Source organism: Vicugna pacos, chromosome 21 (assembly GCF_048564905.1).
Source record: "Vicugna pacos chromosome 21, VicPac4, whole genome shotgun sequence".
Classification (NCBI taxonomy): Eukaryota; Metazoa; Chordata; class Mammalia; order Artiodactyla; family Camelidae; genus Vicugna; species Vicugna pacos.
In genome coordinates this window covers 15,939,077-16,011,165 of record NC_133007.1, presented here as the reverse complement: position 1 = coordinate 16,011,165, position 72,089 = coordinate 15,939,077, and the positions used below count along the sequence as shown (strand labels likewise).

At 40.6% G+C, this 72,089-nt stretch overlaps 1 protein-coding gene across 2 annotated transcripts; it reads left to right on the top strand.

Annotated features, from left to right (window-relative positions):
* The first annotated feature begins 53,940 nt into the window (after nucleotides 1-53,940).
* Nucleotides 53,941-57,205, top strand: LOC102526821 (lymphotactin). Of its 2 annotated transcripts, none has more exons than XM_072945885.1 (4): nucleotides 53,941-53,987; nucleotides 55,070-55,217; nucleotides 55,752-55,866; nucleotides 56,855-57,205. In XM_072945885.1, exons 2-4 carry the CDS (start codon nucleotides 55,157-55,159, stop codon nucleotides 57,018-57,020), a joined length of 342 nt encoding a protein of 113 aa, XP_072801986.1. In that variant the 5' UTR covers nucleotides 53,941-53,987; nucleotides 55,070-55,156; the 3' UTR covers nucleotides 57,021-57,205. The 2 variants fall into 2 exon arrangements, with proteins under 2 accessions (XP_072801986.1, XP_006211153.1); XM_006211091.4 differs by lacking the exon at nucleotides 53,941-53,987 and adding an exon at nucleotides 54,164-54,366.
* The last annotated feature ends 14,884 nt before the right edge of the window (nucleotides 57,206-72,089 follow it).

Genomic DNA, 72,089 nt, shown 5'->3' with positions numbered 1-72,089 from the left:
GATGACCAATAATGGATGCTCCAATAAAGTACTCTGGCAACAAACTTGTGTCTGTTTAGATCTCAGCTTTTCTGTCACCTCCTCCAGGAAGCTTTTCTACAAGACTGGGTCAACGGCTCCTCTAAGATGCTCCCATGGTATCCTCCTTCTATGGCTCGTTTTCTCCCATATTCCCATGTCTCTTTGTTTATTACAGTCTGTCTCTCTTTCTCTCATCCCTTACAATAAGAAAGTTTCCATGTAAATTTTCACCCGTCTTGGTTTTTCCTCTTTATGAGAGGACTTACCTTGTCATACTGAAGATGTCTGCTTGTCTGTGTCCCTCTCTACATAGGTTACAAGTTAGGTGAGGGCAGGAGCCATGACTGTCTGGTTCTTTATGGAACTCCCGGCAGCCAGCAGAGCAGATAGTCAATAAATGTGTCGAATATAATTGAGTTGGATTGACCCCTATTCTTGTACCTCTCTGGGCTGGTGCTGCCTTCTCCGTCTACCAAATGAGATTTTGGGTTCAGTGACTTGCCCACGGAGCCACAGATAGTGTTTCTGGACTAGACTTCTCTACTGTATGTCCCCACAGGGCCTGAATCTCTTCGAAAGACACACAGCCTGAAGGGCTCTCCCTCTCTCCATTAAGGCATGTGTATGAACTTCTTCCAGATCCAGGTCTACATTCCACTCCTCCAGGACACCTCTGTGAAATGTCCCAAGGAGCTTTGTTCCTATAACTAGCATCTTCTCAAGCTGCAGGGACTCATCTCCCCAGGAAACAGATGCAGTTGTGTGCTTGACCACAGTTATTTTCTGGATAAGAATTATTCCGTGTATGGGCCAGCTATAGTGTCTTCCCTGATGACGAACCCAGAATGAACAAAGCATATAGGTCCAAAACTCTCTAGTTTCCTTGATTTTCTGTTCATGTAGCTGTCAGTTATGAGCTCACCTTAATCTTTCTTAATCTCTTTATATTTTTATACTATATCCAACATCCTTATCTTTTTAAGGTGATAAATTTCCATGTATTTTTACTTGTCCTCAATTTACCCAGTTAATGCTTAAAGGACATTTTCTGGCTCTAGTCTGTTCTTACTATGAAGGGTCTTGTGAGCTTAAAGAAGTGTCTTAACCTCTCTGAAGACTGGCTGAGGTAGTTGCTTTATGTCTCAGCTCAAAAACACTATGACTATCCTGCCGGTATTTGATTAACTTTGGTGATTTCCTGTGTTCTCAGTTTGTGGCCTGTATATTAATCATCTCTTGGATTGAGAGCCACAGTAATTACAATACTAAAAATGTTGCTACCCCTGCATCTATTAACAAATAAAATATTTATTGAGTATCAGTTTGTGCCAAACACTATGCTAAGCACTTTATGTGCATTATCTCATCTGATCTTTACAAGACACTACTTACCTGGTAAGTAGCATCCCCATCTCACAGACAAGGATACTGAGATTCAGAGAAGTTAAGTCACTTGCATAAGGTTGCAAAGTTGGTAAGGGCAGACACAGGGTCCATATTCAGAAATGTCTAATATTATAGTTAATTCTTTTAACTACTTACTTGATCTCATCAGAGGCTGACACTGGAAACTTCATGGAGCCCATTATGGGGAGAATTTTGTTAAATTTCCCATCATCCACCCACCCAGGTCCACCTTTAAAAGAGTTACAATTCTCTTTCTGCCCCAAAAGTAGGCAGCCCTCAGTGACCGTGAGGCTTTTGGTTTCCACATTATGCCTGTCCCCTGCTTACCAAAGATCCTCTCCACTCACAGGAGCGCTTTCCTTCAAGTGGCAGATCAAGGAACTTTCAGGTCACCTTTTTCTCTCACACCCCACGTTCAATCCATTAAGAAATCCCATTGTCTTCATTTAAACATATGTCCAAATCTGACCACTTTCATCACGTCCACCTGCTGTCAGCCTGGTCCAACCCACCATCATCTTTCACCTGGATTATCGAGATAGCCTCTTGGTTTCCTCACTTGTCCACATTTAGCTTTTTATAAACTCAGCAGTGATCTTTAAAATCATGTGCTAAAATACATGACCCCTGTACCCCCAAGCCCTCCTTTTTCTGACTAAAAGCCAAAGTCTTTGCAATAGCTTACAAGTCCCTTTGTAACCTACCCACACCGCCCCTTCCCTGAATTGCACCCACCTCACATGACTTCTCTGAACCTAAGTGGCTCTCTTCCCCTCCTCACCCCAGGTTAGACTCCTCAAGCACAGGAGATGCACCTGCCCAAGGCTTTCCCACTAACACTTTACTCTGCTTGGAAGTCTTTCTCAAGGTATCTCCACAGCTGTGGAGCTCAGCTCCATTCTTCCCCTGTATCTTTATTAACTGAAACATGCTACACAATTTTCTCATACATCATGTTGATTTCCTATGGTCTGTCTCTCCTCACTGGAGGGCAGGGATGGTGTGGTGTGTCATTGTTTACTAATACATTTTTTGTGTACCAAGAATAGTGCCCTGCTCACTGTATGTGCTCAGTTGAAGGCTGTTGAATAAATGAAGCAATGACTGCTTAATTTTTACATTTTAGTCTGTTGTCTCCGCAGCACAGCACCAACAAGATTTGCAAAACAAGATTCAGGGAAGTCCAGATAATGTTTCTGCAGCATTTAGAGTCATGCTGTCTTCACAATATTAAAAAATTTTTTAAATTTTTATTTCTTACTTTTTATTGAAGTGTAGTTGATTTACAATGTTAGTTTCATGTGTACAGCAAAGTGATTCATTTATACATACACATACATATGTTTATTTTCAGATTCTTTTCCATTACAGCTCATTACAAGAAACTGAATACAGTCCCCTGCTATACAGTAGTCCTTATTGTTTGTCTGTTTTATATGTAGTGATGTGTATCTATTAATTCCAAACTCCTAATCTATCTCTCCCTCCACTTTTCCCCCTGGTAAAGATTTTTAAGATGGCCTTTTCTCCAGTTAGCCACTTTCTGGTTTGAAGAGTCATTATCATGTCAAGCCTTCGTCTGATTTCAGCTCCGTACCCATTGGCATTTAGATAACAGCTTTCTGGACCCCACTTATTTTCCAAGGGAGTGGAGGCTCCAGATGTGGCAGCCTGGTCACTTACAAAGCTCATGCATGTACTACTGACTCTTGAACAGTGTGGGAGTTAGAATGTCTGCACAGTGGAAAATCTGAATATAATTTATAGTCAGCCCTCCGTACACATGGTTCCTCTGTATCCACAGTTCCTCTGTCTGAGGTTTTGCATCTGCAGATTCAACCAACTGTGAACCATTTAGTACTGTAGTGTTTGCTATTGGGAAAAAAAAAAAATAAATAAAAGCCCGAGTATAAGTGGATCTGTGCATTTCAAACCTGTGTTGTTCAAGGGTCAACTGACCTCGTGTCTCCAACAACACCCAGGAATCTGGTGGACCTTTGGTCCCAGCTGCATGGGCTTATAGTGTCCCGGATCCATTTTCTCAGGCCCTAGACGCATTTCTTGGATTGTAACTGATGGCTGGACCCATGAACCTGTAAATATAGTCTGATTTATGTTTCTTCCGGCTGCTTTTTTGCTTCTTCACACAGCTAGAAAAGAACATTCTGCAGTTTCCACCCATTTGGCATTTTCCTGGGAGAAATACTTAGCATCATTGGCAATCAGGAAATTGCAATGTGTACTCCACTTCGCATAGCTTTCATAAAAATGTTAACTAGGGCTTTCGCTGGCCCTCAGCCCCAAAGATGGCACTCCGCAGTTCTGCATCCACAGAAACATTTGTCTCTCCTTATCATTTTCTTCCCACGTCTAAGCCAGTTCCTTATACAAGGCCTTGTATCCTTTAGCAATTTATTTAAAAATACCTTTTGAGGTACAATTTTAAAAGCCTTCGAGAGTCTAAATCAAGTGTTTCTCTAAGTGCTACCTTATTCTTATAACTATCTTTCCAAAAAGCTCTAGTACATTTGAAACATGAAATAACAATGATGGATAACTCATACATTTCCACAGCCGTTTACAGTTTATAATGCTTAGTGGGAAAGTCACAGCTTCTGGAGCCAGACAGATTGGAATTTGAAACCCCACTTCAGTGTTTACTAACTTTGTAACTCTGAGTGCCTTATCTCACCTCTCAAAACCTACTTTCCCTCATCTTTACAAGGGCAGCAAGATCACCTTGAAGGCTTATCACATTGTGAAGATGGAGGGACGCTGCTTGGAGGGGGCTGAAGATGCGGAGCATGGGGCTAAGTGCTCAGTTAATGGGGAGGTCCTTTCCTTCCCTGTTTTCGCATAGACTGTCCTGTTAACGATCTCCACTGCCTCTCCACACAGGGCTCTGTGTGGAAAAGAACCGTCTTAGCCTCATGGAGCTTGCATTTTAGAGGCGGGGACAGAAAATGAAAACGAAGCAAGAGACACGCAGGCAAGTAAACATATAGTACCAGACAGTGATGAGTGCTAAGAGGAGAAGCAGAGTAGGATGGCAGAGTAAGGACCAGGGTGAGGATGAGATGGGGGTAAGGAAGGGAGACTGTTTCAGACAGAGGACCAGAAAAGGTCATGGAATGAGTAGGAGGCAAACGTGAGATCCGAATCCTTGTATCTTGACTGTAGTCAACTGTTCACATTTAAGCGTTCAGTAAAGCCACCCTTTCACGTTCCCCAGCTTGCCAGGTATGGGAGGGAGACACGGGGGGTCTTGAGTTTCCAGGGTCTCCTGAGAGTCCTTCTTAGCTGTGGAAGATGCCTTGGCTGTCCATTAGCCCTCAGCCCCTGGGACCATGTGCGAAGACAGCAGTTCTGGGCGTTCATGATTGAAATGATCCTCTTCGCTGCCCCCCCCCTCCATTTTTGTCCCTCTAGAATTTCTTTACCACCAACACCAAGGTGCCATGATCTGTCCTGTGGACCACTACAAACCCCTCCCACCTGGTCTGTGTATACCAGTTCCTGCTCCCTGCAGTATCCCTTGCACTTCTTCTGCAGCAGTGTTCGAGTGCTCACTTTCCCTGGAGAGGCTGCTCAGGTGGAAATGGCCGCAGGACTCTGTTTCTGAGGCCTGGACTCCAGCTTTGAGGATGTGAATCCAGATTCACCCTCCAAACACGTTTTTATTATTATCTTCATTCATCTTTCAAACTCCCAATTATCTCCATTATGTTTAAAGCATTTTATGAAAATGAAGGACAAAGGGACTTTTCAGAGTTGAAGTTTTATCCTCCTTAATATTCCTCCATTCCCTTAATAACCAGATTACACTGAAAATTAACCTTTATGATACCAATGAACATAGAAAAGTCTAAAAGAACACTCAAGATGGTTATTTGGAAGAATACTCTTAGTAAGCTATGCTAAATAATTCTGAAATATAGGTCAGGTTAGCTATATAAATATCTAAAACACATTCAGGCACTAAATGCTACTCATAAAAAATTAAGAGGAATTTAGAGTGGTTTTAAAGTTTGGTACAGATGACAAATTAAAAAAGAGCCATGTGGTAACAAATTTCATTTCTATATTTAATGTTGAAAAGTCACAGAAATCCCTTGGCCAATGATGGTGGAAAATTTAGACTTGGGCCTAAATGTTGAAATTCTAGTTATTCATAAAAGGTCAAGAATGTACTTTAAAAATTATGATTCAATTATTCAAATGAGGTCAAGAATGTTCTAAAAGATTGGGAAGAACTATTACTACCTGGTTTTATTGCAGTACTAAAGTCAGTGATATTTTATGTTAATTATTTCCTTTCCTTGACCTGATTTAATGGGTTAGAAAGTTCTCCATTTGGCCACCTGTCTTGATGGAATGAAATCAACTATATTGGATACTCCTGTGTTTTATCTCCTCAGTGTACACGTGAACATCAGGAAGACAAGATTTTAAAAGGTGATGGTTATGAATTGAGTTCTTTGGAGCAAGAATCATATATACATTTTTTACTTATTGCATAATTTAAGTAAGTTAGTAGGGAAAACAAGATTTGGGACAATGATGATTTGAAGAGAAAAATATATTCTCAAGCTCTTTGTATGCTAATAATGATTTGCTAATTGCAAATCATGTTTATTTATTCATTAAAGCACTTTCTTTAAGGACTGTTAGTAGATTACACTTTATCAACCTCACATATTCTTTTGTATGTCTGTGAAAATAATGACACTATATTTCTTCAAAAAATATTTTGTTGTTCAGACTTTTTGCTAACCAGGTGGGTCTTCTCCTGGTTTGGTACATTTTGGAGATTAGATTCTGGTAAATAACCTTGTTCATAAAAGCCACACTTTTAAATCATTTCATTTTCCTGTGGTTTCCAGGAAAAAAAAAATGAAACCTTCACAGTAAGAAAGTCAACATCCTTGGAGGCGCCAGTGTTCTTGTAACATTTCCGTTGGCTTGGGGAAGAGAAGCATAATCTATCTCCCTCCCGAGCATCTGCTTAATTTTACACCAAATACCTTATGTTTGGTGACAACTTCCTTTGCTCATTGTGTCTTTTAACTCCAAATTCCCAACTTTTAACAATTTGCTTGAAAACAATGAAAAAGAACAAGCAACTTGCCTTTAAAAGTCTAGCATTTATTCTTTACGGCATGCCATTTTCAAAAACAGAACCCATGTTTAGTGTCGTGGCTGAGGCAAAGTTGTACAAGTCCAACCTTTCAGTTCTGTATGTTCCTGAGAAAGGTAGTTTCAGAGACATCAGAGAAATGACAAATTCAAATGAACCACTTACTTAATGTTACCAGTAGATATATTTTTCAATTACAATTTTATTTGCCCTGTATTGAATATAAGTACTTCTTTCTATTAAAATCTTTATTATAAAAGAATCTGATTTCACTGTGGTATATGCATTTGTATTCAATTAAAAAAATTGCTTAGCTTAACTTTCTAAACTTTCTAATGAGTAGGGTCTGTCCAACAGAGAAATTAGAATGCCGCTCTGGGAAAAGTAAGGGCCTTATGTGTGTAGACTCCAGTCTAGTTTTTGCTAGAGCAAGAGAGCACTCCACTGAGATGGGGGTTAGTTTAGTTTTGTGTTATTTTTTTCCTAGGGAAATCTCCACCCCTGGAGACGGTTCTGTTCATTCGCTAATGAGCTACATAACCATGAGCAAGCTGCTTCTTTATCTCTATATCTATCCCATTATGAATCTAATTAATTTTAGATAAGTTTTGATGGCGTAAAATAATGGCTCTAGATATGGTCCCTTTCCTCCTCACACCCACTGGTTGCTTCAGAGTTTGCTTCCATGTGGTTGTCAATCAACCTTGCTTACGTTGGCAAACAAGTACATCTGACCCTTGAGCAACATGGGTTTGAACTGCTTGGGTCCACTTATACGGAATTTTTTCAACAGTAAATACTACAGTGCTGTGTCATCCACGGTTGGTTGGATCCACCGATGCAGAAGAACTATGCATACAGGGCCTACTATAAACTATATATACATTTTTGACCGCAGGGAGGGTTTGTGCCCCAACCCCCGTGTTGTTCAAGGGTCAACTGTGATCAGACAAGAGCATCTTGGTACTTTACCTTCATCATCATGTCTAGTTGCTCCTTTTTCAGTGTTGAAGAGATCTGTATTATTAAGGTTTGGTGGCATAATATTAAGAGGTTGAATTAGCTGTCATAACATGATTTTTCAAACACAAAGTATTTATTGAGTACTTACAATGTTAAGACGACTAGAAATTCATTATTAAAAAAAACAGATTTGAGTCTCATTGCAAAGTGTCTACCACCTGGGAGAAGGAATAGCGCAGTGGTAGAGTGCATGCTTAGCGTGAACAAAGACCTAGGTTCAATCCCCACCACTTCCATTAAAAAAAAAAATAGATAAATAAGTCAGCCTAATTGCCTTCCCCTACAAAAAAAAAGAAAAAACCAAATTCATCCCTTCCCACCGTTTCCCCCAGCAAACATGGGATTGCTTACTCTGTCTGCGAGTCTGTATCTGTTTTGTAGATGAGTTCATTTGTGTCTTCTTGCTTTCACTTCAGATGCCAGCCACAAGTTTGGGAGTCCCTAAGCCACCTACACTTCTGACCAACTGGCTACAAATTAGGGGTTCCTAGGACCCCCTCAGGTTTGATATTTCCTAGAACAACTCACAGAATTCAGAAAAATACCACAATTATGATTACAGTTTTATCATAAATGATACAAATCAGGACCAGCCAAGTGAGTGACTTCTTGGGTGAGGTTTCCACATGCGAAGCCTTCACTGTCCTCTCCTTATGGAGTCAGGGCATGGTCCCCTCAGCACACTGATGTGTGTCACCAGCCGAGAAGCTCCCCTGAGACCCTGCTCAAGATTTTTATTGAGGCTTCATTAAATGGATGTGACTAATTAAATCATTGTGATTAGGGACACTCTCCAGCTCCCTTCCCTCTCCAGTGGCAGGGAGGTTGGGCTGATAACATGTGGCTTAAAGCCCTGACTCTCTAACCACGTGGCTGGGCTTTCTGGCATGATGATCCCCCAGCCTGAGTCAACTCCTTGGCATCAAATCAGAGGTGTTTCAGGCTCCCTCACCCCCCATGAATAGTAGACGCTCCTGTCACTTGGCTTAGAACACTCAGTCCCAGCAAACTGGGACATAGATCAGACAGATTATTACACAGCAGTGGGAAACAAAATATCCTCAATTGACAGGTGACACTGAGGCAGAAGTAATGACCTAAGTGTCACAAGGTTGAATAGTAATGGAGCCAGAACTCCAGTCCTGGACCTCTGACTTCACATCTTGGTCTCTCTCCACTGCACCTCGATGGCTCTCCTACAGAAAGAGCAATTTTGCATTGCTATTGTCATTATATTCTTAGAACTCCTTTGAGTAGCTGAATTTGACTTGACTGTTCGCCCGAGAACCATGATCACTGTTCCCAGTGGTTATTAAAAGCTACTCCTCTTTTGGTCTGTGGCCGGTTGGTGCAGAGAGTATGGGGTTGACAGCTCACTGACCAGGACACCCATTGTATGACAGGTACACAAAGTTTTGCAGACTTTGAAGGTCAGATGCAAGCCAGAGCTGCTGTCTCTGTTGAGCCCTGGGGAGCAACAGAACAAAGAATTCATAAATGTTTAGTTTTGTGTTATTTTTTTCCTAGGGAAATCTCCACTCAAGATTAGAGCATTTGTCATTGGATGGATATCTACACAGTTAACCCTTAAACAACATGAGGGTTGGGGTGTTGACAACCCCCTACATCCCATGCATTTGAAAATCCAAGTATAACTTTTGATTTCCCAAAACTACTAATAGGCTACTGTTGATCAGAAGTTTTACTGGTAATCTAGTCAATTAATACACATTTTGTGTGTTTTATGTATTACACACTGTATTCTTACAATAAAGTAAGCTAGAGAAAAGAAAATGTTATAAAGAAATTCATAAGAAAGTGAAACTACATTCACAGTACTATATTGTCTTTATTACTACACTAGACTTCAAAAATGAAAAGATAATGTAGAAAAGAGATTCACATTTATTTGCAGATACAATGACTCATGGATTGATAATGAAGCAGCAGCAATAGGATTGCTTTATGATAACCTAGTGCAATGGATGGTGCCATGTACAGTAGGCAAGTGTTTGGGTAAATTTTGATAAATTTTCACTTTTTGTAATAGATTTGTGTGTTTTATGGAGGTAAATGATAAATAGACTAATATATACACATTTTTTATGTGTTCATAATTTATCTTTTTCTTAATTTTTCAATATTTCTAGGCTGTATGGTTCATCTGCAGGTTTTTTTCAAATTGCCACAAATCTCCAATGTTTTTTCCAATACATTTATTGAAAAAAGTCTGTGTGTAAATGGACCTGTGCAATTCAGACCCATGTTGTTCAAGGGTCAACTGTGTGGGTATGTCTAGTCTACCCATCTAATCCCGCCTCTCTCTCTCTCTCTCCCATTGTCTCCCTAAATCATCTTCCTATTGGCAAGTTTTCAGCAGCCCTGCAGGCTGAATGCTGCTGTGGCCTGTTTCTAATGGCGAGGAAGGAGGTACAGGTAAAGTTAAAGATCCCAGGCATGGCTAAAATACAAACTGATGATTTTTTGGACATTGCATCTTTCTCCCTCCCTAGTCCCACCCCTCAACCCCCTGCCCAGTTCTTCTTATTCCCTTCTTCTTTTGTAGTTTTCAGAGTGCCTTTTTACTTCTTTTCCTACATGGGGACATCATCCCAGTTATATAACACTTCCCACCTGGCAGGCACGACTCCATGTGCGTTATATCTAATGACACCCGTGATCCCTATTATTTTTATCTCTATTGTACGTGTGAGCAAGTGATGCAGAGAGATGCTGAGTGGACTTTCCAGGGTCTTTCAGCTCATTAATAGCAGATCTGGGCTTCAAACCTTAGCATCCAGATGCCCGAGTCCTTACTATCAACTACTTCACTAAACGGCCTTGATTAAGGGGAAAAGAACTACGTTTTTGAAAGTCGTGTAAATTTGGACAAAATTGCTGTCTTTGTTCCTTTGGGCTGAGTGATCTCAATCAAGCTGTGTAAACCAGCGGAGCATCGGTTCTTCACCTTTTAAGCAGGGTAAATAAACCCCCCATATGATGCCACAGTAAGGAAAAAGTGCCTAGAATGTGGGTGGTGGGCTGTCCACTCACGACCATTTTCTTCTTTCAGGACAGCGAAGCAGAAGGACTTTCAGGAGGGCTTGGCAAGTCCCCTTTGAGACCCACACTCAGCCTGGAAGGGCAGTTGGGCTGCCATCTTCCAGACAAACAACCCACCAAAAATGACCTTCGGAAACCTCACGCAGTAAGGGGCTGGCTCCGGCTCCTTCTCACACCACGCAGCTGTGCCCAAGCCCTTGGAGGAGGAGCTGGCTTGTGTCTTTGACTTTTAAGAGAGTGAGCTGCAGTGCCTGGAAACCCACATATGTGAAGTCACAGCACAGAAGTCCGCTGTGCTCCCCACAAGGCTGTTTTTTCTTTCTCTCTGTTCTGTGGCACTTCCAGTCTCTACAGCAGAGGGGTTGTGGGCAGGAGCCTGCGACGTGGGCTTTTTTTTTTTTTTTTAAGTGAAGTACAGTCAGTTACAATGTGTCAGCTTCTGGTGTACAGCACAATGTTCCGATCATGCCTGGGCCTTTTCATCTGGAAAGCCCAGCAGAGACCAAGGCGGGCCACGGGCATTTCCACCAGCTTTAACTGCACTGTTTAGTGCAGTGATCAGTAGTTACAAGGCATTTGGCTGAAAGTTTACCTCTTTAGGTTTTACCACTTCTTATGGAACTGCCTTGTATAGAGACTTTCTTATCTTCAAGGACAAGCTCAAGTCCCACCTGACTCTGTGGAGTTTCCTTGTCCCACCCACTACAAACAATTGTCAGCCTCTGTAATTAACTCATCTTGGTTCTTCTTGATCTTTAGTTTCACTTGACTGTCTCTGAGTATTAACAGGGAGCTCCTGGCAGGTTACCTACCACCCTATTCTTTCCTTGTTGAGTGCCTAGATCCTAGCTGACATCTAGTAGATGACTTTTGAACTGAATGGTTGTGTGTGCTGGCCTGGCTTTGTACTTTTGCATATAATAGTATTGTTCCAGAACTTTCCTTCCAGAACTTTCTTCTGTTTATCTCAGAGGTTCCTAATCAAGCACTTATACTGAGGTCATTCCTTGACCTCTTTTTTTTTTTTTTCCCCTCCAAATACTGAGGCAGTCTAGCAGAGTGGAACAAAAGTGAGGTTGGGAGCAGGCAGACTTGGTTCAGAACACTGATTCTGCCGTGCTATTGCTGTGATCCTGGGTAAGTGGTTCACCATCTCGGAGTCTTGATTCACATCTGTAAGATGGGGCTAGGACATCCAGACCTACTGATGGTGTTTCTGTGCAAATTTGGAAAGGGAACCCCCTGAAGCCTATGGACCCTTGGCTTGGCAAGCTTAGTGTGGCTGGATTTCAGGCTTCACTTGCTGCCTTGGCTGATACACCCTGCAACCCTTTCAAAGTAGCTGTTAAAGGAGCTCACAGGGCTGCGCGAGGCTAAATGAGATCTCGTATGTAAAGAGCATGCAGAAAGCAGAGAGTGGAGGTGTTTTATTTTTGGAGACCTGAATGAAAATAATACCGTGTGACTTTCACTGTATGTCCACTTTCCCTCCCACCATCCCCAGTCCTGTCACCCCCAAGCTGTCTCTCAGTCCCACACCCATGGGACAATCCAGGGCAACACTGAATCATCAATAGTTTGTCACTGGAGTCCCATGTCTCCTCTTTGGGTATTGTGTCCTCACCCCACCTTCACTTTAGGAGCCCTGTGCCCTCATTTTCTCTCCTTCCTCTTCTCCTTCCCCCAAAGAAATTCTATTTCTGAAAAGAAGCTGATTTCAGTAGTGTAAGCCTTTTCTTTCTTCTTACTGTCGACTGACAGGTTTTTCTCTGCTATTGGACATAGCTCTGGCTTTGCTAAATATACGTGGGAGCTGTTTGGGAAATGTGGACCCATTCCTGAGTCACAAGGTAGTTGCTTCTTCTGAGAAACAAGGCAGATCTGAAGATGGAGTTTAGAAGAGCTAGTATCATACTGGCTGCTGCAGATTGCCCTGGATATCCCTGTAGAGACAAAATATTTTGATACATCTTTACCAGACCCTAAAATAAGCCAATAAACTTTAAACCAAGCAATGCGTGTACCAACATTCTTTCATTTCCCTGACCCGATCCTGTCACCCAGCCTGTGTTTCTCTTCCCCTCTTTTATTTCTGATTCTTCCAGCTTATCCTGAAAGAACACAGTCAGGATTGCTCACATCTTTGCCCTTGAAGCTCTTGTTTGCAGAACCTAGGAGAGAGAGTGGGAGGAGAGCTGATGCTAATTTCATCCTTGCTCCTTGACGTGTCCTGAATCCCAAGCAGGAGCCAAACTGAAGCACGCTGGGACAGAGGTTTCAAGACACTGGACTCTCTCAAATTTCACCAGAATCTTGAGGAGAGGGGGATTGCTAATGGGATAGGAGATTGCAGAACTTCCTCCCGCAGGGACATAGAGGGCTGGCATTTTCGGCACTGAGTGACCCCGGGAACAAAACAAATCATGAATAAAGACATGAAATGTTTACTACCCTTTAGCTAGCCACATTCATGCCTCTCCATTAAACTTATGCTACATTTTTGTTAGCTTACTGTCAGTGGAGCAGAATGACTGCATATTGGGTCATGAAGGTGGATGATCTGGATGTGAATCTTGTCTTCTCCAGCTCCGTAGCTGTGTAAATGAGGGCCAATTACTTTATATTTTGATATCTCAGGTTTCCTTTCAGCAAAATGGCACTTACTTTATCATTATGAAGGTTAAATGAAATGCATGCCAAATGTCCAGCACAATACCTGCCATGCTGTAAAAGTGGTCATAATTTTTAGCTGGCTGTTAGTTCCAGAGATAACAGTGACCACAAAAAGGATTCCCTTTTAGCCTGGGGAAGGTTCATCTGAAACACAAAATATGATTTGAAATCTGGAAGAGGATTTCCCCTACTTTTCTGCAGCACAGCACCGTGGAATGAACTTCACTGGACTTGAATCCAAAGACCAATGTTTTTGAACCAATAGTTTGAACAAAATGGATGTTCACTCTGATCCTGTCTTTATTAGACTAGAATCTGGGCACTTCACCTAACAGGTTTTGGCCTCAGTTCCCTAATCTGTGTAACAGAAAGATTGGATAAGACTGCAAACTTATTTACAAAACAGAAACAGACTCACAGACATAGAGAACAAACTTATGGCTACCAAGGGGGAAGGGGGTGGGAAGGGATAAACTGGGAGTTCGAGATTTGCAGATGCTAACTACTATATATAAAATAGATAAACAACAAGTTTTTATGGTATAGCACAGGGAGCTATACTCAATATCTTGTAGTAACTTACAATTAAAAAGAATATGAAAATGAATATATGCATGTTCCTATATGACTGAAGTATTATGCTATGCACCAGAAACTGACACAACATTGTAAACTGACCATACTTCACCTAAAAAAATACAAAAAGAGTACCTCCTTTTCAATTACAAAGCCATGTTTTTCTTTGTTTCCACTCAGTGTTTCTGGCTCGAGGAAGGGTCTGAGTGCAGATTTTGATACCGGTGGCTGCTTGGCACGTTGGTCAGTAGCTGGAAGGTCTGGGTTGCTGCCCCTTTTGTCTTTGATGACTCACGTTTATATCAGCAGATTTATTTCAAGGATATTTCCATATCCTTGCCTGTGCAGGTGGCTTTACAACAGCACTAGGGCTTCCTAGGTCGATGGTTCGATGTGGACAACTTACTCCAGACAGAAACCAAAGGCCTGGCTGGGTCTCTTAAATGCTGCCTAGTACGTCTTGTTCCTTAGCTCTTGAGAAATCTAAAGTCTTAGACAGTGAATTCCAGGCGTCTAATCTTACCCCAAAGTTGTGCTCCTGGACAATATACTCTGCTGAGTTAGTCATACTGATCACCATTCTAAAGGTTCAGACAGTTACTTTGTGGAGATAGATTCGTCTATAGGTAATGGTCTGTGTGAAATTAGTCTACGTGCACTAACTTCCTATAAAACATAATTAAGACGTCATGTAAACAAGTAGAGTGGAACAGACATACAGCCCACTGAGCCCTGAAGTCGTGTATGGTAGAAATTCCTTCACTCTGCGGTCAAATGGCCTCCAAAGAAGTCATGGCCACACCTGGGCATGAGGTGAAGGGATCAGTGGAATTTGGCCTTGTTTTCGGGCACAGAGAATGTTTACTGGTGAGGAAGCCTACAGATGCGGTGCTGACTGTGTCACCCTGAATTCCCTCCCCAGGGCAATTCTGGGCGATAGTATCTCAGTTTCCTCCAAGAAGCCACTATAGCAAATAGTCACCCTATTGCTGCCCCAGATGGTTGACCCCAGAGTGGACAGAGTGGACTGGGAGGGATATCGGGAGCCACACAACTAGAGGCTTTCAGGGGCTCTTGCAGTCACCCCCTTACAGCAAAGTCAGACCGCTCTGTACACATTGGCTTTGGGGAACATGGACCCAGAAGTTCAAAGAAGATGCACTTTTCTTGTCAGTCTGGTTGAGAAAGCTCTCCCAGGATGATAGCATCGTTTGTGTTGGCTTTTTAAACCTTGAGCGATACAAAGGCATCTTCAGGTGACTGTCTTCAAAAATAAAAACTTCCGGGCAACTGGTTACTTTCAGAATACATGGATATATGGCTTCTCGGTGTGTTCATTGCACGTAGTAACTCAGATGTCTGCTGTGATTTCAGATATGATTCACCTCAAACCATTTTATGTGGTTGTCCAATGCCTTTCCTAGGATTTCTGTAATTTCACAAAGGGCTGAGTTTTGCAGTCATCTGTGGCTCTGATCTTCTGCTGTTACTGTTTAGTTTCTAGATTATGGTTTATGCATAGCTGCTGTTCCACACTGGTTAGCATGGCTAAGGGAACTCAGCTCTGTCCTTTGATTTGACTCACAGACACAGCCACACACACAACCTTTGTCTAGCAGACTCTCCCCAAAAACTGAAGGCTGAAAGAAAGGGCACAGAAGCGTGGCATTTACTTTGAGCATAATAAAGAGTTCAAATTCATTATGAAATGCTTTTGTTATTAAAGATCCTTTGGACAGTCTGCCCTCTTACTTGGCCATCCTCTCTCTCCCGTTGCTTCCTGTTTATTTTGTTAGTTTGGTTATTCTAGCTCCTCATACACTTGGGGCTTCACCTTCGTCCCCAGTGATTCCCCAGGCACGGCTCCATTTCTATGGGGATTCTGATGCCAAATGTTCAGCTCGTACCCATGCCTACTGGCACGCACTACATATATAACATTGAGAAGAGTCTTAGCCCAGAGCTGGTTTCTGATCTATTGTTTCTAATCTGGTTTCTGAGCAGTAAAATAAGGGTGAGTAGAGTTACAATGCTCCCATCTATTTATCTCCAGACTGTTTTGTTAGAACCTTTCAAAGAGCTGATCACCTTGTACAGCCATGTACCTTCATGACTGGAGTGGGTTACCTTTGACATCTCACTAATTCTTAGTCACTGTCTTCTTATCCCTCTCTCGTATGCCAACTGATAGCCCTTCTGGAATTCTGCCATCTGCTTTTATTCCCAAGGGTGAAGCTCAGGACTCACCTCCCCTTTACATTCTTCCCTGCTTCCACTTAGAGGAAGCCCACGCTGACCCCTTCCTCCATCACCTTCCCTCCTCTGGGCTCTACACTCGCAGATGCCTTTGAGGCAGGTTGTGTGTGTCCATGGTCTCGGGTGGATGGATGGCTGGATGTCTGAGAACGCTAAGGCCAGCTAACTGCCATTTTCCTGGGTCACCCTTCCACCGAAAAGTGCTCCTGCATGGGGCACTTTTTCATGGAAACTTTCTTTTACCTTCAATTTATCAATTAGTAAGAACTTGTTGGGAATTCACTGAATTTTAGTAACAGATGCTGTAAATTATTATATTTTCTCTTATATCGATGTCTCCATGATATTTTTAGTCCTATTTTAAATCTGAACTAATCAGGGATTTAAACTGTTTTGGGTGAGTGTAATTTAAATGTTCAATTCTGCTACGTGATACTCACATAGAGTTTCTAGAAACTCAGCCGCAAGTTCTTATTTTGATCCTGGGGGACAATCTCATTAGATTTTACATTTGCTAAGAATAAACTGATATGAACACTTAAAATAGTCTAGTGTCCTCCCCCAAGCCGTGTAGAGGGGAGTTGAGTCACTGCAAGGGAAAGTCCACATCTCAAGTGTTATTATGGTCAGAGAGGGGGTAAATACCACATCTTCGTCACTTCAGAGCAGCTCCGAACTTCAGAAGTCTCTGCTGAACAGGGCTTGTGGGAGAGCTGGGCTCCAGGGCAGGGCTGGTGTGTGACCTTGCGTGGCCTATTGTCCTGGGTCCCAGGCTTCCTTTCCATCTCGCTGTTGAGGAAAGAGATGGCTTTCCGAGATCTGTGATGCGGTAGATTTGGGGTGGGGGAGCACAGGAAATACCCATCACTTCAAATAGCCCTAGACAAAGAAACCACTACAATGGAACAATAGTTTATTTCTCCCATCAGATGGGTGCTTAGCCGAGAACTGGACTGGAGGCAAGTGGTGGTAGCCGGGGCAGCGGTGGTCGAGGGGGTGGCTGAGGGGCCATGTTCCAAACTCACTGTCAAAGTGAGGGTGACAAGTGAAGTGCTGGGGCTGGTGGCTGAGGAAATGGGAGGAAGGAAATATGGGCTGGGGAAGTGGAAGGAGGTGTGTTCTCCGGGGGTTTGAGATGATTTTCTGGGAGGAAGACGACTTTCTCCCCTTTGCCACAGGCTGCTGGGTGGTGGAGAGGGAGGAGGAAGCTGGGCTGTAGGATCAGTGTGGGGAAGGGTCAGGAGCACATCAGGGCCTGTCATTGGTGAAGGGGCTGGATGCACGTCAGGGCCACAGAGGAACAAGCGTGTCATCCTCAGATCACACATGTGGAACCTGACTTGGGCCGCAGACACCGGTAACTAATTGAATATACTCAGCTGATCTAGAGAGCCCTGCAGGGGGAGACTCCAATGCACTGAATCAGATTTTAGTTCTGATGATCACAGCTTCACTGTCACTTCTTCCAGGAGCCCTCCCCGGACCCCTGACATAATTTCCTGGACATACCCACACTATGAACAGCTATAATATTCCTTCTTAGCACACATGGCTACAATCAGTCAATTCTACATTCATTGGGTTGATGTCTATCAGTCAGCTGGACAATTAGGCCCCATGAAAGCAGGAATTGTATCTGATCCACTCACCACTGTCTTTCAAAGCCTGGGCCGATTTAATAATTACTTGTTGGGTGAATGAATACATAAATATAGGTACATCAAGCCCTGGCGGTGTGAGGAGAGGACATGAAGAGCTGGCCACAGGCCCACGCCCCAAGGGGCGTGCAGGCTGGTGGTGAAGCAATGCCGGGAACAACACAGCACAATGGGAATGGGCCCCAGGAGAGGAGCAAAGAGGGTTTGGGAAGAGATGGCAATTAGAAATACCTTGTTTACAACCATCCTTTAGAGCCTACAAAAAATCTAATTCATCAGTCTCTACAACGAGGCTGTGAGGGATGCATGAGGGGTGAACATCATTATTTCCTTTTTTACACAAGGGAAACCAGTAATCAAAGATGGTTTGAGATTTGCCCAAAGTGTTGGTGTCAAGCGTTACTCCTGTACACTGATTTCTCACTCCTTTGGAGACAGGTCTTGAGGAATGAGAGGATATTGACCATCAGAAATTAGTGGAAGGAATGGAAATAGAGCCACCCGCAGAGGAGAGAATGTTAGTAAAATCACAGCTGTTGAACATTCCAGGATGTGGGAAGATCAGGGAACATTCTAGAAGGCAGCATAGACCATCTAGCCCAGGCCTTTTTTTTTTTTTAAATAAAATGAAGAAACTGAAGCCTATAGAGATGAAGTGGTCTGTTCCACAGGCCCAGAGCTCTTACTGTGAGAGAGATTAGCTAGAAGCTAGAAGCAGGTCTTTGGTCTTTTAGAAAATTATATCTACTCCATAGGATGAGTCCTGTGAAGGGGGTTCCATCATTATCTCTAGTTGGGGAAATTGAACTTTGGGAGGCTGAGCAGCTTGTCTAAGTTCACCTGCCACCGACTCGGGGAGATGGGACTTAATCTGGGTCTTGGATGATCCAAGGTCTGCGCTCTTAACTGCTCAGTCATGCTCCTCCCAGGTCTGTTGTTGGGAAACATGGGGAAAGTACTGGGTACAAGAGCCAGCAGCAGCTGGAGCTGCCATCTGCATCTGATGACCTTGACTTGAAAGACGGGGCTCCTCTTCCTTCTTACTCTAGAGAGTTAGTGTAACCTTAAGGGCTTAGAAAAGGCCCCTGATTTTGAAATAAGGACTGTGTCCCATCTTTCAGCTGGTATCAGGAATTCTTATTTCGCAAGAGACGGCTTAAACATCCCTCTGAACAAAGGCAACTCACTAACTTGTGAGTTTATTAGCTTTAATTGTAAACCCACGTTGAGTTTGAGGTAGGGATGGTGAATGAATGCTAGGACCTACAAGCAACAGTAATGTTGGTTAGCATGCATTCTGGGCTGCCCCAGGGCCAGGCCCAGGGTACACATATGTTGCCTTGTGTAATCCTTCAGACCCTTTCTGGGGTATGTTCTGCTTTTACTTCCATTTGAAAATGAGGCAATGGAGGGGTAGAGAGCTGAGGATGCTTGCCTAGAGTTACAAAGCCAGGCAGTGGTGGATCTAAGGTGTGAACCCACGCAGGCTGTCCACCCTCTTAACCACTATGTGGGTCCAGAGCCCAGGATGGGTCATGGGAGGTTTTACTACGCCTGACAATCAGAGACATTAGTAAGAAATGGAAACAGCCTATTAGGTCAGTAAGCTTTTGATATTACTCTGCTTCTAACCCTGACATGGGAAATTGTGGCATTGTTTTATTTTCAGGGGGCTTTTGGGGTCTAGTTTACGAAGTCTAGAATAGTGTGGAAAGTCCTGCCGCTTTATCTTACACGCTTGCAAAACCTCACGCCATTTACCCTCAGATTCAAACTTGGCCTCTAGTTGTTGCTTTCAGTCAAAAACTGCCTACTGTCGGAATCTCTGTTCGGTGGTTGTGGATTTCTGGGATTCAATTTCCAGTGGTCTATCGAAGCACTCGTTTGCAGTTGGTTGATGTCACTTGCTGGGTTATGGCTTTACTAGAGTGAACATAAGCCCGTCGATGTTTCAGCATCATTTAGCAGGCATCTCCTGTGTCCGAAAGTTGTGAGGGATTTAATTACCTGGAAGGAAAGAAGGAAGGATGGTAAGAAAGAATGAAGGAAGGAAGGAAGGAAAGAAAGAAGAATGGAAGGAAAGAGGAGAAGGGACATTGTCTTGAAAGGCTGAATGTCAAGTGGGGACTAAAAGAGATGGCTGACCTGAGGTTAGAGCACTTGGATAAGGTCCCCAGCATCCTCAAGCGTTCACCTGCTGCTTGGAGATTTGTGGCATCGTATAAAGCCCTTGACATGTGGATGTCAGCAATGTCCAGTTAACCTGCAGTGGCAAGCTGTCTGCAACAGGGTCGATAGCTGAGGTGGGTCTGGCCCTAGTCAAGAGTAGATGGCTTTTTGTAATAGTTGTGATAGCTATCGGATTTTTGTGATAGCAAGCAGATGGCTCTGAGCTTATGCTAAAAATAAAAGTACTGTCAAACACTAAGGGACTTCAAAGTCCTACAAGAATGGAGTGTACTTGTGGGAAATGGCCATTTTCTGTCATGCATTAGAGGGTTTAGAGACGGACTGACTGCAGTGTGAGCAGGGTGGGGGCCAGTTCGAACGCTATTTCACATGGGGAGTGGAGAGGCATCGTGGAGTCTGCTCCTCAATGCAGAGGAGCACTATGGGTATTGACTTGGCCACTTCAGGATCCTAAACTTTGCCCAAGCCACTTCCTTTGGTTGTGAAGCCCTTTTCTTAAAACATCATTTAATAAAATCCTGCCCATACACCAAAAAAAAAAAAAAAAACAACCCCCCCCCCAAAAAAACCACAAGCAATTCACTGCTTCCTTTCTTTCTCCATCTTCCTCATTATACTGTGGTCCCCCTGTAGACCTGGGTCTGTGACTCTCACTCAGAGTTTCCAGGATTTAACACAGACCACTTAAGAAGGTCTTAAATAAAGAAGGCTTCCTCCAGAGCCCTGCATCCCCTCATCCTCTTGCCTAATCAAGAATATCGCTTCCTGTTGTTTCTTCTCTTTCTTGCACCAAATAAATGAGCCCGTTCTCCCAGAGTTTGTCCTTGTCTGTAGCCACTGCTCCTGCTACCCCAGCGCCCTCCACTGCTCCCCAGTGTCCTGACTGGAGGGAGAGTCTCTTATCCCAGCATGAGGGGCAGAGAACCTCATTACCAGTGATTCCATTGGTGTAACGGTGTGATGTGAGCACTTGGCCTGGAGGAGTCAAGGAAGCCAGAGGGGAAATGATGTCTTGGCTTGTCTAGTTCTCAGACTATAATTAAAAAAACAAACAAACAAAAAAAACTGCTGGCTGGGTCTTTGGCTTGGTTTCTTATAGTCACCAGGAGAGTACAAAGAGCCAGATGAAGTCTCCACCTGCTTCCGTCACCATGTCTCCCAATCTACCTTTCCTTCTGTAGAGGAAACATCTCTGCTTCTACCTAAGCCCAGCCTCCCTCCAGGGCTTGGACCCCACCTGCTCCTGCCCCATCAAGGGACTCAGTCCAGCTTTGTTTCTGCTCTCCCTTGCGTCTTTCTTTCTCTTCTGGATTTTCCAATCGACACCCAATATGCTGTGCTATCTCTTATCTAAAAATAAATTTCTCTTGAACACATATGTTCCTTGAACTACGGGCCCAATTCTCTGCTCCTCTTTGTGGCTAAACTCTTCAAAAGGATTATCTCTTCCAGCTATCTTCACTTCCTTTTTTCACTTCTTCTCTTGAACACATTACAATCAAGTTTCTTTTTCCTTCATCAAAGAATAATGAAAAACAAAACAAAAACCTGCTTTTGTTGAGGTCACCAACAGCTGGAATGATGATTTATCTTATTTTGTTCAGATCAGTCCTGATTTAGGCCTGTTGTCCTGACATGTTTTAATTATTGAAAGCTTCTTCCTTCACTCTCAAAAAGTGTTCTGATTTGGACCAAGATTATATGATCACTTTACCAACCAATGACTTCTTTATTCCAAATCCAATGGTCAATTCTCATTTTCACTCCCCTTCATAAGGTGCATCTCATCAGCTTACTGCACTCTTTCTTGTTCCAGAAATGCTGCCTCCCTTAGCCTCAGGGCACCACGTTCTCTTCCTTTTCCTCTCACCTCACTGGTGGCTGTTTTTCAGTCTCCTTTGGGGTTCTCGGATTTCTTTTCTGACCATTTTCTGTCCCTTGGTGACCTCATCTAATTTCATAGTTGATGATGGCCAAAATTATATTTCATACCTGGACCTGTCCTCTGCACTCCCACTTAATCTTTCCTTGGATTTCTTACAGGCATATCAACCTTAGCATATCAAAAACCCACTCCTGATTTCCTCCCCAAACTTACTCTCCTTTTGTCTTCCTCATCTCAGTAAATGTCAGCTTCTTTCTGTAACTTCCTTGGGCCCAAATCCTGGAACCATCCTTACTTCCTCACTTTCTCTCATACCTCCATTGAATACATCAGTAAGTCTGTCAACTTAAAACTCAAAATTTACCCAAAATAAGAACTTTCTTTTTTTCTCCATCTTTACCACTATTTCTATAGTCCGGGCCAACATCATAGTTTACCGCTTTGTTTTGGTCGCTTGCCAATTGGTCTTCCTGTGTCTACCTTGCCGCTCACTCATTCAGACTCTAGTGGCTACACAGAAACAGCCTGAGTGATTCTTATGATGGCCTATGAGACCCTCCATGGCCTGGCCTGGTACCCCTCTGACCTCATAGCCCCCTGCTCTCCTCCTGGCCCACTTAATGGCCCTTTTTTTTTTTCTTTTGAGGTAGGGGGAAGGCTTTTTCTTACTAATTGTATGACGTGGATTTTTCAGGATACTAATTTTTGTGTGTTACATGGGTGACAAATATTTCTCCCATATGGTGGTTTGTGTCTTTGCCCTCTTTATAGATCTTTACATGAACAAAAGTTGTTAATTTTAATGTTATTAAAATTAGCAATCTTTTTCTTTATGGTTTTAGCTTTTGTGGTTTTAGTCATAAATATCGTCTACGTTTTCTTCTAAAAGTTTTCTTTAAGGTTTTTTTATTCACATTGAAGTCTTTAATCCATCTGTAATTTTTATTATTGGATTTTATTATTTTTTTTATTATTTCATTTTCCCCTGTCTAGTTAAGCAATAATTTCAGAATTGTTTATTAATTGTTTATCTGTAATGCTCTGTCAGTCATAGATTAAGTCGGTCTGTTTCTAGGCTCTTTGTTCAGTTTCATGGGTCGTTTTGTCTGTTCCTTCCCCAACATCCCTCTGTCTTAATTACCTACCTTTAAACAAGAGTTAATCTCCATCTTCTGGGATATGTCCCCATGCTTCTCCTTGTCATGTTTCTTCATCTAATTCAGTAGTGGTGTCTATTCCTGACACTTTGTTGCTAATTAGAAGGGTGTTGTGGTATATCTACATACATCCAACAATGAAGGTGTCACTTTTCTCCCCTTTTCCAATTACTCTTGTCTTATAGAGCTGTTTTGAAAATCACACGATGAACAGAAAGAATGCTAGAGGAAAGAAAATCATCTTCAGTAATTTCTAGAACAAAGGATTTTTTCCCCTTTCTTTTTGATCGTTCTGCTTACTCTTTAGGCTCTATGTTTATCATCTATTCATGATTTCAATACACGTGCTACCTGAGCTGAACTGTAAAATGGACTCAGACCTCTCAGACTGAAAGTGTAGACACAGCAACACACCTTAAAGGTGTAACTTCCTGTGGCCGCTCAGTTTCATTTTCTGCTTCTTGGACAAGGTAGGTTTGGTGATTGCACATGCGACCTTGAGGAATGCGAGAAACACAAACCCAAGGGAAAGGGTGCAGGATGAGGCTTTGGAGACTGAGAACTAGATCTTGCTTTCATGAGACCTTGTACTTGCTCCCACTCTGCCCACCACCCCCTTCTCCTCCTGCACAGTTCACCCCCCCGTCAGATGCTTCATCTGCTTGGCTGGGAGCAGGGGGCCCAGGTCACAGCTCCTCCTCCTCTTTCCTCACTGCTGAGATCTGTTCTTCAGTGGGCAGGCGGGGAGTTGTGCTGCAACGAAAGACCCTGTGGCTTCCCTGGTGGCAGCTGTGGGTGTGACCAAGTGAATGGGGACTTGTATGTGTGAGTACATGTCATCTGGGTGGGAAAAGAGCAATTGTGATCATTGTGGTGGGCTTCCCTCTCACTACCCCCAACCTCTTCTATTTTAATCTGTGCTACCCCAGCTCTTCGGTCCCTTGCAAATGTCACTATGTTCTCCCCTGCCTCCCCCTCATTCTCTTCCGTGAACTGTTAGGGCATCATATGGGCAGGGCTTACATTTAATGGGGTTCAACAAATGACACAGGATGCCTCCCCTCTTCTACTTTCAGGAGGACTGTAAACCATGTTGCTAAAGTCCAGCATATTTGCCTTTTAAAAACCCCACTTTTTTTCTAAAACATTCAGCTTCCTAATTTCCCACACAAAATGGCGTGGAATCTCCTTTTTTTGTTGTCTCTTTCATTGTAACAACTGTGAAGGGGGAAGCAGGTTGAAGTAAAAGCAAATTTTCAGGAAGATGGGTGTAACTGGTTGAGTTTGCCACCTTTCATTGAGAACTCTTCCAATGGGCACTCAGACTCTTATCTACATACCAATCTCAACTATGAGTAAAATGAGGTGAAGAAAATATTTTATTCACCAAACTTTCTTTCAGGGAAAGTACTATATTTTTTTGGAAGAAATACTTTGATAAATTGCTTGGGTTGAAGTGTAAGACTTCAGGACATGCTCAAGCAATAAAACTTGCTCTCTAACTGCGAGACATGAGATAAAGTATAGAATGTATTTTGTTCTTGAAAGGGAGTGGGTGCTAACAGAGAAGAAGGGGAGCAAGACTGACTCAATGGGAGACTGTGTGCTGTGTGATGGAACACCACCTTTTCATCCCTTACTCCTCCCAGAAATCAGTGTAGCTACTGATCTCCCAAGTGTTTGATGTGAGCAGAATTTTTGCTGAACTCTGAGGAGCTGAGTTTCTTGCCCAAACTCACATGGAGTTGACGCAGAAACAGTATAGGTAGAGGCAGATGCTGGAGGCAGAAAATACCACAGGAAAGCAAGTCTCTAGCAGTTTGCAGAGACCATGAGGGAGAGTTTTGACATTACAAAGGCTGTGGAATTTGAGGTCTCAGCCACGACCTAGATGTCAGAGGGACAGAGAGACCTGTTATGAATGCAAGATTGCACGAGGAAAGTGATTTGGTTTCTCATGAATATCTGTAAAGCTTCTTATCTGGTAGAATACAACTCAGCTACTTTACTACAGCTAGATTAAACCTGTGTTCCTTCTGTGTTACATTGTTTGCTTGCTGATTGTTGCAACTTTTGACAGTTGTGCTGTCAATGCTTAGTGTGCTATATAAACACTGGATTTTAATCACCTTCAGACTCCAAGACTCAAGGCTCAAGGAGTCCCTTGATCTCAGAAAACCTAGTAAATACTTTTGTAGTGATGAATCTATATACAGAACAATGCTCTAGCTCTTAAAACCGGAGTCAGTGGCCTTCAACAAATCAAGTTTACACCCTACTTGGGAGAGAAACTTATGTGCAAGTTTAATTTTGAGGATTAGATAATTAGAGATCCATATATACACTGATTTAAGAACCAATGTGTAGATTACTTCCAGTCAATATGGCAGAGGGAACTAACGTACACAGATACCCTCCACTCCAAGAAGTGCTGAGTGAAATGTAAGGTAACGTGGTATGATATAACATGAGATTAATTTCTGAATTCAAAAACATGGAAGGGAAATCTGGAGGTGCTAGAACACTGAGAGTCAACTTAAAGGCAGAGCAGTGAGTGGGAACTGAAGCTAAATAGTGCTCAGTGCCTACAGCAGCAGTATATAAACTTTATGAGGATCTTCATGGGTGGGAAAAGAGATGAGGTTCAAGCTCCTATGAAGAGTTTAAACTGACTTCTTTGTGCAAAGCCAGGTATCACAAATGGAACATTTCTGTCTGAAAGTCTGGGGACACGCATGTGAGTTGGTCACATTTTCTGGGCTGTGGGTTGGAAAAGGATAACCTAAGAGAAATCAGGATCTCAACCCTAAGTTGAGAGAAGGTGTCCAGCCCTACTCTGCACTACCTACACAGTGCTGAAACCCAAGCAAGGAAACTAACCAGTGATGAGAATGTAAAATGGTACAGTTTGACGATTTCTTTAAACACTCATCTAAAATATAATACTATCCAACCATTCCACGTCTAGATATTCACCCAAGAGAAAAATATATGTTCATATAAATACTTGCACATGAATATTCAGGACAGCTTTATTTATAACGTTTCCAAACTGGAAACAACTAAAAAGTCCATCAATAGATGACTGTTAAACCAGCTTAAAAGTTACCGGGGGAACGGGGAGTGAAGGGTTAAATTGAGAGTTCAGGATTTCAGATACTAACTACTATACATAAAATAGATAAACAACAAGATCCTACTGTATAGCACAGCGAAGTGTTTTCAATATCTTTTAATAACCTATGATGAAAAAGAATATGAAAAGGAATATATATATATATATGTGTATAACTGAAACATTGCTGTACACGAGAAATTAACAGAGCATTGTAAATCGTCTTTACTTCAACAACAAAAAAGTTTACATTAGCCTTATTAAAAAAGAGATGACTTTAAATAAATGTTGTATATTCATACAGTAGAATACTACTTAGCAATAAAGAGAAATGGACCATTGAAATGCACAAAAAACATGGATGAAACCCAGAGTGATTCTGCTGAGTAAAAGGAGTCAGAAACGAAAGAGTATATGATGTATTATTCCATTGATAGTGGTCTCTAGGAAATGAAAGCCAGTTTATATATTTATTTCAAATAGACCATAAGTTCCTCAGGGCAACTGGAATTCTTGCTCATTTTAAGCCTCCAGAACTGACTACAGCGTCTGGCACAAAACAATCACTCCATGACCAATTTCTGGCTGAACTCACTTCCACAGGAGGCTTGTCCTGAGTGGCCGAAGGTTGAGTCAATCTCCACACAAGCCTGCCAGCATCTTAAAATTTATGTAGAGGCCTTAACTGGTTTCAGTGACAAATTCAGTCCAGATAGACTCAAAACCCACATTACTCTCTCAAGGCTGAGTCCTCGAAACAGCTCCCACTGTGAGAACAGTGGTCAAAATGTACATTCCAAGGACAGGAAAGTGGGTGAGGACCCTACAATTGTCTGGGTCCAGCTCAGGGGTCAACATGACCTCCTCCAACAGTCACACAAGTACAGCAGCCAGGACTTAAATGCAGGTGAGCTGGTCCCAGTGTCCTTGTGCTTATCCACTGTACCATGCTGTCTGTCCACACATCTTGTCAGATTTGTCCCTAAGCACCTCACTGAGTATTTTTTTTTGCCAAATGGACTGAAATATCATCACCATCATCATCATTATAATTATCTTCATCACATTTTTAACTGATTCTTGCTGGACTGTGAGAAAATTAATAATTGTTTCTATTATATATTTATCTTGAATTGTGGTCAATTTTTATAAATGTTCTATATGTTCTTGAAAATGATACTTATTTCTTACATGCTGGGCACAAATTTTGAAAGAGAAGCTTGAAGTGGAGAGTAATCTATTTCCTAGGTAGGTTAGTCAATCAGATGAATGCTTCAATCATGGACTATTTCAGATTGTGTTTTGATTCCTATGACAAAGGTGCTGTATTTATCCTTCGGAGCATCAATAGCAAAATCAACATTCCAGCCATGAACTCTTTTAATCCTTAGTGTAATCTTCACCCAGTTCAGACAGCCTAGAGGTTGCTGCCAGCTACAATCTTTCAGAATTTTCCTCGGAAAGTTTGAATTTGGCTTGAAGCAAATACCTTCACATATTCAGACTCCACCAGGGCTGCTGTGTTCAGTTGAGCATTTTGTACACTGTGTAAGAATGTCCAGCTGGGGAGGCAAGAGGAAGCTGAAATTCAGCCCAAACATTTCTCTTTTAGCCCTGTCTCTATGGAGCTGCTTCTGCACAGAAAGGCATCCTTTTCTAATCTGTCCAGAGAAGATGCCTTTTTTACAATTTTCACGAAGGTAGAATGTAGGCTAGCAGGTGGCCCTGCTGACCATAACACTTCTTCAATTTGGTACAGCCCACAGAACTTACATGTTTACTAGGGACCATATGTTTATCCTAAGGAAAAAAAATAACTCATAAAAATATTTTTGAAACTTTAAAATGTTAGGATCAGAGAGGATTTTAGAAAGCTTGATGTCTAAACCATCTAATTTTCTACGTGTAGGACATGACTTTGATTTTTAGAACTGACTGGAAAGTTGGAGATCATTATATTTATCTTGCTCACTTTACTGATGAAGAAGTCAGTTTCCATAGACATGAAGCAAGTAGGGATCACAGCCTTACGGGTCTTCTGGTCCACTGTCCTTTCAATTTTACTATAGTCATTGTCAAGTAGTTGGTACTTGATTTCTGCAGATCCCAGATTCAGACCATTGATACAAGTTAAGTGGCATCAAAAGAGGTTTTTAATTCAAACGTAGGGGACCTATGCTCTGCCACCAAAACGTAATGTCTATTCCTACCTTCTCTCTAGGAAGCCCGCTGATACCGGACAGTTAGGGCACATTTCAATCTGTGTGCACTGCCTCTGGAGAGTCATTCTCTCCTCTCTCAGATTTCTCCATATCCTGTCCCACTTTTGAGCTTGGCACAAGAACTGCGGCTGGTGTGATTGCACTTTCACATGTAATACAACAGCAAATATTGAGAAAAATCACTTTCTCTTCTGATGTAATTTCTCCTCCTTGATCTAGGGCAAGGGGAGGGGTAAACTAACCACCTCTTACTCTGTGTCTGTCATGTTGTTTTCCCAGGCAGCCGACAATTGGTCACAGACAGTGCCTACATGTGGAGATGACACATCTCTAGGAGAGAGTGCTTTTGGAGGGAATTGCTTCAGGCCTCGATGTTACCAATTCTTCAGAATTTCAGGGAAATGGTCCTTCTTCTCAGGGAAAATGGGGCCCTCTTAGAGTTGCTCTGTCTGACGTGGGTAGCACCACTGCCAGGGCAATGTGATGGGACCTATATTTCGGAGGAGATGGCATGGCAGGAGGGTTCTGATGGACCGCATTGAGTCCTGGCTTTTCCACACAGCAGGGTGACTTATGTCAGTCATTTTATTCTGTTTGCATCTGTCTCTTCATGAATAAAATGGAAATAATCATACCTGCTTTATCTCTCCATAGAAGGCATTTGGGAGGATCAAACATGGTAAGGAATTTGAAAATGCTTGGAATGTTTGCTGAATAATCCTGAGACCATCTTCCAGACTCTTGGCAATGAGCACTGGAGTGGCGGGGGGGCGCACTTCTTCCAGCTAGAGAAGAAGTATGTGCAGCCTCAGCTTGCTACAAGACCTCTAGGTGCTGTCAGTGTGGGAATGCAACTTCTGAGCATCTGGTACCTCAGCTCAGAACTCCCCAACTCCCGCCTTTCTAAGGCTCCTGTCATGGAATCGCTATTGAAAAAAAATGAGAGCAACAAGGGATGGGGTCTCTTTTGTAGACAGAAAAAAGCTAGAGCAAAACTTTTGATCTGTCCAGTTGTGCATGGCCAAGCCTATCCACGGGATCTGAGAAATGGGGGCTGCATGTATGATTTTGTGCTGAGACTTCTGTCTATGAATTTTAGCCCATACTGTGAGATGTTTGTCTGCTGTTTGCCTGAGCTCCTCTCAGTGGGGTGGGCATGAGGGGCTAAGGTTGGAGAATGAGTGTGTTTCTCTGACTATATATCTTTGCATTCCAGAGCCTTGAATAAATGCCCTACAGAATGCTTGCTTTACTTTGTAAGCCTCCTTTAATTTTTGGTGTCAGTCATCAAATGTTGAGAGTAATAATAATTTAGTGTTTGTCACCACTCCTGGCAACTTGGTACTTCAGTGAACATTTCTGGTAGGACAAATGCGAAAGGTCCTGTGAAGAGGAGATGGTTAAAAGAAGGAGAAGGTCAAAGGTATGAGAGCTCAGGGATGGAAGGAAATCATTTCTTCTTGCTTTTCCTTTCTTTCTCTGTTAAGCGGTCCTCCAGATTCTTTCCAAACATATCCAGTGATGCATCATTTATTGCATCTCAAGATAGCTGATTCCATTTCTGGATGACTACAACTGGGAGAAAATACTTTATGTGTTAAGCTGAAATCTGCTGTCCTGAATTTCAATTCTTTGGTTTTAGCTATATCTTAAAGATATTATCTCTTCATTTAAACAGATCTGCCCTACATGGTGCACGCAAGAGATGTTGTCATAATATTCCCATTGTTGCCTACAGTTTTTAAATCAGAGCTTCAGGTTTGATAGAAACCATAAAGTTCATCTAGTAAGCAGTCTTGTAGCTATCCTTTAGAGCTTATATTTGGGCGCAGTTCAGCAGAATCTGCATGATGGTAAGAAAAGAGAAGTGGACAGACAGACAGCCATGGGATCTACAAAATATAGGAGCATTAAAAAAATCCTTTAAACAGTGTTCGAAGGACCAATTTATTGCACACTATAGGCATAGTTCTAGGTGTTCTGCCTGCAGTGTGAACACATCCTGCTCTCATGAAGCATACCTTCCGATGTGTGCGAGACCAAAAACCAAGGAAGTAAGGAAGACAATTTTAGAAAGTAATAAACACTATGAAGGAAATGAATGGGTCAACGAGGTAGGCAGTGACTCTAATTTTACCTGTAATTTCAAAATATATCAGATTTCTTTCTTTATGAGTTATTCTTTGGAAATCTGGTTGTGGAATCTTTTCCTGACCCAAAAGCAATAAAGATATTCCCCTGTATTTTCTTTTTTTAAGTTTTATGTTTTTGTTTTTCAAATCTATTTAATTCATCAGGAGTCCATTTTTGTATATAGTGTAAGGTAAGAAACATTTTATTTTCCTCTGTACAATAAAGAAAAATTCCAATAATATATACTGAATATTATATCTTATCCTCATCTGATCATTATATATGTGTATATATACACACACAAACACACATAAATTTATATAAAAAAGTCAATACTATATTCATAATTTCACAGTATATTTATAATTTCCATTGTTCTGCTTGTTCTTCTCTGAAGTGTTTTTTTAATTGCCACAACTTTGTCTTATGTGTTAATATTTGATAGGGCAAAGTTTTCCTCTCTGGTTTTCTTTTTCCAACTTGCTTCAGCGACCTGTGAATGTCTTTGTGGCACACAGATTTAAAAATAAGGTTTGAAAATTTCTTCCAAAACTTATTTGGATATTTTTATTGGAATGATATTGAATTGAATACTAGACATTGGATACGAGATTAATTTGGGGGGAAATCAGCATCTTTATAATGTTTGCCCTCTACTTTGTAAATATTTATACATGTCTTTTGTGTTCTTTAATGGAGTCAAGTATTCCTTTTATGTCAAAGTAATGTGGATATGTTGTGGAGCAGAATATAAAATCATCATAAACATGAAAGATCAGTAATGAGAGTTCAAGGAACCATTGGACTTTCTGTGTATTATAACTCCCTTCTCATCAAGACTTTCTCACCTCTGGGAGTGGACTCTCTCCTCTGTCCTTAAGACCTGGATAGACAAGTTTTAGGAGCCCTGCCCTTACATATCTGCATCTTCCACACCTGCAAGATGTCTCTCTTCTGCCTGAGTGGCTAAGGATGTGGGTACTGAAGCCAGATCTCTTATGTTCACATCCCTGATCAATCATTTACTAGCTGTGTAAACTTGGGCAGGCATTCTAACCTCTCCAAATTTTTTATTTTGTCAGCAATAAAATGCCAAATGCTTATAGCAGAGTGCCAGATCTGGAGTAAGAGCTTACCATTAGCTACTATGATAAGCAGTTTTAGGCTATACTTGTTAGACTCTATGAATGTGTGTGTGTGTGTTTGTGTGTGTACCCATAAAGGATCCTTCTAAGGAAACTGCAGTCTATAACTATTCCTTGTTCCGTTCAAAATGCATAACTATTAAATCAAATGCAGGAGGGTAGAGAGTCTCAATAAAGAAAGAACTGAAGAAGGCTATAAAAGAATAAAATTGAGGCAGCAAGAAGCTGATAAAATATTACGTATTTAATATAAAGGCGATAAAGAGCTTTGCGGTGAGAACTAAGAACTGTTTTGTTACCTGAGTAATTATATGTAGGGTGAAAGTAGGAACCAAGGGCCTGAGGGAAGAATTTAGGAGCAACAACTTAGCAGAGTTTTCTCTACTCTTTGCTTGGGGCGAGGGCAGAAGCAACAGGAAGGAAAGGTCAAAAGGGTGTTATATTAAAAAGTTAAGCTGCAGTTGGGGAGGAAACCACAACTCTGAAGATGATATTCTCTTGAAGGAATTGGTTAAAGTGGCAGCATGAGCAAGTAGCAATGCTGAAGTCAGAGAAAGTGACTGCCCAGGCTGGGAGCTACTTTCTATTGAATTACCTAAGAAGTGGATGTCCCTCTCCCATTGGAAGGAGCATGGTCCACGGATATTCGACCCTTAGAAGAAGCTCCTGGAATTTTAAATAAATATGCAGCATTAAGTCAAGTACTAATCAGTAGTAGCTGAAGTAGGGGGGGAGAGGACTCAGTCCATCCCGAACATGTGTCTCCTTTTAATTTTGGTATCATTAGTGATTTTTCTTACTGCTAAAACATAAAGGTAGATAATGTGTATTTAATGTGTATTTAGAAAGCTCTTTGAATGAAATTATACGTTTATTGAAAAACATAATTATTACAGGTTCTAGAAAACACCAGGAAATAGTTTAATCATCAATCAAATTGCTAATATGATTAGTTCCTGGTGCAAGTAATCAGACTGAAAGATTAAAGAGTCAGAAATACACAATCGGTTTCTAGGGACCATGCATTTGTAAATTCAAATTATTAGAAGGAGGGCAAATACATATGGTCAATATAGAGAGTATTATACTAATTGTTAAACTTTCCACTAGATTATTCTCATCAGCATATAGATTTGATATTATTTCTCCCATCTAAAAATTAAAATAAACAAAAGAAAACCCTCTCTTGACTCCACTTCCTCCTTAGGCTACAGTCCTTTGACTCCACTTCCTCCTTAGGCTACAGTCCTTTCCTCTTCAAGCCTCTCTAGTGACACTTTTGAGGAAACTACAATCTAAAACTATTCTCCTGAAAAGAATTGTATCTATTGGTTGCCTTTAATTCTTCTCCCAGGCCTTCTTGAACCTTCTTTGGTAAGGTTTTTGCTCCTGCCAATCCACTGAAACATCTCCCCTCATGGTCATCTGTAACTGTCATGACATTAAACCCAACTGCCAATTTTAAGTCCTCATTTTCTGACCCATCCCTGGCATTTGACAAAATCACTTACTCTCTCTTCCTGCAGACACTTTCCTATCTTGGTTTCCAGGACACCATACGAGTTTGACTACTTCTCAGTTTCTCTTGATGAATCCTGCTCACCTTCCCAACCTGTAGACATTGGAGCATCCTAAAGCTAAGTCCTTGAACATCTTCTCTTTTCTATCTGCTCTCACTACCTCTGTGCTTTCACCCATTTTCATGGCTTTATTTATTTACTTTTAGAGGAGATACTGGGGATTGAACCCAGGACCTTGTGCATGCTAAGCATGTACTCTACCACTTGAGCTATACCCTTCCCCTCCCATTTTCATGGCTTTAAACGCAATGTATTTGCTGTTGGTTCTCAATTTATTTCTAGCTCTGACGTTTCCTCTGAACTCCTATCTATCTACCTGTCTACTTGACATTTCCATTTACATGTCTGATAAGCACCTTCAACTTTACATGTGCAAAACTGAGCTCTTAATAGTCTCCCCCAAATCTCCACCTCCTGTGTTCTCCCCATCTCAGTTAATAGTGATGCCATTCTTCAAAGTGCTCATATCAAAGGGCTTGGTGTCATCTTTACTCATTCTCCAACATGCCACACCCAGTGTGTCAGCAAATCATGTCTTCAAAATAGAACCAGCATTTGAGCTTTCCTCACTAATTCTCTGCCACCAGGCTGGTCCAATCCACCATCTCCCACTTGGATTGTTGCAGTAGCCTCCTAACTGGTCTCCCTGTCTATTTTAACTTCCTGCAATCTATTATCAGCAGGCAGAGTGGCCTGTTGAAGCAAAGGTCAGATTGTATCACACCTTTTACACATTCATCCAGTGCCCTATTTTCTCACTCAGAGTAAAAGCCAATATCTTAACGACACTGGCCCAAAATGGTCTTGCTCCCTGTCACCTCTATAACTTCATCTTCTACTCTCTTCCCTTTAGTTTCTTGGCTATTTCTTGAATGGACCAGGCACATTCCTGCCTCAGGGTCTTTGAACTTGCTGTCTCCCTGGCCTGCTTGAGTGCTTTTCCCTCAGATAGCATTATGGATAACTCTCTTACCACCTGCAGCTCTTTGCTCAAAAGTTGTCTTCTCGGTGTGTTTTTTTTTTCCAGTTTCCAGATCTAAAATCTCAATTACCCCTTTCTCAATATTTCATTCTCCCCTTCCAGGCTTTTTTTTTTTCTCCCTAACTTTTACCACTTTTTGGTGTATGTTTTATTTATTTAATCCTGTTAATTTTTTGCTTTCCTGCCAAAATGTTTGCTCTATGAAGTCAAAAATTTTGTTCTGTAGCCCCAATTATTCTTGTAACCCCAGTTCTTAGAAAAAATGACTGACATGTTGGAGGCATCAATAAATATTTATTGCAAATATTACAAATGAATAAAACTAAATAAATGATGGACAAAGATAAACATTGAATAGAGCTTTATTTCACTACTGGTCTTTCCAAACATATATTTAAAAAGATACCTTCATCCTTTCAAGTTGAATGATTTTGACCATCCTTAGCCACAAAACCATCATAATCTTCAGCCATCAGAATTTTCAAATACTGAAAAATGAAGCATTAATTGTAGCTTACATGTATATTTCAATTGGTCATTGATTGAGTATCCAGTTAGTGCCAGCAATGGCTGTTTGTGAGTTTTCAGTAGAATGGAGGGGTTTGAAGACAATCACTCTATCATTTACCAACTGTGTGATTCTGGGCAATCACTAAACCTCTCTGGACCTAAGTTTCCTCTCCATAAATGGAGACAGTGATACGTCACATTCCTCTGACTTGCTGAAGACGATATGAAAGTTCAGTATATGCATAACTGCTTTCTGCTTTATGTCTTCAGCACAAGAAAACCAGCTTCACTAGAGATAATAGTTACTCTAGTATTAATATGTTTAACCACATATGCTTTTGCAAACATTATGGATATTATTGCCAATATTCTCTACTGCAGGGTAAAGATGAAAGAAGTATTTGTCAGGGAAGACAGGGACAAGAAGAATATAATTTCTTTTCAGTTTCATTGAGATATAATTGATATATGTTAATGCATAAGTTTAATGGTTTGACTTACATATATTATGAAACTGCAGTAAGTTTAGTCAACTTCCATCATCTCATACAAATACAATGAAAACAAAAGAAAAAATATTTTCTTGTACTGAGGAGAAAATCATTTGAACATAGGGGAGAAGTTTAACTGACTCTAGATAGAAGCAGAGCCACTAAAAATAAGACCGAATTTGCCTTTTACAATATTTTACTGCACGCAAAGCATTTTCTCAAATCTTATCTCAGTTTTGAAATACATTTGGCAGCCGAGATTGACATTATCATTTTTCATTTTTTTTTTAAGACAGGAAGCTTAGTCTCATTTAAGTGATTGTCAAAGGTGATAGGGTGGGCTAGTGGTGGCGCTAAGACTGAATCTCTGATTCTTTGACTAACTGTCTTTGGAAGGTCCGATGTTCTAACCTGCTAAGTCTGTCAGCTGGGTGGGAACCTTCCCTTCTCGTTTAACTGGTGTCTACTCATTCATTGCAATGTTAGTGATCTTGGCCAGAATTTAAGCTACCCCACCTTCTAATACACCTTCTTCTTTGTTTTTGAGAGGCCCTATGAGGTGTGGAAAACCACAGCAAAGTCTTTATGTCCTTTCACACACCCTCTCAGGCACTCCGCGGGGTAATAAAATGCCCATCCTTCATGAATGACCAAAGAAGGAACAGAACTTTGAGACAGAAAATAGCAATCCAAAAAAAGAGCCTTCTTCAAGGGGCTACTGTGCGACTGACACTAAGGGGAGCATAGCCAAGGGTGTTGGTTGGATGGCTGACCACCTCACCAAAATTCTCTTAGTGTTGTCTGATTTCATTACCACTCTGCTTAAAGACTCCAGTGTCTCCCTCAAACACTTTGAGGTTAAAATCTACATGCATTAGTTTAGTAGGTGAAGTCCTTTGCCATCTGGCCTCTTCTTTTCTCTGCTTCTTCTCTTCTGCTCCATGCCAGCTCACCCCATCAATACCCACATATTTTCCTTATCTGTCCTCTCTAGATCATTGAACTTTCCCTTTGTCCTCAATGCTGGGGCACACTTCCTCCTTTAATGGGAAATCCCTACTCATCCTTTGAGACTTCTCTGAGTGATCAAGCCTCTGTGACTCCTTTCTTTCTGCCCTACCTTTACCCACCATGGGAGATGTCCCTTCTCTGTGCTCCTATGGAACCCTTAGCTTTTTTCAGTTACTACTTTATTACTTTGTGATGCAGCTATTTCCTTGATTCACTCGTTGTTTCCAGTGCTATCACCGGCCTTGGAATTGCTAACTGCTTAGTAGAGTGTCTGCTGAATGAACAAGTAAAATATGAGAGAATTGTTGGTAAATATGAGGTACCAGTTGGCCAAACAATTTTAATTGTACAGCCTATGACATGAACGTGGAGCTCAATATATGATGAATATTCAGAGGCATAACTTCAACTGTCATACTGGACCCCATCCACTTTATGACCATTGAAATGGAAAGGATGCTTTCGGGGGGGTTCAAGGAGCATCCTAGCTAGCCTAAGAATGAGAAGGTGCCAAGCACTCTCCCTCAAACAATGGGGCTAATGCTTTCCCTGCAATGTCAGGTAAAGGCCAGCGAAAAGCAAAAGGATCATGAGGGCACGTGGGTATCAGAGGAAATAATTTGTGTTTGCTACACGTACTCCCACAGCATACAGCACCCAAAAAACACACTGAGTAAGAATGCTGTAACCCAGAGGCACACGGTGAAGCGTCATGAAGAGAAAAATCACAATGTGACACTTATGCGGTGGTGAATGGAACAATCAGCCTTTCCACTGATACAGTAGCCCCCCCGCCCCAGACCACCGACTTCTCTCAAACAGCCCACCTTCCTTTGACTGCTGGTTAGGTGGTGGCCCTGGTGGTCTCATACCCAGGGGAAATCTCCAGTTCAAGGGAGGGGACTGAGAGCCTTAGAGTCTCCCATGGAAAGTCTAATGAGTAAGATTTTAGGTTGGTGAGTAGCTGAGGCTGGGAAGCCTGGGGGAGAGGGGCAGGTCAGAGTTTTCCTCTTCTGCTTTTACTTCTCCTCCACTCAACACTTTCAAAATAGAAGCTACTTCCTCTCTGCTCACCATCTGCCCCCAGCCTCAGCTTCAAGGTGGTCTACCACAACTTTCTGTACTGACTGACAGCAGAGAAGCCGCCAACCTTCCTGTCAGGCACTACATCAAGCAGAGGAAGTTGCAGCCCATGCCAGACCAAAAGAAAACGTCTTTGATTTTTGGCTGGTATGTGTGAAAAAGGAATGGAGTTGATGGGACAGCTCTGGGAAAAACACATTGCCTCTCGAAGTCTGAATGAAAGCAGAGGAAAGAGGTATTGATGATCTGGAAATTTCACTTGGGAGATCCTTGCGTATATGAACCATTTGTCCTCTACTCCTCTGGACCTGCAACCAGAATAATACCTGGAACCTGGTGGGGACTCAGAATCTTGAATACATTATCAAATATCGGATTATTTCCCACAGGGTAACTGGGTACGTGCCAGGTGGTGGGAACTGAGTAGAAATAACTTTCATTTTGTCATTTTTCTAAGAAGTAAAAAAAAAAAAAATAGAAAGCAGATGTGCTCACTTACCTTCTTTAAATAAGAAAACAGAGTTTGCATCATGAGACGTTGTATACCTGCTTTGTTGATGTCATTTACCTGGTTAAGACCTAAGTGGGATAGGGAACAGCTTCTTCAGGGGCCCCTGGACTGGACCTTGAGCCAGAGTCTCCATTGTTACCCACTGGCAGGGCTCTTGCACTCATAGGTGGAGTAGGCCATCCTAATCATGCTTTGACTTGATGGAGAGGTGTTCCAGGCAGAGGGAACAGCATGTGAGAAAGTCCTGAGGTTCAAGAGACCAGTGACTTAGAAGTGACTTAATAAATGAGGAAGCAGCGATGAAACTTGGACAATGATACTAGAAGTTCTTTGTAAAGTGAGAAAAGTAATTATTAATTCTATTCTTAGTTTGATGGAATCATGGATTAACTTTTGAGAAGTGCCTGGGAATCAGAGCTTGGGTTTAAACGTACAGCTTTGTATGCTTCCTCCACCTTTGCCTCTGGACCCTTCCAATTCCCATAATTTATTAAAATTTAGAAGGGTATTGTTAACTTTGATTCTTTCTGGAATAAGCAAATTTCCAGATTGGCTCAATCACATGGAGAGAAGGAAAGGAGGAGATGGCTTTGTGGCTCTGTCTGTTACTTGCTAAATCTATACATCTCATCTTGAGTTCCACGATGTTCCTTATTGGTCTTTTGTTTTGTTTTGGTCTTTGATAAGTTAGATATTTTAGACCCCAATCATTTGTCTGCTTGATTTCCTTTCCCGTTTTCTGAAAACACCCCCTTCCTCTATCCCATACAATGTTTACATGAGAGAAGCCATGTTCTTATAATAGCATCTGCATTCCCTTGACAATGGATGATTGATTCAGGAGTGAGTATTTGACTCAGGACTCTACTCCAGGAATCTAGGACTGTGTCTAAGTGATTCAAGCTTCAGTCTGAATGGGAGTTTATAGAAACCAGGGTAGCTGTGATATGGACTCGAAAGGGCCAAGGAGACTCATGTGCTGTGACAGAGCGGGTACAGAACTTGAGATAGAATTGTTTTCTGTGGTATCAAAAATGCTTCCAGCCTGCATCCAGATTGTTCCCTAGGCCTGGGTACATCTTTGCTAATGGCTTCCATCAGTCACCTCTGTATTCTTAAAACAATCCTCTCATTTCTGCTTAAACTAGTTCCACCCAGTTTTCTGTTCTTGCACCCCCAAGTACTAATTCTCACCCCCTGCCCTGATTTCAAGGGTGAGACCTCTTGCCCCCATTCTTAGCCTCACTCCTTTGTTCCAGAAAATGAGTTATAGCTCAGTTTCTGCTAATATTATTGAGGAATTTAACTATCCTTAGGCACCTTGTGAAAAATCTATCATGATTGGAGGATCTGGGAGGATCCTTTATGTACCTTTATGTACTTTAGAACATTTCTTCTGTTCTAAAATAAAACCAATGGTAGGGTACTTAATTTGATAAGAATTTTCAGGAAGAAAAATGAAAAGATGCTACAACATTCAACATAAATAATCTAAGACTGACATCAACCTTAGAAGTGCTAAAAATATGAAAAAGTAGGCATCTTGGAATTGTGACAATTTGATAATGCCTTAGGTTTAAGCATTACATAGCATGGCACATTTTCCCACTATGTTTTTACATAGAGCACTGTTAATCAACGTGTGATCCTTAAGTCACTAGTCCAGGGATGTTCCATGAAGAAAGCTCAAAAATGTAATGACAAATACCTTTTTTTCTTCTCATTATGAATCCTTTCTTATAAAATGTTTTGAGGATATGCCCCAGGAGAACAAAAGGAGTAAATTAAGGAAAAAAGAAGACATGAGCCTATGAAATAATGGAAGATTCAACCCCAGACAGCAAAAATGGGAAGTCGTGCAATAACATCTGGGCAGCAAGAGGGGAAAGGGCTCTAGAGGGGAGGCCTCTAGGAATAAGGACAAATCAAAAGACTACCTGCCATGTACAGCAGTCGGGGAAAAATTCAGGATTTGTGGATTGCATATGGGACAAGAGTAATTCAAAACAAAGGTCAATTAGAAACTCCAAGGAAAACCAAAACCTGAACAAGGAAAGAAATGTAATAATTGAACGTGGTTTGGCTCTGCATTTAGCAATGCTCCCACATTCATAATAATATAAACTTCAATTATTGAATCAACCTATAGTCATCTATTGGAAAGACAAAGTACAGGAGGGAAATATATAATGTTCTTAAAAAAAAAGAAATCCTGATCTGTTATAATAGCAAGTCAATTGATAATGTCTAAAATTCATAAATTAAAAAATAAGGTATAAATAATATTTATAAAGAGAGACCAATATAACTATAGAAGAAATAGCTAAAAAAGTTAAACACAGTTTAACTTTAGTTGAAGGCTGTGAATGGGTGAGCAGAAATCCTTTATTTTCACTATACTCCTTGTTTGTTAGGGTTATTTTGCGTTTTTAGAAAACCATTTCCATGTGTTTCAATGAAAATCTTTAAAGTATATATAATTAGGCTGATACAATATTTTTTAGTGACTCTGATTCTACTAATCATGGCTCCTTTTCCTAAATACTACCAAATCATTTATTTACTAATCTGTTCTAGAAGCTGGGTCAAACTCAACTTAACATTATGTCATTTGGGAATCTACCATCTCTTCCTATTTGAAAATAGAGACAATGCTTACTTGTTTTCTATATTCTGGCCTTCTTTCCATGATTAATTTAGATTTACACTGCTTACATGCTTTTAGTATCCCAGGCTGGCATATTTCTTCGTGGTAACACAAGGATGCAGAGAGAGAGAGGAGAGAGAGAAGAAACAAGATGCAGCTCAATCATGGGTGGCTATGTGGACCCATATTCGTGTTGTGGCACAAATTCGGTTATGATTCAGCTGCAGTAAGACCCAAACAAGTTGACAAAGCAGAATGTCACAAGGCACTTTTGGAAATCAGAGAGTCATTTCACATCTCTGAGGTCTGAATATAGGGGAGGAACTCAGCTCCACTTAAATATCCTCTTCATGCGGGAAGGGTGAGAGAGCAGAAGAGCAGCTGTGCTGGAAATGGCGGCATGTCTGGTATGGGAGGGCCATAGCCTGGGGGCTCTTCTGATTGGGATTCTGGGATGAAAAAATAGAAACTACCTCCAGAAACAAGAGAAGAAGACTATTGTGTAGAAATTTTGGAGAACCTGGATCAAAGAGCAGGCAGCAAGGATAATCAAGATGGCACCATGGAGGGGGCAGGATATAGCTCAAAGTTGTAGAGTGCATGCTTAGCATGTATGAGGTTCTGAGTTCAATCCTCAGTACCTCCTTTGAAAAAAAAGTGTCAATAAATAAATAAACTTGATTACCTTCCTCCCCTCCTCAAAAAAGATGGCATCAAGGAGATGGTTTCCTTAGGGGCACCATCACCACTGAGCAGTCGCCAACCCAATGCTGAGTGCCAGCACCCTTCAACAGTGGCTGCCTTATTGTTTGACTCTTGATCCCAACGCAGCTACCACAAATAATCTCTGTACCACTTCATCACTCTCCTTAGATTCAAACTTCCAAGGAGAAAGATCCAACTGATTTAAATTTGCCTTGCGTCCAGGTGATCGAGAGAGAAATATGTCTTCCTCCATTTTCCACATTTGACAGCAGGGATTTTATTCCTATTTATCTTGGATTTTGGCACAGCAGGACAGGATAGCCAAGCTCCATGTTGAGATACACTCATGATTACAAGTGGGACTGTGCCTACAAAGGGGAAAATTAATGGTCTCATTGGTGGTGACATGGGCAGGCAGGGCAGAGCCCAGCCATTGCGACTGGGCTGACATAATTCATCTTGGTCCACAGATCCGAATCTATTAAAGCATCTAACTTCTCTCGGACTGTTTACCACGTATCTTCAACTTCAACTCTCTTAACTCTTTTAACTTTTTGCTCTGTCCTTGTCAGTTTGAAAATCATTCCCCTTAATAGAGAAAATGGAAGATAATTGAAGCTGACTTATTCTTTTGCTGTTGTTAACTACATTATATTCCCCAAACTAGAAAATGCTGACATGCTTATTAGCAATCTTTTGAAAAGTGATGCACAAAATAAGATTACAATTACTTATGTTATAGGAAGTTACAGAAAGTAAAATAAAGCGGATTTTGGATAGGAGACAAAATCTAAGGAAAATGGTAACTCCTTTGTCACTAGCAGCTGAGAATTAGACTCAAAGGAATCACAGCTTCACGGTCTCAGAGTTGGAAGTAGGGTTGCCAGATTTAGCAAATTAAAATACAAAACACCCAGTTAAATCTGAATTTCACATAAATAACAAATAACTTTTAGTAAAAATGTATTCCATGCAATATTTAAAATACACTTATATTAACAATTATTTGTTGTTTATTTAAAATTCAGATGTAACTGGGAATTTGCATATTTTATCTGGTAAGCTTGGTTGGAAAGACCTCAAAGGAATTCAGTCCAATCTTGATTCAGAAATATGTTCTACAGAGCAGCAGATCTGGTTCCTGTCCTACACCTCACTCAACCTCCTTATTCAAAAAGCCAACAAATCATGTAGGAACAGAATGTGCTTGGTCAGTCTTTTGTGTTCAAATGCAAAATCTGAAAAACAAAAATTGAAAAAGAAGGTTAAGGGAAATCAGGAAAAACTTCTATTCAGTTATTCAATCATTTAAGCAAAAACAAGTGTTTTCTTCTTTCATTACTGACTTAAACAGGTAATTATCCTCATATAACATGATTCTAAAATATTACTTTAAGAACTCTCACTCTCAAATATATATTTTGCATAGTATTAACATTACATTAATAACATCAACTAATATATTTTGAGTGCTTAATACGTGCCAGAAACAAAGTAATTTACACGTGCTAACTCATTTGGTTCTTGAAACAATCCCATATGGTATTTAGTACTATTACTTTCATTTTATATAGATATGGAAACTGAAGCAGAGACAGGTTAAGCACATTAAGTAACTTGCAGAAGGTTACACAGTTACTGAGTGATCAAGTTGGCTTGAACACAGAATTCTAGCTGGCCCTGAACCATTACAGTTTATTATTTTTTGGAAGTAGAAATTCCACAAGTAAAATCATACTATGTTAAAAATAGTGCAAACTGAGTATTCTGGGTTCTGAGACTACACATTTGGTACTGCAACTTTAATGCACTTCCTGGTCTGAACTGCTTGCTTTAAAGGCTCCTCCACATTATAGCACCTACTGTAAGCGCTGTCAGCTTCTACTTAACACCTCTAGGGTAAGAAACTTCTGAAGTAGACATATCGATTTGCTTCATGTTTCTTTTCTGGCAGTTTCTTTCCACTCACCCTAGATTGATCCAGTGGAGCATGTAAATTACAAGCAATCCCTTGACAACAGGTAAAGATCAGTCTGCCTCCCTGAGTATCATTTTGCTTTGGTCCAAAGACTGCCAGTGTTTTCAATATTTCCTTTTGAGCCGTGAAGAATAATTTGCTCCTGCTCTAGTTCTGTGGCTGTCCATGGATAGTATTTTCTTGGGCATAAACCTGTCTGTAGAAAATTTTTTATCGTAAAATCTAGTATATGTTCAAATAAAAAATCATAATCTTTTACAGGATGCCCTCAAGAAAATTTGCTCCTGTAGAAGTTTGGAATGGAAATTTTGTCCTTTTAACTTTCCACAGTGATTCCATGTGCATTATTCTTTCTGTATCAATTTTTGTCAGTGAAGAATGAAAAATTAGGGAAATGGTTTCTGATGTGTTTTAGGTCGGCTACATTTTCCTGAAGATTTAAGTGTAGAACTTTTATAGTGGAAAATCATTAAATCCCTACATTTACTTATTTTCATGCCGAATGAAAGTGCATCTTCCAATGCTTTCCCCCTTTGTCTTTTAAAAAGATAAATCTTTGCACTGAACCGTTTGTCTTAACCTCTACTTAAATAACCTAGTGCCAGAATTTATGGAAACATATGGAGAAAGCCAGACAAGTTGAAAAAAAGTAATCTGGATTACCTGAGAGCAAGCGTGACTGGAGAAAGTTTGGTGAGTGTGACTAAGGTTGGCCTGTGAGGAACATCCGATGGTGGTCTCAGCCGAAGGACTAATGGTTTTGAAAGTATTCATCACAACTGGTGACGCAATGTCACTGCAGTTTTGGTTACTTTCAATAAACCACATAGATCTACTGGGGATTAGACTACACTTTGGGGGTAGTGTGTGTGTGCATACATACGTGGTGAGGGGAGAAAGAGACAGACAGACAGACAGACAGACAGAGGCAGAGACAGAGAGAGAAACAGAAATAGAGAAAGAACCAATAAGGGAGCAGCCGTGGTGTGCTTTGCCTCCGTGCACTCTGTCTATAGCATCATTGTTATTGTCTTAGGATAAAGAACCAGGCTTCAGCAGCAGTGCTAGTGCTATTAGTGGGGTCACTTCTCCCAAGATTTTGTGCTGCATTATCAAAAACAACCCCAAACTTGCTTTTATTCCTTTTCACTGAGGTGGGTTCTGGGAGTATAATGACTCTCCTCCACAGATAAGGCTGATGCTAAGACCATTGGATACCATATATTTAACCTGGCAGCTGTGCTTCTGGCAATTTGCCTAAAGAAATGATTGGACAAGTGCACAAAGATATATGGGAAATCATGCAATAAGAAAACGAACAAGATTAAATAACCCAGGCAAAAGATCTTAACACATCTTCTTCACCAAAGGAGATATACAGATGGAAAATAAACATATGAAAAGATGCTCAACATCGTACCTCACTAGGAAATTGCAAATTAAAGTAACAATGACACACCACTCTACAACCATTAGAATGGCAAAAATTCAAAACGCTGACAGCACCAAATGACAGCAAGGATGTGAAGCAACAGGAATTCTCATTCATCTTTGGTGGGAATGCAAAATGGTACAGCCACTTTTGAATAGTTTGGCCATTCCTCACAAAGTTAAACATAGTCTTACCATATGATCCACCAGTTTTGTTCCTTGGAATTTGCACAGATGAATTGAAAATGTATGCTCACACAAAACCTTCACATGGATGTTTTAATAGCTTTTTTCATAATTGCCAAGCTTGGAAGCAACCAAGATGGCCTCCAGTAGGTAAAAGGATATATAAGCTGTGGTACATCCATACATTGGAATATTATTCAGTACTAAAAAAAACCTGAGCTATCAAGTCACAAAAGACATGGAAAGAAATTTAAAATATATTACTAAGAGAAAAATTCAATATGAAAGGACGACACACTATATGGTTTGAATTATATGGCATTTTGGAAAAGGCAAACTTATAGAGGCAGTAAATAGTGATGTTTTCCAGAAAATTATACTGAGAAAGGGGTGAGAAGGTGGAGCACAGATGAGTTCTGGGGAAGTGAAACTATTCTGTATAAAGCTATAAGGGCAGGTCCATTTGTCAAAACCCATAGAATGTACAACACAAAGAGTGTGTCCCAGTGTAAACCGTGGACTTGAGGTGATGATGTGTCAATGTATGTTCATCATCACGTAACGAAGGTACCACTCTGGTGGGGGATGGCGATAGCGGGGAGGCTGTATAATACATGTGTGTGGAGTGAGGAAGTATGTGGGAACTCAGTACTCTCTGCTCCGTTTTGCTGTGAATCTAAAACTGCTACTAGAAATAAAATCAATTAACTAAAAACAAACAAACTCCACACCTTTTGTCCACAATTATAAACCTCTCCCAAAATATGCATTCCATGTGTAGACTTCCACCTCTACGTTGATCTCTTCCAAATCCAAACTTGTAGAGATAATTTGATTGGTTCGGTCTAAGCCATATGCCGATGACAGGTCGGACACGGAGATCAGGACTCTACCTTGGGGTAAAGGATTGTAATATGGAGATCTCTATAGGCATACAAAGCCATATTGCCACCATTATGACAACTAGCCACTACAGACACCGGTGTGGAAAGGGGAAAAAACCCCACATTGATATTTTTCAATGACTAACTCCATTATAGGCATAACACCTGAATAGTTAATTCACTCTCTTCTCCCCATTGAAAGGAAAAGAAAGCCTTCTTCATTCTGGTATTTATTTCCTTGAATGTCTATATGTGCACCTTTCTTTGCTGGGGAGGTTCCTGCCAGAAATACCTAAAGCGCATGTGTAACTTCTTCAAACTGCTTTCAATATACTCACTTCTAGGAACTATTTACTAAAAGGGGTAGTATTTCCTCACATTAACATTTGGAGCACAAAATCAGCAAAGCTTATATATTTATTAGACTCCTTTATGTCAGTTTAGCAAATGTAATTGCCCCTAACAAATTTATTTAACTATTAAGAAAAATCCAGATGATGAAGAAATAGCTAAAGATACATTTTTTTTAAATGTTAGGATTATCAATTGATTCTATCAGTGGGAGGATGATTCCATCTTTGGTTTTGACCTTAAACTCAGAAACTAATGAACTTGGCTATTCCAAAAGGAGATAACACTATAAGGATTAAGGAAATGCCTACGGGAGGCATAATATAAAACATATGAAAGAAGGAAGAAGGGACAAAAACTAAAGGAAGGGCAGGCTCTGAGAGTGCAGAGGTTGTTCAGGTGTGGTGACGTTCATTACTAAAGACTGTTGATTGAGACCCAAAGGAAAACAACCATGGTCTTAAAGAGAAGGAAAATGTAAGTTGTAAACTCAGCTAAGCAGCAAAGGTATTATAGGGAAATTTGCAGGAACAGCTTTATATTTACGGCTCATTATGAAAGATATTAAAATACTATAAATAAGAAAATGTGAATGAAGTTGTGGGTGTTAAATACAACTTTTAAAAGGTAAGTGATGACCAACACTTTGAAATTTTTAAGAGTTATTTGAGTAATGTCATTTACAGAATGGCAGGACATAGATGGGCTAGGACTGTGTGGATTCCCCACCCCAGGCCACACCGTTCATGATTAATTTTACTTTAAGTTCTATCCTGGGTGGATGCACTGAACTACAAAGAGGATCAGCGGAAGAGGAGCCACTGCAGGCAGCGGGCTGAAGACTGGGGTGCAAGCATGCATCTGCCACGTGGACCCTTCAATGCACACTTCTTCCTGAGGAGCTCTGTCTTGTCTAGTTGGAAAAGCAAACAAACAAATGCTTTAATCCTTCCCCCCACATATATCATATTTTTTGTTGTTATTGGTCTTTCTTCTGACTTCTGCTGAGCCCTGCTGGGGGATGTGATGGAACAGGCATCCGTTCCCCAGTGTTGCTCATAACTGTAATTTGCTTTTTAAGAGTATTCATAGCAGCTTTCTTAATAAAAGCCCACAACTAGAAAGAACCCCACCGTCCATCAGCAGGTGGCTAGATAAACACATGGCTCTAAACCCATGCCATGAAATACCATTCAGCAATAAAATGAAACGAACTTCAGACGCACGGAACAATATAGATGAATCTTGAAAACATTATGCTGAGTAAAAGAAATCAGACTCAAAAGATTACACACTGAATGCTTCCATTTATATTAAATTCTAGAACAGCCAAACTAATCTACAGTGACAGAAAGCAGATCAGTCACTGCCTGGAGTCGGGGTGGAGAGGATTGAGTTGGAAAAGACACAAAGGGTGATCGACATGTTCTGTATCTTATGGTGCTGGTTATAGAGGGGTATTCATTTTTCAAAGTGCATTGAACTGTACGCACCCATTACTGTAATTTGTTTTCCCATTCACAAGAGATGGTGAACTGGCTAGATCACTTTTAAGTCCTGTTCGAGCCCCCATGTGCTTTAACCTTTCGCTCGCCACGTTCTTCGTCATTCTAGGACAGTATCAGTGTAAAGTAGTTTGCTCCAAGTTAAACTGAACAGGGCTTCTCTTTCAGTTCTTAGGAGAAAGAAGAACATGTTAAGAAAATTAGTTTATATTTGCTTATTTGGTCCATAAATATTTATTGAGTTCCTGCATTGTAGGCTCTTAGTCTCAGCTCTTACGAGAGAGAGAGGAAAAATTCACAGTATATATAACCATGTGTCAAATGGTACTGAAAAGAGCCATGAGTTAAAATAAAGTCAGTGACAAGAGATTTTAGGAATGAGATAGGGGCTACTATTTAATACGGAGTAACCAGGATAGGCCCCTGATAAGACATTTGAACAATTTGTTTCTACAATCAACTTTGGGGATACACTCAGATTCAGTCTAGTATTATATGCCCCTTAAGGTAACACATAAACTCTCAGATTCCTTCTGGGTTCTGCATGATCTTTTTATTATTGTTATTGGCCCGAGGCACTAATATTCAATATGTTGACGGAGGCTCTGTCATCAAGGATTCAATTTTTTCCCTTCTGCTCTATCAGAAAAAAATTAGAAAATTTTACAATGAAGAATAAAATTAAAACTTGTTTTGGTTAATCACAAGATTAGGTAATCCATAACACTCAAGCACTAATTACTCCACAATAAAGAGGCCTTGTTGTATTTGTGACTGATCTTCTCATTGGGAAGATGAAATGCCCTCCAGCCTGAGGTCAAAGGTGTCCAGTGACATACATCTTTCTCTTGGTATTCCAGATACGGGGAGGAGATGAGGTATGGGGAAGCAGAGAATCACATGGTTTTATGGCTGATTCCCCCCAAATTAATCATTATTATTATAAAAATCAAATCATAACCTCTGATGAAAACCACATGCTGCTCTTGGTCACCAGCTTCTCTGGCAGACGTGGGTTCCAGTTTCAGAGTCTTTGTGATGGTTCCAGTGTTTATCTTTTGATTGTAATCACTGCCATTTATTGAGTCCCTCCTAGGATCCAGACAAGTTTCATGTTCTGTTTCTAATCCTCATGCCTGTCCGGTGGGGATGATTCTGATTCTCCTTCATGTAACACATCTTGTAGTGGCTGAGCCAGGAGGAAGATGAGACTGAATGACCTGATTTCACAGCTTATGGTCCCCATTACATTAGACGGCTTCTCAAGGAAAGGCTCCTTGGACGGCTGCTGACCACAGATGTCATGCCTTAGGTCCTGGCCGGGGCATAGTTCTTTCCAGGCAGACCGACTCTCACAGATGTCCAATTTAGGAAATCCATAAATGTTTGAATTCTGCACCACGGAGATTTTAAGTTTATGGCAGACTTTGTGGCCAAAATGGCAGCCTTCTGAAGAAAGGAAAACAGAACTAAAACCAACTGCTCTGCTTACTTAATTTTAATTTCCTGACAAAGCGACTGATTTGACATCATAGCCACTAGGCATCCTTCTTCTTCCCGACCTAACCTTCCCTGGAGAGCTGGTTGCTGTGACTGGATCACCTGTTCTGTTCAGATCCTCACTGATCTGTGAACAATGTGAGCAAGACTATTTTTAAGCAACTTCCTGCAACATCTCCCCTGTTACCGTGATCCCGTGGAATCCTGGCCCTGAGTAATAATACCTGTGGGGTGAGAGCAGTGGTTTTTAACCTCTGGCTAATCGCAAGCATGTTTAGAAATCTCTTTGAGTTCTTTCTTTGGTGACTGTACCTTTTATCCAGGAACAAAGATGAAAATGAACCTACTTAATGAGGAAGTGCCTGCCTGTTAGTAGTGTGTACTCTCATTGATGAAGAATAAGTCAATAAAATAGCTAATAAATGATACAGGGGCTTGAAACGTCAGAAGCGAGGTCTGGCTGGGTATCCTCCTGACTCTGCCAGCCTGACCATAAACTTGATAACTTCTTCAGGGAATTCTTGTAAATATTTTGGCATACTTCTTTAGTCTTTTTTCTCTCTCTGCATGTTTTACATGGTTGATAGTCTACTGAACAAAACTTGATTCTAAGAATGCCTACAAATCAGGAATGGACCCAGGGGTCAGCAAACTTTTTCTGCAAGGGACCAGGTGGCAAATAATGTAGCCTTTGAAGAATATCATAGCCACATAACTCACTGACTCTGCAGTTGCAGTATGCAAGCAGTTGTAAAAATGTAAACAAATTGATTGTGTTCTGATAAAACTTTATTTACAAAACATGAGGTCAAATGATGTGCTGACTCCTGGACTATGCTATTAGTATAGACTTATTATTATTAATAGTATCTATCATTTAGAGATTTTTAAAAAAATCCAGTGACTCAAATTATTAAATACAATTTTACAGATTTGACAATAATTACTCAAAGTTCATGACAGTGAAATAAATAGCTATTTTTACATATAATTCTTGTTTTTTGGAGCAAAAATTAAATCTTTTTGCAGAGTATCTCATGTAAATGTGAAAAAATCTATTATGTAAAAATCAAGAAGACAAATGGACTTAAATATAAAACAGAAACAGATTCACAGACATAGAATACAAACTTATTTATGCCAGGGATGAGGGGGTGGGAAGGGACAGACTGGGAGTTCGAGATTTTTAGATACTGACAGGTATATATAGAATAGATAAACAAGTTTATACGGCATAGCACAGGGAAACATAGTCAAGATCTTGTAGTAGCTCATGGTAAAAAAGAATATGAAAATGAATATATGTATAATCATGTATGACTGAAAAATCGTGCTGTACGCCAGAAATTAACACAACATTGTAAACTGACTACAACTCAATAAAAATAGTTGAGCATTCATTATTAATAGTTTTTAGGACAAAACAGCATCAACTATTGTTTTAATTAGTTACTGAATAAGCCTAGACATTTTTTCTAACCTGAGAGAAAAACAAGATGTACAATTACACACTTTCTGGAAAATATGCAGAAGCATAGCAGTAATCATGGAGAAACGCGCCACAGAGCCAAGGTGTGTCCCCAGGCTGGAGAACTGGACTGAAAGATGTGTACTCCAACTGAACTTCCCCCAGCATCAAGTTCTCTGTTTCCACCTGTGTTCAGTTCACCACCGAAAATAGCTACAACCTCTCTTGCTCCAGAACATGCCCTAGTTTGGATACTGCTATGTTTAGCACCCACCTCAACACACCTCACTTTTAGTAAGTCCCTCCTGAGACAGAACACCAGCGCTCCAGGCTAGTGTTTCCAAGGTACATCTCCAGTTTTTCAGTTCCATGAAAAAAGATTCATGGACATTCCCTGACGTTGACGTGGCAATGATTTTCTGGATTTGACCAAAAGCACAAGCAACAAAAACAAAAATAAATTAAAAAATAAAAAAATATATCAATAGGACTACTGAAAAGCTCCTGTACAGTCAGCAAAGAAAAAGAAAACCTACAGAATGGGAGAAAAATATTTGCAAGCTATCTATCTGATAAGCAGTTAATACAAAACATATAAGAAATTCATTAAAAACCTCCAAATAATCCAATTAAAAATGGTCAGAGGACCTGAATAGATATTTTTCCAAAGACATGCACATGGCTAACAGTAAATGAAAGGAGCTCAACAGCATTAATCATGAGGAATATGAAAATTAAAGCTGCAATGAGGTACCACCTCACTCCTGTTACGGAGGTTACTATCAAAAAGACAAAAGACAATAGTTGGCAAGGATGTGGAGAAAAGGGAATCCTTCTGCACTGTTGGTGGGAATGTAAATCGGTACAGCCACTGTGGAATACAGTATGAAGGTTCCTCAAAAAATTAAAAATAAAACTACCATATGTTCCAGCAACCGCCTTTCTGAGTAAACATCTGAAGAAAATGAAGTCACTAGGTTGGAGAAATATGTGCACTTCCGTGTTCACTGAAGCATTATTCACAATAGCCAAGACATGGAAACAGCCAAGTGTCCACTGGTGGATAAATGGAGAGAGAAAATGAGATGCATATATACAATGACATATTATTAGGTTATTAAAAAATAAGGACATCTTGCCTTTTGCAACAATGTGGATGGACCTTGAGAGCATTATGCTAAGTGAAATAAGTCAGACAGAGGAAGATCAATATTGTATGATCTCATTTATATGTGGAATCTAAAAAAAGCCAAACTAATAGAAACAGAGATTAGATTGGTGGTTGCCAGGGCCTGGGGAGTAGGGTGGAAGGGAAGATGTTGGTGAAAGAATACAAACTTCCAGTTACAGGATGGATATACTTTGGGGATCTGATGTACAACATGGTGAATATAGTTAACAATACGGTATTAAGTACTTGAAAGTCACTAAGACACCAAGTTACTAAGATCTAAAATGTTCTCACCACAAATTCACAAAAAGGTGATTATATGAATAATGGAAGTATTATTTAATCTTACTGTCTTAATAATGTTGTAATATATAACTGTATCAAATAATAATGCTGTATTCTTTAAACTTACACAATGCTATATGTCAATTATAAGCTCATAAACCTGAGGTGGAAAAAGACTTTGGATTTCACTCAAAAAAATGTGGTCCATGAAGGGATTTTGAGCAGAGAAATAACGTATTACTTGCATTTTGAAATAATCACCTTTGGCAGGTTGGTAAATTGACCAATGGAATTAGGAAAACCAGTTAGAGATCATTGCAGGAATCCACTAATCCAAGTGAGAAGTGATGGTCTTGGCTCTCTTGGGGGTGGTGAGAAGGGTGTAGATTCTCTTTTGAAGAGAGGGAGCCAACATTATTTTCTGACAGATTGGGTGTGGCAAGTAAGAGAAAAAGAGGAGTGGAGGATGAAAGAAATTTGTTCTATCTCTCCACTGGTTGTTGTTAATCCATGTCTACACATTAGCAGATTATATCCATTTTATAAAGGGTTCCCACTTTCTTGTTGGTTACTTAATTCTTCTCCACCAGAGACTCCAGTGCACGCTTTGAAAAACTGAAATGAATAATTCATTCTCACCTGCACTCCAATGTTCATAGCAGCATTATTTACAACAGCCAAGACATGGAAACAGCCTAAATGTCCATCAACAGGTGACTGGATAAAGAAGATGTATATTTATACAATGGAGTACTACTCAGCCATAAAAACCGACAACATAACGCCATTTGCAACAACATGGATGCTCCTGGAGAATGTCATTCTAAGTGAAGTAAGCCAGAAAGAGAAAGAAAAATACCATATGAGATCGCTCATATGCAGAATCTAAAAAAAAAAAAACACCCCAACAAAGCATAAATACAGAACAGAAATAGACTCATAGACATAGAACACAGACTTGTGGTTGCCAAGGGGGTGAGGAGGGGTAGGAAGAGATAGACTGGGATTTCAAAACTGTAGAATAGATAAACAAGATTATAGTGTATAGCACAGGGAAATATATACAAGATCTTATGGCAGCTCACAGAGAAAGGAATGTGATAATGAATATATATATATGTTCATGTATAATTGAAAAATTGTGCTCTACACTGGAATTTGACACAACATTGTAAAATGATTATAAATCAATAAAAAATGTTAAAAAAAAGAGTTTAAGATATTCCATTTCAATATGCTAAGTAAAAAGTTCGGCTGTTGGCCAAATTGTTTGATTGTAAACAAGAAAGGAAGACATAGGTAGTCTTCTGGCTTTATGTTTTTATATGTTCATCCCTCACTTAATGAATGTACCATCATTATCAGGTTGGTCTTGTAAACAGAATTCATTTATTAAGAAGCCATTTGTTGAGTGGCCACTATATAGCAGCCATTCTGCGAGGGCCAGGGAGCCAGAGGGGACTGAGACAAGTTTCCTACTCTCAAGGAGACCGTCGTCTAGTGGGTGATGCAGAAATGTAATTGAGCAGCAGAATAAAAGGAGATCAGTGATAGAACAGTGGTAGATAGAAATTTCCAAGGGGTCACAGAGAATGGCGCAACTTAGTTTTAATCTAGAGAATTCAGAAAAAAGCTTATTGGAAGAGGAGAAATTTACAAATAATCACGTAGGAAGTGGGATGGATATTCCAGGTAAAGGAAGCAATATATGGGGAATAGAGAAGAGGATGGCACATGTGGTTGACTGCATACATATTTTTTAAGGCCAGAGGTTTTGGAGCACGAGAGTGAGTGGTCGAAAATGAGTCTGAAACAAAAAGCACTGGTAGAGCTTGAATATCTTTGTACATGACAATGAGAGCTTTGAAATGAATCTTGTAGGCTATGGGAGTAGCAAAGAGGTTCTCAATAGGAGAACGACATGATGAGATTATGACTTCAGAGTGATTACTGTGGCAACGCTGTGGAGGGTAGATTGGAAAGAGAGGAGCCCCAGGACTGGGGAATCAGTTGGTCTACTGCAGTAGTCTTCACGAGGAGTGATGAGGTCCTGCCTCGAGCAGTGTGGAAATAGAAAAAGCTACTCAGAATGTATACTTAGTACAGGGTGGTTGAGAACAGAGGCAATCTGTAGCAAGAGCTATAAAGATGGTCATATAATTTTGCTTATAATCTTACTCCTGGTTATTAAAGACAAATGATTCAGTGTATATGAATGAAAATTTACCTTATAGATGTGTTCTACATAACAATAAGTTATAAGGGAATTGTTTAATGTGTGTGTGTATTTATCCATATTTATAAGAAACACAGGTGGATATTTACATCGAAGTAAAAATAGTATTTATAATTATCACAACTATGCAAACATATGTATACCAATAGAGACTCATTGGAAAACATTAAAAATGAAAACTGGCAGAATGGTAAGATTATAGATGATATTCGTTATATTTGTTTTTTTCCCCAAATAAAGTTCATGTCAGGTAACTTTTCAAAATCTTTTTAAAAGGTATAGATTAAGTTATAATAAAGCAAACATACATATAGACAAACTCAAAACACTCTTATTTAAATGTTTCTTAGGTACCTGGGAAGGGTGGTGTAAAGGTCACTTGAATGAGGATAGAGGAAAGGAATGAGAAAAAAAAAAGAAGAAGAAGGCCAGGGAGTGAGAAGCTCAGGGTGGCAGCAGTACCCTTTCTCCCTAGGGAGTCACTGAGGATGGCATCAGGTATTAAGGGTGCATGATCCACGGTGGTGGAAGCCTCATGTCACAGCAGCTGTCACATGAGGCAGGTGGGGGAGCTGGACCACAGTGACCACCCCACCTCATTTCCTTTACACTGTTCCCAGCCTGGGCCATGACACTGACATGGCCTTGGAGCATAGCTGAAGTGGAAGGTTTGAGTTTAAACTGGTAGCGGGAGATGAGACAACCACATCTCTTTTGTGCACACATTTGGTTTCACTGACACGTTAACCACAGGAGGAGGAGAAAAGGCCACAAGGTGTGGGGTTAGTATGAGTGGGGACAAAGGAACTTTTTTTTCAGAGACTAAAAGGCATCGGTATTGCACAGACTTTCCATGATTCCACACCAACCTTGAAAGCCCCCTCTCACCACAGGAAGTGTGCTGACTACTGGAGGAATAAAAGAGACTCGAAGGAGCAGTTCCTCATCCTCTGTCTGCACAGCTCAGCAGGACCTCAGCCATGAGACTTCTCATCCTGGCCTTCCTCAGCCTCTGCTGTCTCGCTGCTTATACTGTGGAAGGTAAGTCAAAAGGTTATCTATGAGATAAGGACCAGATAGTCATGGAGGCAGGTGGCCACACCTTTTGGTTTTGACTCAGGGTTTGACTGGAGTAAACTGCTTTCTCCAAGCTAAGCCTCAGGTTTCCCATGTGCAAAAGGGGAATAATTTGCCTCTAGAGGATTGTGTAGATTTTAAAGATAGAACTTGGTTAGAATCTGGGCTCCTATTTTTCACAACTGGGTGATGTAGGGTAAATTTCTGAACCACTTTGGGCTTACGCTTACTTGTCTATAAGATAAATGTAATACGTTTACATAAATATGTTTATATATGTCAATGTAAACTGATATAATATAATCTGGGATTAAAATGGAATAAACCTTATGACCACTTATCAGATTTCCTCACAAGTCATAATTTCTTGATTAATGTTCGCTGTGGAATGGTGATGATGATTATACATGCCTTTGAAGCTTTTGCCTATCTAATATTGACCTTGATAAATTCTCAAAAATTTTTATTTTTGTTTGTCTGGTTGGTTCTCTTCATCAGGTGTGGGGAGTGAAGTTCTTGAAAAGACCATCTGTGTGAGCCTCACCACCCGGCGACTGCCAGTTAAGAACATCAAGACCTACACCATCAAGGAGGGCTCCATGAAGGCAGTGATGTAAGTTTCTCTCCCCAAACCTGAGCTTGGTGGAACATGGTATAGAAATGCTGCCCTCGTCAGGAAAAAACAAAAGTCAACAAGGGGGAAGACCTCAACTGAACCAACAGTCCTTTTGCTTTTCCAAATTAACCATGTCTTTACGTAGCCCCAAACAATGATTATGACCGAAAAAAAAAAAAAGGCAACCAAGTGAAGAATGCCATCCTCCTTTCTGATTTATCTTAGTGGAATAATCTGACTGAGAACTAAATGAATAATGTGCTCAGTCTTGAGGATTAGGTTTAGAGATGGCTGGTTGAGATCAGGATTTGACCATAAAGTTACACTGGTGTGGGCTGCTTCCCTTCCCTTCCCTTCCCTTCCCTTCCCTTCCCTTCCCTTCCCTTCCCTTCCCTCCCTTGCCTTCCCTTCCCTTCCCTTCCCTTCCCTTCCCTTCCCTTCTCTTCCTTTATGGTGTGTTGGAGTAACATAGAGCACCACATTTTTTTTATCAGTTTCCATATCTCAAGAAATAGCATCAACAAGTAGCCTACATGGTACCATTATTTTTCCAGGATCTCATTGTCAGAATAGCAACTCTTCCCAACACACAATTGCAACTTTATCCAAAGGAATTACAATAAGGAAATCACCATTTTTCCAGAAAGTAAGATGAATGTGTTTAGATTTGAAAAGGAAGATGGATATGTAATAATTGGACTAGGTGACTCCAAATGTCCAGTTTAATTACATCATTTCGTAGCTACGATGAGAAAAGGGGTCTGCAAATTATGGTGAACAAGGGAGCAGGGTATTACCTGGAGCTATTTCTTCTTTATGATAAAATAGATTGCAGAAGCAAAGTTTCCATTTATGGTCTCATGGATCTGAAAGACTATTTTGTCCAGTAATTTCTGCACAAGATCTCTTTATATATGATCTTAACTGTGGGTCCCAAGGCTTTGAGGATGTGACTAACTTTGTCTATCTTTTCCTTGTTTTGCAGATTTTTTACCAAACGTGGCCTTAAAGTCTGTGCTGATCCACATGTTGAATGGGTGAAAAAAGCAGTCCATACAATAGACAAGTCCACCAGAAGAAATGTGAACCAGACCAAGCCCACAGGAACCCAACAGTCCACCAATACAGCTGTGACCATGACTGGGCAGTGACCCTTTGGCACCTTGTCCCCTTGCTAGCCAGCCAGCTCCTTCCTCTTTAAAGTTCATGGACTACTTACATTATATTCACCTTTTATAAAAGTGCTACATGAATCAAATATTTTCTTGTATTTTCATTTTTTATGTCTTTCATATTCATTTGGATGCTTTAATTAATAAATATTTATTATTATGAAGAGCCCCAAAGTTTATTCATTACATATTGGGGAAAGTAATACATCATTTATGTTTTATTTCTGTCCTAACTGTACCTCCTTTTGACGGTATCCATGATGGGAGAAATTCTGGTCAATGTTTATCAGGGATGAAAGCATTATTCACACTCTTAGGTTCGAGTGGGAAATGGTTCTCCACACATGAGTCGTAAGTGACAATGACAATTTAAGATCTATTTTAACCTGTCTTCGTAATGGAGTTCTATTTATGGAGTATGGGAGAAAATGATCCAGCAGTTACTGGGTTCCCATTCTGATGGCTCACTACTCAGAAAGCAGCTTCACTCAAGTGTGATCTTGAGCAAATTCTTACACCTCTGCATTTCATTCGATCTTCTATAAAGAAGGAAAGAAATAAAGACATGGCTTGTCAGTTCTTTCACTTGTCAAGGTAGCATAGGTTAGACTTTGGATGAAAAGTTACTTTATTCAAACAAAAATCAATTCTCCTGCAATTGGTCAATGATCTCACTGCTTTTCTGTGATTTCCATAATCGACACTACTCTAGTTATCACACAAGTCATTCTTTTTTTGCCAGTAAATTTTAACACTCCAAACACTGTCACTTGGAACATTTTTTGAATGTGATCACAATTTGCAGTAAAGTTTTAATTAACGTTACTTCATCTGATCAGTAAACACCCCAATCTCACGCTTCCTTGTATTCTCATTAAATTACTAATTTAATTCTTGTTTATGGCTCTACTATCCAATAGCTGATGATGTATACATCTAATTTTATCTGACTTTAAATAGTTAAGAACTGACCAGGCATTGAGAGCTTCAAAGGAAGAGAAAGGACTGTTTACTAGTCCTAAGGGAACACCTAGCAATGACAAGTATTTTCAGAGGGTAGCTGGGGGCAGCTTGTTGGAATCAGCTCACTTCTAGTCATCCAACTAGTGACCCAGAGAGGAAACCATTAAAACGCTGCCTCCTAGTAAAAGGTGGGGTCATCTATCCTTTCTCTTTGTTATTTGCCCACAATAATGTTCAAAGCTGGTCTTAAAGAAAACAGTAAGAAGAAAACACTTGTTTTATTAGGCGTAAAAGATAGCAAAATTATAGAAAATAAAAGGAAATTTCCTGGTTGAACATGTATTTGTGTTTCCCAGATGTCTTCCAAACCTTAGAGGTTTTCATGAGATCATAATAATATACGTGGAAGAATTTGGGTGTATATATATATATACACCCAAAATTTATATATATATATATATATATACACCCAAATATCTATCTATCTGTCTCTTGTTATCACACTATCTAAAGTGGTTATGTGATATTAAGAGGTTTCAACCAAACAGTGCATATGACTTTTAACTAATTGACTGGATATTTTGAATCATTTAGGTAGAACTTGAGTCTACTAATTGTAACTGTGGTTTACTGGATTTTAATCAATCCAAAGAAATAATCTAAGAAGAGATCTCAGAATTTTAATTTTTTTTTAATGGCAGTGACCCTCTCTTTTGTGCTCCTGTGACATCTTGTACTTAACTTTAACCTACAACTTACCAATTTATATTGAGATTGCTCATTTGCCTGTCTTTGCTCCCCAACCCCAGTCCTGCAATTAGTCCAGAAACTGATTGTGTGTATTATTCACCCTGGGTCCCCACTGCCCAGTGAATTAGTATTTGTTGGATGAATGGGAGCAATAACATATATTACATTATTTCCTTCATTCTATTCTTTCATGTTTCTAAAATTATATATAACACAAAATAAACTATTAAAAGGGGGTTTGATTCAGCAAACATTTTGGGTACTTGATATAAGACAGGCACTGTGTCAAGCTTAATATATATCGAGATAAGTTAAAACACCATTTCTGTTCCCCAGGAACTCACGGTCTAGCAGGTGAGACTATAAACGCAAGAAAAGCAATTGCAGTACAGGATTTGGAACAGGTAATAATATTGGCGTGTTCAATAAATAGAAGTAACATGGAGAAGGGAATAATTATCTTGAGGATGTTCTCTCAAAATGTTTCTGAATTTGTATATAATTATGAATTACTATTAATAATATCTAGACGTACCCTTAGTTGGTTCGAAGAAAGATGCTGTCACATACTTCCCTCTTCACTAGGCAATTCTTCCACTGTGATTATACTATTTCTAGAGTAGATATTTGATGTAACAATACAGTGAGACTAAAACTGTCACTGCATTTTAGCTGGTGAGAAAACTGAGCCACAGAGAGACTGACAGTGTTGGCTAAGAGCACATGGTAGTTGAGAAACTGAGCCTGATCTCAGACAGTGACTCTCTGTGATATCCCAGCCTCGGGAAGGAAGGCGACAGTGTACGAGTGTTTTTTTTCATTGCAGTATAGTTGATTTACAACGTTGTGCCTATGAGTCTTCTTAGAATGGGTTATGACGTAAGTGCTCTCCGAGCACAGCCACATCACCTCCTGAATCTCAGATTTTTAAAGACGAGTTAGAAGCATTTGAAGACTATAGCAAGTATGCCACATTTGATTTTTTTCTATGCAATTATTTAAAAAATGTTTTTATTTCATCAAAGTAATACATGAACCTGGTCAAAAGTTTAAAGAGCACAAAAGGGATGCTAATGAAAATGGATAACCCCCTGCCCTGTTCTTTCCCTTTTCTCATCTCCCACCTCACAGACAACTACTTTTAACTCTCTGAACTGATGGTTCTTCTGAATATCATCAATATCTTGTCTCCACTATTTCCCAGGTTATCAATTTTGGACATTGTCTGTGGCTGCTTCTATGATATATGAGGATTTATTTCCCTTCTTCCAAACTCTCCATATATTTATGTTGATATTTTGATTAGTTATGCTTATACATTTATGTAACATACCCCATCATTTGGTTCTTATTCTGTCCACTGTGGACTGTATTTCTTGACTTTCCATTTTGTAAGATCTTTCTGCTGTCAATAGCAAATATTTAAATCGTTTTTCTTATGTAAACAGCACTCTGTTATTGCTTTGCAAAGGCTAAGTCATTTAACCACATTACAGACTTCAATTAAAGACAAAACAATGGGGACATAGAAAGGCTGTATCGGTCTGTGAGGGGTAGAGTTCAGATCTGAACCCATGGAAGCCTGGCTCCAAGTTCACGCTCTTGATGACTAGGCCATGTTGTCTTCCTCTCTTCAGAAGCCAGTTCCCTGAAGACCAAACCGTATGTAAAGAACCCTTGAAAAGACTACTCAGACCTACATAATGTTTTCATTTAACCAACTTAGTTAATTGATTAGTTTATTCACTCAATTAGTATACACTTGTTGAAGTCTACTATGGCCTTGGAGCTGTAACTGTGAGCAGAACAAAGTCCCTGCTTTCACAGAGCTTACATTCTGGTAAGACGTGCCTTCCACCTTCCATTTCTTTCCCCATGGTTGTTTTTGTTTGTTTGTTTGTTAGTTTTACCTACTCATTCAACCAACAGGTGCATATTGTGTGCCTAATGTAGTCCAGACACTTTGCTGGGCACTGAAACTCATGGTGAAACCAGACACAGCCCTTCCCTTCAAGGGCCTTACACAACTAAGCAGGCTGTTTCAGCAACAGAGTGACGTGTGATGACAGGGGAAGCAGGGGGTGTGAAGTTTGAATAAGCAGGAGCAAATCTGTCCAGGTTGCAGCGTATGGAGAGGTTCAGGACAGGATTCCCCTTTATAACTTGAGACATGAAGGATGATTCAGACTTATCCAGGGGGGGTTAGTGCATTCCAGGTAAAGGAATAAGCACCACATGAAAAGGCTTGCAGGTAAGAGAAGTCTGGAAGCATTAAGGAAACTAAAGTAGTTTAATATGACTGAGGGACAAAGTGACGGTTAGACAGCAAAGGGAGTGCAGGCAAAAGGTGAGGTTACAGAGATGGAGGTGATATCACCAAGGGCTTTACCTGCCAGATCAAGGAGTGTGTACTCCATCCTAAAGGTCTTGGGGAATGACACTGGCTGCCAGGTGGAAAATGGAGTGCCAAGGGGAAAATGGGAGCTGGGGAGCCAATTGGGAAGTGGCTCTGGGACTGGTGATTTCTGACTTGGCCCGGCATGCTGTGACACATTTTCCCTTTTCCTCTTGGGTTATTTTCTGCTTAGCTGGGAGCATATTAGCGATGCACGATTGCCTAACTCTGGCAGTGTGGCTCGGCTGTGCATGCCAAAGCCTCAAGCCAGCAGATCCCATCGCTGCTTCTTTGGCTGTGGGGGGCCATGGTTGGGATGGGAAAAAAATCATCATATTTATGGAAATTGCCATATTGTCTGCTTTTTCAATTGGCTGAGCCAAGATTGGATCTGTGGGACCAAAATGGAAGCCAGCCACTGAGAGGAAGGAGAAGGCAGGGCCGAGAAGCCATCAGCTTGAAATCAGTGGTGTTTTAGAGATCCACAGACTGGCTGTTTTCAGATTTATTCAGTTTCCCAAGTATCTGTCGAGCACCTGTGGGGTACAACCAGCACAGGATCCCGTCTGCTGTCATGAAGCCCGTGATTCCGTGGGGAGAGAGCACAGCCACCAAAGCCATTCCCACCTGGATGTTCCAAACAGCTCAGCGCCGGGCTCGCCTCCTCCCAGAGACCGTCCTGATGTCCCCAGCTCAGGTGATGCCCTTCTCAGGGGCCCACTCAACCCCTGTCACTTCTGTTATTGTTCATGCTGCCCTGCAATACCAATTTATTTTTTATTTTCTGTCTTACTTAGTAGTCAGGATAGGGACTGCGAATGTGACCTCTATGTACCTAGTACCAGGCATGATGCTGGCGACATCACAGTCTTCCGATAAATTTTTGTGGAATATATTCTACATTATACGTATCTCTACTCTAGCAGTTATAGGCATGCAGAGAGAATGTATCGATCTGCCCTGGGGAAGGTAGGGAAAGCTCTGATGAAGAGGTGATATAAAAACTGTCCCTTTAAACTTGAGGAGTTGCCAGGAAGGGGAGTGAGGGGCGGGTGCGCCTGCCACAGGGAACTGTATGGATGAGAAAGCGCAGAGGCAGGGACGTCTGGGCACGTTCAGGGAAACTGCTCGTCTCCGGGGTGGCTGGGGTGCAGAGCTCAGGGTCCCAGAGGGAAGGAAGCTGAGGCTAGACCGAGGCCTCCCAGAGCGCCATGCCAAAAGGAGGGATTTTCAACAGAGAGCCCCAGAGAGCCGCACGATCAGATTTGAGGTTTAGAATCCACTTGGAAGAGCACAGAAAATGGTTGAAGGTGGAGGGAAATAGTGAGGCGAACATTGCGTCAGGTTGGAAAAGATGGGTTCAGGCTGGGGAAGAGGGTAGCCTGCATTAGGCTGTGGCCATGGGACTAGGAGTAAGGGGGCTCGAGACAGAACTAGAATGGCTCGGTTATCAACTGCATGTGGAGAATAAATTAGTTGGACGAGTTGAGACCACACTGAGTTTTCCAGCTCAGGCCACTAGTTAAGAAACAGCACAACTGACTGGTAAGATTTTAGCTTAACTTCTGGTCACTTATAGACTCTGAAGTAAAGAAACAGTACCAAAGAAGAGATGCAGAGAAGGAGAGGCCTGGGGAGAAAAAAAAAAAAAGCAAAATCTCATTATCAGCCTTAATAATCAAGTGATTCAGGCTAAAAGCCCAAACTACATTTTTATTCCCTTTTGACAGACAATCTCTTTTTTTACAACGATGAAGTAAAAATAAGACAGTATCTGTGAAACTCTTTATGCCCCTTGGGGAGAGAGGATACGCATAAATGGAATACAGTATCCACCGGATGAGTCACCAGCATTATTTTAAGAGGAATTTGTCACATGGCAGTGGGAGGCAGAGAGGAGCAGAGAGATGAATCCGTAATGAGAGAAAAAGAGAAATGAGGTGAAAGAAGAGGTTTTGAGTGGGAATTCGGAGCACCCAGGCAGGACTGCAAGGTGGAGTCTGATGAGAGAGGGTGAGGGAAGAGGTCAAAGGGAATTTTTTCTTTCTTTGGGAGGAACTGGTAAAACTTGGGACAGATTGCTGAGGGTGGAAGGCCAGAGGAGTGACCTGGAGTTAATATTTTGGAAGCTAGGAAGGAAAATGGGAAGACTCTCAGCCGAGAGGAAGTTGCCCCCCACCTCCCGCCTCCTCCAATCCTCCCAGAAGACATTTCGATCGAACACCAGCGAGGTCTGTTGATTTCCTTTCACACTGTGTTGCCCAGAGTAATTGCTAAGGCTGTACAATTTGCTTCCTCCTGAAACTCGTGATTTCTCTCATCAAGGTGGAACTGCTGAATTGGTGAATGAGATATTTGGAAAGAAGTTTTCACATTCTAGAGTAAGGAAACAAAAGGCCACTTGGCTAGACTGAGATTATCTCAATCAGGAGCACTGGGTGCTGTGCAAGGGAAAAGTGGGTTCCCACCTCTCTGGAGGCTGGATAGGGGAGACGGGTGGGGGGAGAGGTGGTTGGGGGAGGGCGGTATTGGCAAATTAACCCATCACAAGCAGTGGGTGAAAGAGACGAGGGAGGGAAGGTCATGGGGTCGCTCCCTCCCTCTCTCTCTCCTTCTTGCTCTCTGGGGTAGACACTGGTATGGTTAGGAGCTTTAGCTCCGCCTGCATTTCTGTACTGGCTTTACCGCTTACTATACAGGCGACCAAATTCTTCAATTCCTCTGCGCATTAGGTTGCATCATTTGTAAAATCAGAACAAGAATAGTGCTGACTTCCTAAAATTATTGTGTTAAAGCACTTCAAACAGAGCCTGGCACATAGTGAAGACTCAGTAAGTGAAGGCTTTTATTCTCCCTGGTGGGTAGGATGCGATAGGAGGCAGTGAAATAGAGGGCAGGTGGGAATGGAATGGATCAAACATCTGCAAGATTTCCTGGAAACTGACACTCACTGGTTGAAACTTCTGTCCCCATCATTTAGGCAAAGCTGGGTTTAATTTTCTGTTTTCTTAATAATTGCATCGAATGCATCAAATCATATAGTGTTCTATGGGAAATTTGTACCATGAGAGCCTGTATTTGAAAAAGATACTCTAGTCAAAGGTGTTTAGGAAGTGATCATACCCATCCTCCTCCTCTTGGAGAATCATGGTGACATAACTTGTCAAAGTCTCTGAAAAAGTGCTATGGAAGAGATAACCATTAAACCCCACTTAACTCACTTAACTCAGTGTACCTGAGTACAAAGCTTCTTTCCATGTACCATTTTTAAGTATGCCAGGAACATCTATTGAGCATAGATTACATTGTTGATCAAAAATCTACTCAGACCCATAATCTCAAAAGGACAAAGCTACAACCCATTTACAGCATCCACACAGTCAGAAAAAAGAGTTTGCTCTGGATTCCCTCAATTGTGTTTCTGTAACTTGTCGGGACTTGGAGTCACATTTTGGAGATGTCTGTTGTTCTGGGGTGGGTGTGTGTGTATGTGTGTGTGTATTCACATAAGGTGCTCACAGACTCTCATGTTGTTAATTAACCAGGTATTGCCTAATGTACCTACTTGTCAGAACTCATTGAATACCTACTATGAATGAGATGTCTTTGGGGCCAAAGTAGAATAACTGAAGGATTCTAAACTTCCCTCTTTTGGTGACTTTGCTTATGCTCTTCGTTGTGCCTGGAGAGTGACATTCTGCCTCCTCTTGGCTCCTTCTCCGGTCATCAGTGTTCATTCATCTCAAATGCCACCTTCTCTAAGAAACCTTCCCCTGTCCTTCCCACTGGATCTGATCTGTGGCTTCTCTAAGCCTTCAGGACTTTCTTATGGCTTTCATTTCACTCTTCCCTGAGGTGTAGGTATCTGTGAACTTCTTATCCCTCAAAAAAGTTGGAAGCATTGGCCGTAGGGACTGTGTCTTATTCGTCACTGTCGTCCCTGTAGCACCAACAACAGGGCTTTCCCGTGGTCTCTGCTCAAATTAGCAGTTGTTGAATTAGAACTATTAAAAGAAATATAAGGCACAGTCCTGGTCACTTAAGTCATTTAAGTTGTAGTTGTGGACATAATACCTACACATGAGGATATGGTGTCAACAGAAGGTAGAGGTGAATGATAACTGCCCAGTTAATGCAATGGATGGAGGATGGCAGCACGTTTCTTTCAAAGAACCAGCCCCCATTGATTGGCAGGTGTTGCCTGACTTTCTGCGTTGGGTGTGATCTTGAGGCTACTTTCTGGCTCAGTGGAAGAGTGATATGATCAGTGGCTGATGTCTGCCTTGTGTTATACATGCACTAGTGGTGACATGCATTTAGATTATTCAGTGACCACAGTCAAGGGTGTAAGGGCCTCAGAGAAGCTACAGGTCACTGCAGACTGATTGGAGTTAGGTAGGGAAAGCTTGTGCCATGGGTAAGAAGATTTCAACCAGGCCATGGAGGATAAGTAGCATTTAAAAGCTAAAGGGGAGAAATGATGTAAGCAAAAAGGTGTGGAGGTATGAGAGACCAAGATATTTGATTAATTTGCCTCTCCCACGAGACTATAAGCTCCGTGAAGGCAAGACCCATTTTTGCTCCACTCATGCCCGTATATCAATGTCTGGCAGAGTACCCGGCACAATACAAACACTTGGCAAATATGCGCTAGATGAGTAGGGAGTTTAGCTTGGAGACCAGGTAGGAAAGAAGGAAGGAGAAGCAGTGAAGCATGACTGAAAAGGTGACTTAGGAAGTGTTCATGAGGCTGAAGAATTAGCTTTATCTGACAGTCATTTTGAAGAGTTGAAATTATTTAGGGGACAACTTGAGTTCTGTTGGGATGTCAGTGGTGTTTGGGTATTATATATATATTTATATATCTCACAGCTGAATTAATATAATTTATCTAGACCATTTCCCATGATTGACCTCATCACAGCATCACATACCTGTACTCACACCACTCAGAAATACAAGTCTCAAAATATTGTGGACATCCAGGCAAATCTCTGGGGCTGATCAGGTGAGGTTGAGCATCCTGGGTGCCTCATATGTTCCATGGACAGACCACTGTCTCCTGCCACAGACAAGCAGATCATTTGAGAGTGGGCTGCGGACAGGACACACAGTGATGAGCAGAGAGACCTGTAGCGTGAATCCCCTTCTCTGCCCTCCTGGCACCATTAGGCGGCAGCTCAGTTTGGGAAGAAGATTCATTTCATTCCTCAGGAGGACTTCACGGAAGATCTGTACTGCTGGGCTCTGAGGCATATCCATGTCGAAATAAGTTGAGAGAGAAAAGAGCGGTTATTTGCATCTAAGCCATTACCGTTTCACCTGGGTTAAATGTAGGCCCTAGTGTTTATTCTTCATTGTAAACAGAGTAGGCAAACTGATTCTTAGTGTAGTGTCATGATTGTTTTAATCATTTTTGTGGTTATTTTTCCTCCCTGATTGGAATTCCCTGACTTACTGTCTCATTACATTATTCAAATTTTGTGTCATGTTTGGAGAAAATCGTCTTGGGTCTCAGGGAATCAGGAATCAAGATTTTTTAAATATTTTGACTGACAACAGCAGAGGAACCTAATGGTTAGATTGTCTGCATTTCACTCACCAACAATCCTTTGATATTTGTCAAAGGAACCTTGCTTTGTATGTTTGGATCAAAACTCGTATTTACAGGATTGAATGTGAATATGCTTTTTAGTTATACATTTAGTTTACGTGCCATTTAATAGATTCATAATGTTTAATAAAGAAGATATTGAACACAAACATTAAATTAAAAAATGAGTTGCTTAGTACAGTTGTTCTTTCTTGATAATGAGATTGAATACGTTCATGAAAATTCTCTTAACTGTGCAATGTATTTCTTGATATGTGTATTATACTTCAATAAAAATTTGAAAAAAGGCATTGTTTAGTTTGCTCTCTTTCTTTTATCATGTTTAAGACTAGAATCCATTAAAAACACAGAAGAGTTAAATTTGACAAGATGTAGAGGTAGCAGATTATTTGAAAGTTGGAAGATTTAAGGTGGCCAGAAATGAAAGAAGATCGCTTATTTCTCATCACTTTCACCTTGAAAAGCTAATTTCATAGAATTGATATAATATTAATCATAATCACCTGCGTGGTTCCAATAATGAGTAGCTTCATAGTTAAAGATGAAAGATTAAGAGTTTGGAAATCTCTTTCCTCCTAACCAGTGAAGTGTTTCTCCATCTATCTTGTCAAAAGCAAGATCAACCAACAGAGGAAAATTGCATAACAATGAAAAGATCCCGGTATATCCTTGATGTATACCCTTGGCACGTTATTTTGATGCCTTGAAAATAAACAATAGCACCAAATATTTCTGTTTACATATGTCCTTTGTAGAAACATTTGAACTTACATTATTCACTGAGGCTTTATAGCAAAAGGCAGGTGAGAGGAGGCAGGAAGGCAGGAATTGTAATGGTTACAAATGCAGAAATAAGAGGGATAAGCAGCTTGCCCCAGGCTGCATAGTCAAGGAACGAACTCAACCCGAGCTCCGGACTCTGGCCCAGTTCTGTTTCCTGTGTTCTTCAAGTATTCTGTGTCGGATATTTATTATTTGTATAATTAGGTTAGATGCAAATAGGGTTGGTCACCAACCCACCCACAACACTCAAGTGTTCATTTCCTATAAACTGGAGCGCTGGGTGTAGTGGGTAGTGGAGACAATGGATAAATCTTTTCTAATTAAATGCCATCTCTTCCTCCAGCCAGATCCTTTGTTTCCTCAGAAATTGGATGGGATGCATTTTACTAACTTAGAAGCAAAACTACAGTAACTCTTGCATTGATGTTCTCTCTCTAGACATGGTAAACACTGTGTTTGAAGCTCTGATGGACTTGAAGCTCTGATGACTCAGGTGTGGCACAAAAGTCCAAGTGTAATGATGGGAGTCAAATCATCCTCAGTTAGCACAGCTAAGTCAAGGGCGTGTGAATAGAAGGGGCCAAGCCACAAGGTTCAGGTGAACATGTAATGATGTCTACCTCCAGCTAACCAAATTAACATGGTGTATTGTTTTATGCACAAGTATGTTGTGCTTTTCATTTTTTTTATCTTCCTGCTGAAAAAAAATTCATGAGTGATTTCAGTGTTTGCCTTCTGTCCCCCTGTTTACTGTTAACAGGCTTCACAGCAGATCCTGGGGGAGGAAGTCTATAGGAATTTGCTGCAAGGAACTTAAAACTATTTTGTAAAGATAGCTGCAGATTCAGAACAGAAAGCCTTGGCTGGGGGAGGGTATAGGTCAGGGGTAGAGTGTGTGCTTAGCACAAGGTCCTGGGTTTAATCCCCAGTACCTCCATTAACAAACAAACAAACAAACAAAAAATTCAGCAGGAAAACTAAATCAGCCTTTTGTCTCTTGGGTCATAATTGTGTCAAAATGCATTTTTTAAAAAGTTTCATATTAGGTTTGTGCTGAGTCCCAGTTTGAAGTTGGGGTTGGCTGGCTGCAGGATATTTACTCTCCAGTGGTAACCATGGTGATGACGCTCACCCTCAGCTCCATTCTCTCTTCTGTCACCTTCTGGAACTCAGGAGAGAAGACTGGAGAGGATATTCTTGCTTGTCTTTCTGAGTAAGTGGTGTGACCCTTGGAGGAAGCACCATCCTCTGTGTAGCACCGTCTCTGCATTCAGAACTGACAAAGGGACAGACGTGGGGGCTTCATAATAATCTCCTGAATGTGTTTTTGGATGGGGTTGGGGGTGACTCATGCTGCCATTGCATTAGACTTTACTTTTCCTTTTTGTTCCTTTCTTTCTTCCCTTGCACTAACTAATATGCTCAGAGCATCCTGGGATCATCACTGTGTCCATAAGTACATCTGTATATTGGGAAAATTTCTAAGGTATAAAGGAAGAGATAGAAGGAAGGAAACTGTTAAAAAAGTCTCTTGACATTGAGATGAGCTTAGATGCAAATAAGTAGGTTATTCTTTCCTTGACTGCATTTTATGTGTTCAATTTTTGAGCAAAACCACACTTTTAAAAGGTACAGCTATCCTATGATTACACTCATATATCATGCAATTGCTATGAGGACAGGGAGTATATTACGCTCTAGAAGAAGAGAGAGATGGTGATGAATTGGTGTCATCTGTCTTACATATTCCTGCCCTTCTAATCTTGACGTTAAATTGGATTTATGTAAGCGTTGGAATTTTTAATTTTTCTGAAACGTGTTTGTGTATGCTTATAGAACAAGGGGGTTGAATTCTTTAAAGCTGGAGCAAATATGAGGAAGCCAAGACATTGCAGCAACATCTCTTATTTTTGTACTACGCAGATCTTGCTGACGTACAGGGCCTCAAAGAATTAAGAACATGAACTCATTTAAGAGGGACAGAATAATGAAACTTTGTTCAGCGGGATGTGATTTAACTCTTTTTCTTGGAAGGCTGTCTTGGTGTCGTGAGTATGACTCCATAGCACTGGAGTCAGGCAGCCCTAGCCTTGAACTCCAGCTTGCATAATCACTGGCTGTGTGACCTTTAATAAACTTAAATGTTCAGAACTTCATTATCTTTCCCTGTAAATGACCTAAGTTATGGTGCTTGTGGGAATCAAATTAGATGTAGTGATGAACAAAGCAGACAAGAGACAAGATACTTGTTTTCATAGAGTTTTTTTTTTCCAAGCAGGGTAGTGGGAAGACCACACACACATACACACACAGCAATCAAAACGTGTCAAAAGATCATGAGTACTATAAAAACAAATAAAGCCAGGTAAGAAGATAGGGATGATGTGGGGGGGGGGTGGAGGGAATAAGTAATGGTGTTCTACTTTAAATATGATGTGGTCAGGGATGTCTTCTTAGATAACATTCAGGAGACGTGAATAAAGTGAGTGTGGTTGTCACGACATCTCAAGAAAAAATATTACAGGCAGGGGGAAGGGTTAGTGCAAAGGCTCTGAGGCAGGGATATGATTGATGTGTCAAGGAAGAGCAAGTTCTGTGTGTTTGGAGCTGATGAATGAGAGGAGAGTAATAGAAGGGGAGTCAGGGAGCTTACAGAGCAGAGCATGCAGCACCGTGTTGGCCATAGAAGGCCTGTGGATTTTATTCTGAGTAGAATGAGGAACCATTAGATATTTTTGAACGGAGCCCATGATGCAATTTGTTTTTTACTTTATTTATTCTATATTATTCTTCTGTCAGTTGCATAACGAATAGATTCTAAAGGGTGGAAACAGAGATTTCAGTTAGGTTATTTAAATAATCTAAGTAAGAAATAGTAGCTGAGTGGTCAGTAAGCTAAGTGGTGAAAAAATGGTCATATTTGGGATTTTTCCATGTTTTTAACAGCTTTGTTGAGGTATAATTTAAATCCATAAATGTCATCCATTTTAACTATATGTAATTAATATTTTTAGGAAATTTGTAGATTTGTGCAACCATCACTACAATTCAGTTTCAGAGCATTTCCATCACCTCCAAAATTTCCTTCATTGCCATTTGCATTTAATTCCTGCCCCCATCAGTTCCAGGCAACCACTAATATGCATTCTGTCTCCATGGATCTGCTTTTCCTGGACATTTCATATAAATGAAATCATATAATATGCAGTCCTTTTCATCTTGCTTCTTTCACTTAGCATTCTGTTTCTGAGGTTCATCTATGTTGTAGCATGAAACAGTATTCTACACCTTTTTGAGGCTGAGTATTCCATTGCATAAATATACCACATTTTGTTTATTTATTCACTGATTGATGGGCATTTGGATGGTTTTACTCAGTAACTACTATGAATAATGCTGCTCTGAATATTCACATACAAGTCTTTGTGTGAACATATGTCTTCGTCATCTTTCTTGGGTAGATACCTAGGAGCGGAATTGCAGGATCCCATTTGTAAGTTTATATTTAACATGTTAAGAAAGTGAAAACCTGTGTTCCAAAGAGCTTTTATCATTTTATATTACCATTAAATGACATGTAGGTATTCAAGTTTCTTCACATCCTCACCAAAACTTTTCTTTTTGATTATAGCCATTCTAGTAGATACGACATAGTCTCGAGAATTTAATTTACAAGCCCCTAATGACAAATGATATTGAACATATTTTCATGCATTTATGGGCCATTTGCATATCTTCTCTGATGAATTATCTATTCAAATCATCTACTCACTTTTTAATTGGTTTGTTTTTTTCCTTGTTATTAAGTTATGAGTGCTTCACGTATTTGGGACACAAAACCTTTGTCACATTTATGCTTTTCAAATATTTTCTCCCAATCTATGGCTTGTCCTTTAATTTTCTTAATGTATTTTTTAAAGCATAGAAATTTTAAAATTTGGTAAGGTCCAATTTATTATTTTTTTATGAATTGTGCTTTTGGCTTCATATTTAAGAGCATTGCGTTCTTTTTCAAAATAAATCTAATAGTGTTTGGTGATGGATTGGATATTGGGTATGAAAGAAAAGAAGAGTCAAAGATGACTGAATTTTTTGTTCTGAGCAATCAGAAAAAAGTAGAGTTTCTATTTATTGAGTGAATGAAGCCTGGGGAAGGAAAAAGAGTGGGAATCATGAATTGTTTTAACCATGTTGGATTTAAGATTCGTATTGGATAGCCAAGTGAAGATATAAAGTAAGCAGTAATTTAGAAGCTTAGAGTTCATCTGTTTGAGAGAGAAATTCAGGAGTTCTCCTCATAAGGATGGTATTTAAAGCCATGGCTTGTATGATGTTACTTACAGAGTAGATGTGCAGAGAAAAAAAGATCTCCAAGGACTGACACTTGGAACACTTGAAATAATAGAAGTCAAGGTGAAGGAGAGAAAACAGCATGGCGATTGAGGAGGGGCATCAAGCATGGCAGATGAACCAAGAAGTGGTGTTTTGGGGGACATGAAGAGACTGTGTCTTCTAAGAAATGGTGAGTGATTAGGTCAAAATG

What these genes read in the sequence shown, in the direction of transcription:
- LOC102526821 (XM_072945885.1), top strand. Translation starts at nt 55,157, where the DNA reads ATGAGACTTCTCATCCTGGCCTTCCTCAGCCTCTGCTGTCTCGCTGCT. An exon ending in CGCTGCTTATACTGTGGAAG is followed by an intron (nt 55,218 to 55,751) that starts GTAAGTCAAAAG and finishes TCTCTTCATCAG; the next exon opens with GTGTGGGGAGTGAAGTTCTT. An exon ending in GGCTCCATGAAGGCAGTGAT is followed by an intron (nt 55,867 to 56,854) that starts GTAAGTTTCTCT and finishes CTTGTTTTGCAG; the next exon opens with ATTTTTTACCAAACGTGGCC.